We start from the raw sequence: 72,089 nt of genomic DNA on the forward strand, positions 1-72,089 counted from the left end.
TTGATTAAATGAATGATTGTTAGCCCAAGATTGGGGAGACCTTTATAAAGAATGTGCTTGAGTTGTTCTGAAGGCTGCTTGGGCTTGGCAGTCATTGGCATGAAGTCATGGTATGAAGGGCATACCAGGCAGAAGGAGCAGCATAAGGCAAGTTTTTGTTTTTGTTTTTTTGTTTGTTTGTTTTTGAGACTTGTAAGTAGTTCAATATGGCAGGAGGGTAGGAGAATGAAGGGAGATGAGGTTATAAAATTTGACAGGTACTAGACTGTGTATGCTATATTAAGTAGATTGTTTTCTTTAGGCGGGAGAGAAGTTTAATTTTCATTTTATAAACATTGGCAGTAATGTGAGAAAAGAAGCAGAGAGACTAGGTTTCGAATTGTTAAAGTAGTTTAAGCAAGAGATGAGGGCTTGAACTAAGATAACCAATTGGGGAGATTTGCGTCAGCCTAAAGTGGGTTGTCTAGAGTTGTAATTTAAATCAGTGGTTCTCAATCTGGGGCAATTTTGCCCTCTAAGGGACTTTTGGCAACGTCTGGAGACATTTTTGGTTGATACCACTGCTGCAGAGTCCATGTTTTTCTCTATTTCAATAATAATAGACACACAAAGTGCTAGAGAGAAGATCTATGAGCCTTATAGAAGGGATTTCAGTATTGGGTAGAAGGGTACATACAGATTTAAGTGTCTGTGATTAAGTCATTGCCCTGTCACAGTTAATTATTGGACTCTAACCTTCCTATTCCTAGTCCATTATCTTTCCATTATCATAATTAGTAGGAAACTGTCTCAATCCTTATTCCCATTCATTGTTTCTGCTAATTTTTCATACATTGAATTCTCATTAAAGAATAGGCTTTAAATTTGTACAATTGCTACCTGTAGGGTATTGCAGGCAACAAGGATCTTTCACACAGGACAGCCAAGTCGTGCCCCTCTACCACCTCTTCCTGAATATGGAGGAAAAGTTCGTTTTGGACTGATCCCTGAGGAATTCTTCCAGTTCCTTTATCCTAAAACTGGTGTAACAGGTGAGCATTTGCCTAGTCTTTGATAGTATGTACGGATGGTCCCACTAATACCAAGTCAGCTGTTTTTAAAAGGATATTGTGAAGGTGATTCAATAAAACAATTGATTTAGTTGCTCTAACTTGTCTTTGGTATAAATTTACTTGGAATTTTAACTTAATTTTGTAGCATTGTTTCTATTTGTTGATATACCAAATTTTTTGAATGCCTGTTCTATGCCAGGCATATAGTGGTGAACTGTACCTGCCATTATAGAACATACATTCTACTATAGGATAGACAATAAAGAAATGAATAACTGTATAATGTATTGTTGGATAATGAAAAGAGCTATAGATAAAAATAAAGCCAGGTAAATCAATAGATGTCATTAAATTATGTATGCATACACATGAAGACAGAAATTAGACTATCTTTGTCCAGTTTTTCTCCTTTTGGAAAGGTATAAACTGTTTCAAAGCCTTGCATTTTCGTAATGCAATATGTTTTCACTTATGTTATTTAATCCTTGCAACTGTCCTATGAAGACATTTTTATCATCCAGAAGAAGTAGAAAACAAATAATGTACTGAGATTGTGTTATCTCTTTAGTGACTGAGCTGGATTTGAATGTAGGTCCTCTGATTAAGTTTAGGGTTCTTTCTACTACTACACATACTGCTTTTCTTGCTTTACCCAAATACTGCTATGACCGTGGAACACTGGAAACCAAAGATTTTTTTAATCCTGGAGTAGCCTAAAGTAGCATTTCCCTAACTGAAATTGCAAGAAACGTGAATGTCCTCAGATTAAGTGATTAAAATGTTACATATGATAGGCCTTTCTTGCAAACCCACATTTAAAATTTATATATTAAAGGCAATTTTAAAAACAAAAAAACTGTTGAAACTTTGTATGGGAAACTCTGGGTAAAATGTATTTGAATTTGTAACCCTTTTATTCTCATAATACATCCTAATATCCTTTGGTACTCAGAAACACTGTAAAATGCTGCCCTAAAAGCCTCCTCTGTCCCTGCCGAACATCTTGTGAAGAGGCACAGAGGTAAATCCTAAAGAATTACAAGTCATGTTTTGTGTCCTTTCAGAACACGTGGTCTGATTAAAGAAAAAAATAGCCATATTTGAAGCCTTATAATTAGGTGCTACAGGAGTTGAGAAAACTGATATTTAATTCATCCTTTTACATACATATTACTTTATAGCTGTTTTTTGCTTATTTCTTGTGTCAGGTTGCTATTCAATAAAAAGAGGCAAGAGTGTATACATTTTATCTTGTCTAGTATTCCCATCAATAAATAATATATTTTGCTGGACAAATTACTTCAGAAAATAACATGACATCTTTGTAGAATAGTTCCTGTTTGTTGAGCTCTTGTGCTAGGTACCTTACATACATTATTTCTCAGTTTTATCAATGCTATGAAGAAGGTACTATTCCCATTTTACAGATAAGGAAACTAAGTTCAGAGATTATTTACATTGCTCAGTTTCTTATAAGTTGTAGAATCACGATACACATTTCCTTGAGTCCAGATCTTTGTTCTTTGAACTCTCCCATACTACTTCCCAACCTTGTGTTTTGTCTTTGAATCTGATTATTTTAAATCATTACTTAACTTTGCCTTCAACTGATCAAATACAGAAGTATACTTCTATCTTCTCCCTTTTAGACATAGCATATCCATTCATAAAATAACTTTCTTCTTTTAGGACCCTACATGCTCGGAACTGGGCTTATCTTGTATTGTCTCTCCAAAGAAATATATGTGATTTCCGCAGAGACCTTCACTGGCATATCAGTAATAGGAGTATTTATCTATATAACTAAAAAATATGGTGCCTCTATTGGAGAATTTGCTGATAAACTCAATGAGGTAAGAATCATAAGCCTTATTTTCCATTTTAGACTGTAGCAGAAATATCAAGGCCATCTAGTGATATTTTTGATATGAGTGTTGGAGGAGGAACATATAGAAATCTAATTATAATGATTACAGTTTTAAGTGTTAATGTTAATTACTAATTCAAGATAATTTTTTAAAAATCTACCAAATTCTACAGATTTTTTATAGTTTTATTCATTTGGCAAGCTATTGCATAGTTATAGGCAATCCTTTTTAAGGATTTGTACATTTCTCCCTACATGTGTATGTTTGTCTGTGGGTGTCTTCACAAATGAAGTACTTTGAGGAAGCATAAAATGAATCTGTTTTTATTACCGTTGGTACTTTCACTGATCTTTGTTGTCAATATCATAATCACAGGAAAAAATTGCCAAACTAGAAGCAACGAAGCAGGCTTCTATCAAACATATCCAGGATGCAATTGATTTGGAAAAGTCACAGCAGGCACTGGTTCAGAAGCGCCATTACCTTTTTGATGTCCAGAGGGTAGGTTTCAGAAGTTTCTAAGGAAAACGAAGTCACTTATTTGTGTCCATTAAAAAAAAAAAGTTAAAAACTCTTATGAGGAATGGTTAAATAGATTGAGCATGTTTTTTTATTTAGAAAAGAAAAGATTTGTGTAGGGATTGGCAATTATGGCTATTTAGACATTTTGAAACTATCAAGTGGAAAAATAATTGGAATTATTCTAAAATTAGAAATATACTATAAAAGAACACATTTTTGATCCACATAAAAGGAAATTGTCATTAAGTTATAGCTGATTAAAAAATGGTATGCACTGAGGAAGGCCATAGGTGAAATATATACTACATATTACACACTCACTTGCTATGAAAAAGTCTTACTTAACATATTTGCTATAAGAAAATATGATACCATACATTTCAAACTCACAAAGCAAATTCAGATAGCATTAGATCTTTTTACCATGGTCAGAGCATAATTCTGAAATATTTAGTTTCCAAAACAATCTTTTGAAACATGTTCATATATTTTGTTATTACTTAATTTGAGCCTAGTACTTTATGCATAATATTTAAAAGTGAGATGCTCTTATATTGAAATTCATATTATAGAAGCACCTGTGAAATGAAAGATGAGATGCTAAGACAGAGTAAGTGTTTGAAATATTAAGGATCTAGGCCAGTTTTTCTCAGTGTAGTCCCAGTATTACCTGCATCAGAGTCATCTTCAGTGTAGGCTTTTGGACCCATTCAAGACCTGTGGAATCAGAACCTCTGTTAGGGGCTATCCATGAATCTATATTCGCTTAAACAGGATCCCTAAAGACTCTTATGCACATGAATGTTTGAAAATCTCAGAAAATGTTAAAGCCTCTTTCTATGAATATTTAGGCTAAAACTGGAGAATGCTTCCTGCCACATGCATACTATATACACATGTGATTGCATGCAAACTTAAATTCTGTCTTTTTTTCTTTTAACCAAATTGGAATATGTACTTTTCATAAAAGTCAAAGGATTGTCATTTAAGTTTTTATTTATGAAATATTTATTTAATATATATTTTGAGTTCTTCCTATATAGATGCTCTATCCAAGGCAGGGTGCTGGAAGCAGACATTTCTGCCTTCATGGAGTCTACTTCCTAGCCAGGCATTGAGAGAAGTACAGAAAATAAATAATTGAGCAAATGTGAGTGTCAACAGTTAATAAATGCTAGGTAGAACAGTAAACTAGTATTAAAGAAGATGAGATTGCGGGAGAACAGAGTCATAAGGCAGTCAAGAAAGGCCTCTGATGTGATATTTGAGCAGGAACTGAAAGAACTGATGGTGCAAGCTTATGTAGATGTCTGGAGATAAAGTGTTTCAGGCAGAGAGAAGAACAATTACAAGGGCCTAAACCTGGAAGTTTGGTTGGTATAGTCAAGGAAAAAGGAGTCCAACATAGCTGAAGTGCTGAGAGGGAGAATAAAAGGAAGGGAGAATTATAATATGTAAAGTCTTATAGGCTTCTGTAAGTACTTTGACTTGTACTCTGAATGACAAAATCACTGGAGGCTTTTAAGCAGAGGAATATCATCTCATTTAAGTTTTGAGGGATCACTGACTGCCTTGCTGCAAATAGACTTCATTTTTGTGCACATTGGTTTGAGTTGCCTGTCACTGGCTAGTCAAATAGAGATCTTTAAGAGCATGGGCTTTGTGGCTTTACTACCTATACTCAGATCTTGGCTTCATAATTTATTAGCTCTGTAATCTTGGGCAAGTTTCTTAACTTCTGCCTCAGTTAAAATGTGTATAACAGTAATAACTATCCCATGGTGTGGTTATAAGATTTAACTGAATTAACACACAAGAGTTTTAGAACATGATAGGTACTCAACAAATGTTAGCTAGTTGACCCAGCAGATATTTATACATAAGTACAAAAACAAATACACAGTGTCTGCAATATTATTTGCAGTAGATAAAATTGGAAGCAATCTAATCTATTAATAGAGCTTGGTTAAGTGAATTATGGAACACCAGTATGGTGGAATCCAATGTAACTTTTTAAAAACTGAGGTGAGTTTGCATGTCATAATTAATAAAAGTTGTGGGTATGTGTGCATATATACTTATGTTTTGTTTGTCAAATATTTCTGGGAGAATACAAGAAATACAGGATAATGGTGGGCTATGGCAGGGCTAGAGGAGACTCAGTTTTTGCTGCATATGCTTTTAGGTATATTTTTACTGTTGCTGTTATAATTTTTTACTACGTGCATGTTACCTATTTGTGTTAAATAAAAGAATTTTACATAAAATACAAGAGAGTAGTGGGGCATTCTAACTGGAAGAATTCTCAGCAGGGAAGTATTCCTTCAAATATGCAAGCAATAGTCATCATTTCTTACTTTTGCCTCAGAATAACATTGCTATGGCCTTGGAGGTTACTTACCGGGAACGGCTACATAGAGTATATAAGGAGGTAAAGAATCGCTTGGACTATCACATCTCTGTGCAGAATATGATGCGTCGGAAGGAACAGGAGCACATGATAAACTGGGTGGAGAAGCACGTGGTGCAGAGCATCTCTGCACAGCAGGTACATGATGTTTTATTTTATACCTTCTGGGATTGTGCCACTATCTCTGACAAGCGTCTACTGATGTTTTGTTAAGGCAGGAACAGCTGGCAAGGAGTCTTTAGCCTAGAAACAGCAGGGTTATTTTTCTGGATAGTGACACCCTAGAAGGTGATGCACAACTGCCATGAGGACTTTTCTCTTTCCTCAAGGTTTAGTTACCAAAGGGTCTATCACCAAAAAAAAAAAAAAAAAAAAAAAACCAGTGGAAATGTCATTGGGAACACTGGTTGTAGATAGCCTGTGTTCAAGGTCCATCATCTTGATAGCATTAACCAACATACTTAATTTAATTCTCTGTAGAACATACAGACTAGACAAGGCTACTTCTAAGTCCCTTCTATTTCCTGATTCCATGATTTCTGTTCTGTTTCCTCTTCTCAGCTGCTTAATTCATCTGTCTTGAACAGAAATGTTTTCTATTATTTGTTTAAATAATAGATTTCTTTTTTTTTTTCTTTCATTTCTATTCTTTATTTATTTATGACTTGATTTCTTCTTTCCCAGACATATAGAATATGTCGGCATTTCTGATCATTTTCTGCATAAACTATACCGGATTAGAAAAACAGGGTCTATCAAAGTTTGAGGGATTGTTTTTATTTTTATTTTTATTTATTTATTTTTTTATAAAGATGACCAGTAAAGGGATCTTAACCCTTGACTTGGTGTTGTCAGCACCATGCTCTCCAAAGTGAGTGAACTGGCCATCCCTATATAGGGATCCAAACCCCTTAGCCTTGGTGTTATCAGTACCACATTCTTCCAAGTGAGCCATGGGCCGGCCCTTATTATTTTTTTTAATAAACTGCCTTTTACGCAAAAGTAATATACATGCTTATTTAAGAAATTTAGAAAATATAAGAAAAGTATAGGAAGGAGACTAAAATTTTTCTATACTAAAAGTATAAAGTATTTTTTTATATTAAAAATATAGAAAAGAGACTCATTCTTTATTAACATTTCAATATTACTAATGTTTGTGTTGGATTGGTCTTTTTCAAGAAGCTGTTAGCTGTACAAGCCAATATCAGTGGAGATGGTTATAGGAGTATGTGGCCTCAAATTCTGTACAGAATTTTCACTCATAAAAGCTGTGAACCAGGGAATTTTAAGTAACTACCTGAATTTGCTTAAAATAAATTGTATCTACCTATGTTAAATAATTAAGTTTACTTTTGAACCATTCTAGTATTCTCATACTAAGCCAGTAATCTTGAGGTTCTGGTCTTGTAGGAGGTGTCCTTTAGAATTATGGTATTTATACCCTTCCATGTTTTGGAAAGGTCTAACCAGATTTCTCTTTCCTCATCACAGGAAAAGGAGACAATTGCCAAGTGCATTGCCGATCTAAAGCTGCTCTCAAAGAAGGTTCAAGCACAGCCAGTTATGTAAATGTATCTATCCCAATTGAGACAGCTAGAAGCAGTTGATGACTAAATGGAAACTAGTCTATGTGACAAAATCTTTCTGTATTGCTGTCTACTGGAGTTAGTTTACCTGTCCTAAAAATGAAGTTTCAGTTTCATATAGTAAGAGAATGAGATCTACTGGCCAGTCAGATGTTCTGGACCTTCTTTCTCTGCTTTTTGAGGTGTTCCACAATCACTTTTGAGTAAGCAGTTTTCTTTTATTAAAACTTCCTACCTGACTAAAGATTACCGAGTTATAGTTTAAATTTGTAATTAATTCTACCATCTTGCAGTAAAGTGACAATTGAAACGGGTTTTTCAAGTTGCATAATTTTCTGAAATATTTTAGCATATTTTAACATATAACATTTTGTCATATGGGTAAAAGTGAAAGATGTCATTGAACTGTATCGTGTTTATGAGACCATTCAGTGGTGAGCTATTTCTAGCTAAACTGATAGGTTATGGGAAATTTAAAGCTTTTCAGTTCTCTTAAAATAACTAAAGGAAATGTAATATATCAAATCATTTTATTGACTTTATTATCATTTTAGTAGTATGCCTGTAGAAAATATTATTGACTCGATGTGTCGTAAAATCACTCTCAGGAATCCAACAGGTAATTATTAAAAACACAGAAGATAAGTGTTGGTGAGAATATGGAGAAATTTGGAACCCTTGTACACTGTTGGTGGAAATATAAAATGGGATAGCCACTGTGGAAAACAGTGTGGTGATTCCTCAAAAAATTAAAAATAGAATTACCATGATCTATCAATTCCCCTTCTTGGTGTATACTCAAAAGAATTGAAAGCAGGGTCTTGACACCATGTTCACAGCAGCATTATTCACAATAGCTAAAACAAGGAAGCAGCCCAAATGTCCATCGACAGATGAATGGATAAGCAAAATGTGACGTGTCCATACAATGGAATATTATTTGGCTTTAAAAAGAAAGGAAATTATGACACCTTCTATGGCATGGATTAACCATAAGGACTGTGCTGACTAAAATAAGCCAGTCACAAAAAAAGACAAATACGGTATAATTCCACTTGTGTGAGGCACTTATAGTCAAAATCATAGAGACAGAAAGAAGAAGAGGTTTCCAGGGCTGGGGGGAGGGGAGTATGAAGAATTATTGTTTCATGGGTATAGAGTTTCGGCTTTACAAGATGAGTTAGGAAAATGGATAGTGGAAATGGTTGCACATTATGAAAGTATTTAATACCACTGAAATGTACACCTGATGGTTAAGATGGTAAATTTTATGGTATGTATAGTTTACTACAATAAAAAAAAATTGAAGGAAGAAAGAATCCAGCATATAAATCAGAAAATTCTTCCTGCATTAAGTTTGTCTGCATTTAATTCTCTCATGACTGTACTCAAATGGGCAACTTAAATAATAGGAAATATTAAAAAATTTGTGTCATAAGGGTAATTGCTATTTTCATTGACTTCCTAAGATTTTAATTTATGTAACAATTATTTGGGTCAATATGTATTGATGGGGCAGTAGGGACAAGAAGCAGGCAGGCCCTCAGACCTAGGACCATAGGATGGGAGGGGGCCAGCCATGTGAACAGAACATGACTGAAGTTTCCTGCAAAAATGACTGGATAACTATTTGGAATGGCCTGAGTATTTCATGGCAGTGGCCTTATCAGCACAGAGAAGCAAAGATCCAAATTCCTAGGTCAGCCCCTGCATTGTGAATACAGAAAACAAGATTGTCAGGATCAGGTACAATGGAATGCCAAATGGGTGCAGTGATGACCTGTTGCCTTGGAGGAGGACAGTGGAGAATAAGCTGGATACCAAATAACCCTTACATGTGCCATGCCAAGCTAAATGCCATCATGAACAAGAACGTGGATGATGAAAGGCTGTAGTGTGTATGTCACCTTCTTCCCGTGTAATGAATGTGTAAATTCATCATCCAGGCAGGCGTAAAAGAAGTTATCTTCATGTCTGATAAATACTGTGATAGTGAAGAGACAACAACTGCAAGGCTCACGTTTGATATGACTGGGGTTACATTCAGGAAATTCACACTAAAGTGCAGCAAGATTGCCATTGACTTTGATTCAGGTAACAGCAGACCTAGTCGAAAGCTTCTGTGAATTACATCTCATTAAATTTCCGGAAGATTGGTATTATCCTCTTCTTAGAAGCTGCTAATGCCTTTCATCTTGAAGTTACATGTAACTTTTTAATAGCCAGTACAGCAAAAGTAGATATCTAAAGAATAAAAAGCCTCAAATCTTCACTACTGTCTCCTCTGTCACAAGGAATCTACGTTTGTTTAAACTATTCACTTAGGGTTTAAAATAAGAGAACCTGTAGATAGCCTTTTGCACAGGACCAGAGTAAAGGTACCTCCTCTTGTATCCTGGTTTGCTGGGATGCTGGTGTCTGCAGAAGGGTGTCAGGGTAGTGGTATATTATCTCTCTGGGAGTGGAGCCCCTTGTTGTTTTGGCTTCCTATTTTTAGTTGGAACTCTTAAATTTAGTGTATGTGAATAGGACTTGTTCCTGGAGGAGACAACCTGTCTCCTCTTGTTGCCCCCTGAAACCACATCCTGCTGTGGTGGCAGCTGGAGTTGTGTGGATGGAAATGTGAGGCATCCACCCTGCTCCTTCTACTATGTGGAAACATGTTGCCTCTCCTGCACATGCCAACATGGTTCATTTCCAAAGCCACCATGTAACTGGAGAATAAATTAATTTCTACTCTGTAAGTGAATTTTGAGACATTCTGCCCTCCTGGAGGTGCTTTATTACAGATCCATTGGTGATTGGACTCATTTGTGCTCCTGGCACCAGGCCTTCATCTGCACAAATTCACCTTCCTAATCACCTTGAGTTGGGCAATGTGTGGTTGTACACCTTGTCTTTAATCTCATTTAATTTTTATTATTCTCAGAACCTTTCTTGAGAAAATACTTTCTTTATCCTAAAGATTATTACCTTTTAAAATGTTCTTATATTTCCTTGAGTTTTTATTTTGCCTCCAAGGTTTTGTACTCCAAATTCTAGGGCATTTTGTAATTTGGCTCCTTACCAATATTATTAAAATCTATAAAAAGTATTTATTGATAGCTAATGTACTAATCTAATATAGAAATCAGATTGACATTTTTGTTACTTAAAGAGATTTTGATTGAATCAGCAGAGGTGTTCCAAATTATTCATTTAACAAAAAATTATAAGACACCTAGTTTGTGCTAAGTAACATATTACACTGGCCATACAGAGATAAAAGTCCCTGCCTCAAAGAGTCAAAAATCTAGGAAGACAGTATTAGCATGGGGTGCTTTGAGAGTATGGAAAGCACCATTATAGATAGTCTCACCAGCCTATCATTTCCCTTGAATATAACTGTCAGTCAGGTCAGGGTTCAATCAGAGAAGCAGAACTACTAGAATATATATTTATATATAAAGGATTTGACTTTATACTATTGTGGGAGCTAGTTAAGTGTCTGTAAGGCTGTTATCTTTTTGATGCTGGAGCTTGAAGTCCACAGGGCAGGCAGTTAAGGGATGATGTATATAAAGTGGAGATGGTAGAAACGAGTGGAAATCACAAGCACAGACTGAAACCCATGTAAATTTTTATTATCTCAGACCTTAATGGTGTAATTGTCCTGTATGACCCCAGTTCCTTTTGTAACATACACCTGGTCCAAAGGTTAGAGAGAGAATTATGATCCAGGGAAAGGATGGGAGGTGGCCCAGCTGCAACTTTTGAGCCAACGCATCATGTGTGAGCTACAAAATAGCTGCAGCTTAACGTCCTACCCTCCAAATCTTGCTCAAGAATCTTTTCTGGCTCACCCTAACCAGAACAGTCAGGGAAGAGAATCCTGGGAAATGTAGTTCAGCCTAGCCAAGTTGACACATTACAAACCACCACGACAGCAAATGTTAACTTGAATGAATACTACTTAAAAATTTAAGCCCCAGAGAGTCAGTGAAAACATTTAATAAAACATGGAGAAAGCAGAAAGGTGACAGGTCAGAAAAGAAAGCTGAACTGGCATTCAGAAGAGAGAGTTAGCCAAAAGAGTGTCTTTGTGGGATTAGATCCTGGAAAATGAGGCAGCATTTGTGATTGTAGAGAAGATGTAGGAGAGTGTGACATTTGAAACACTCAATAAGTTAATAGTGGAATATAAATAGTTATATTAGGGTCCTTAAATGCTGTGCTGAGGACAAGGCAGCCACCAGAAAGTTTTAAGCAGAGCAGTGATGACTATATTTTTGTTTTAGAAAAATCACTAGCAACAATACACAGGATATGTTTAGAGAGAGGCAAGACTAGTTAGGCTGTTGGGTCATTCTAGCTAAACAACATTGCAGGTCTTAACCAAAGACCTTGGCAGAACAGATGGAAAGGAAGGAATTGAGAAATACTAAAGGCAACATTAATAGGACCTGACTGGGGAGAATACAGAAGAAGGGAAGAATCAAGGCAGGTTTCTTGCTTGAGATAGTGGAAAAGGGAGGTACTATTTGCTGTGTTCAGGAAAGAGACTAAGTATAGATCCACGAAAGAACATCAGTGTAAAAGGAACGGCCAGTCATTGGAGGAAACTAGGAGAGAGTAGTGTCATAAAATTGAGAGTGGAGAGTTTCATGTAGAAGGAGTCAATAGTAACCAATTTTTCAGGGAAATTAAGAGAAGGACTGAAAGTGCTAATTAGAATTAATAGCTTGGAGGCTTTTAATGGCCTTCTTAGTGTAGTTTTGGTTTAATGGTAGGGACAGAAGATAGATTACTGTGAGGTTAAAGGAGTGAAAGGCAATGAGGAAATAGAATAATTTCCAGAACACTACTTACCCCAGTAACTAAAGGGAGCCAAAGGTTGGCCCATGGGAATGGTGTTTTACAATAAAAGGGGCTCAAATGAAGAAAAATTCAATAGAAGGAGGAAGAGGATGAAAACAGAAGGATGATAGACATAGTAAAATCCCTAAGTGGGAGAACAATATTCAGATGACAGGTGTAAGAATTAGCATTCGACAGAAGGAAATTTTTCCACTGAAACTAGAAAGGTAAGGATGGACCTTGAAAGAATAAAATGTTTCTTTCTTTTTTTTTTTTTTTTTTTTAAAGATGACCGGTAAGGGGATCTTAACCCTTGACTTGGTGTTGTCAGCACCATGCTCTCCCAAATGAGCTAACCGGCCATCCCTATATAGGGATTCAAACCCTCTGCCTTGGTGTTATCAGTACCACACTCTCCCAAGTGAGCCACGGGTCGTCCCTAGAATGAAGTTTTTCAGTGGAGGAACAGGAAACTCATTCAACAATCACTTATAAAAAGTACACCATGGGTCAGGCACTGCTAGAAACTAGATCAAGACAATATGGTATCTGTCCACAGAGCTTACAGTCTAGCAGGCTGGGTGTAGGGATTCATATAATAAGTGAACTTAATCTAGTATAGGAGATCCTGAAAAACCTTCTGGAACAAATTAAATTTAAACTGATCCTTGAAGGGTAGGGAGATCATTAAAGAGATGGAATAGCTTATGCAAAGACCCTGAGGTGGGAAAGACCTTGAAAAACAGCTCTGGAATGACTGGATCATGGAAAGGGAAGAGGAGAGTGGCAAGAGATAATGCTGGAGAAGAAGATTATCCAGATTATGCACCTTTATGGCCCTTTTGGCCATATTAAAGAATTGTATGTACTTTAAAAGAATGGAAAGCCAGTTTAAAAAAAAAAAAAAAAGATTTTAAGCAGAGTTAAGTATGGATCATGTATTAGAACAGCGGTCAGCAAATTTTCTCTGAAAAAAGAACCAGATAGTACTAGTTCAGATTTCAAGGGTCACATGTAGTCTCAGTCACATAATTGTTTTCGTGTTTTGTTGTGTTTTTGGTTTTTGGTTTTTGTTTTTTGGGGTTTTTTTTTTAACAAATCTTTGACTCCTGGAAGACTAGAAGACAGAGTAGGTGGCAAGAGCATTTAGGAAGCTATCAGAGTGGCCCAGGTAGGAGCTGATGGTGGCTTGGGAGAGAATGGCCACAGTGAGAAAGAAGTAGATTTGACATAAAATTTTAGAGTTTGAATTGACAAGACTTACTTCTTAGATAGGAGGAGAGGAGGGTGTGAAAGACTGAGGAAAGCGTGTAGTCTGCTAGGCTTCTGGCTTGTGTGGTACTGTTAAGAGAGAAGAGATGAGAATAAGCAGGTTTCAAGGGAGAAGGTACTGCATTCAGTTTTATTATTGAGGAGGAGTTGACAATTAGATGTCTGTATGATGACATATAGGGAATGAGCTTAAGCTGTCGTAAAAGCTATGCCTAGAAACATAAATTAGGACATTAGTAGCATATAGAAAGTAGGTTAGGTCCAGAGAATGGATGAAATAACCTAGGAAAACAGTATCAAATGAGAAGAGAAAGCTGTCTCACACTGGCTAGAGTAGATCAAGCAGGCAAGAGAGACTGATGTAGAAGGGCCAGAGAGGTGAGAGGAAAACAAGGAGTGTGGTGCCTTAGCAAAGGATGGAAGTCTTTGAGTTGGAAGCTTATTCTAAGAAGTAAGTAAGATAAGGGCCAAGAGGTACCCATCTGACTCAACAATGCTGCTGGTCATTGCTGCTCTTAGTGGAAGTGTATTGTTGGACTAGTGGGGTATGGAATGCAGACTGGAGTGGCTGAGCAGGAATAAGGTAAAAAATAGTAACAAGTTATTGTTTTCAGAAGTTTGGCTATAAAGAGGAGGAAAAAAATAAAGGCAATGATCAAGGTGATAAGTGAGGTAAAGGAGAAGAGTTTAGGGGACTTTTTGTTTTTGTTTTTGTTTTGAAATGGGAGTGGCTTGAGCACATTTAAATGTTTGGAAAGGAAAAGTAGAAAGGGAGAAGTTGATATGAGAGAGTGAGAGAATAATTGATAGTGTAATTGATAATTGATAGTGCACGATTCCTGAGCAAGCACAGTTAGAAACAATGTCCTTGGATGGGAGTATGTATTAGTCCATTTTTTGTTGCAATAACAGAAATACTGAGACTGGGTAATTTATAAAGAACAGAGGTTTGTTTGGCTTACAATTCTGGGACAGCTGCATCTGGCACAGGCCTCAGGCTGCTTCTATTCATGGCAGAAAGTGGCAGGCAACTGGCTGGTACAAGCCGATCACATGGCAAGAGGAAGCAAAGAGAGTGGGGGGGAAGTGCCAGGGTCTTTTATACAAACAGCTCTCACGGGAACTAATAGAGCAAGATCTCACTCAGGACCCCCACCCCCCAGAGAGAGCATTAATCCATTCATGAGGGATCCACCCCCATGACTCAAACAGCTTCCAGCACTGCCACACTGGGGATCAGATTTCCACATGAGTTCTGGGAGGACAATACATCCAAACTCCCATCAGAGGAGGACACTAATTTGTATGTCTAAACACTGATTTGGGTATCTTAAAGGCATTTCAAATTTAAGTCCAAAAAAGATCTCTTCACCTCCACCTCCAACTTGCTGTTCCCTTAGTCTTCTCCATCTCAGACAATGGCACCACCGTTCACACAAGTTGCCCAGACCCAAAACCTGGGAGTCGACCTTAGTCTCTTTCTTTCACTTTTCTGTCCAATCCACCAGCACGTCCTCTTGCCTCTACTCTCAAAACTTAACACAAATCTCTCCACTTCTACCACCACCTATTTAGAGTCCCATATTTCACTTGGACTACTACTTTGTTGTCACTCTTGCACCCCTTTTAAAAATTCCCTGCACTGCAGCCAAAGTGATCTTTATAAAACAGAAGTTAAATCATATCACTCTCTTGTATAAGGTGCTCTAATGTCCCATCAAACTTAGGATAGAATCTAATCCTTAACATGGTTTACAAGACCCTATATGATCTGCTCCTCATTAATCTCTCTGACCTCATCTATCACCCTTCTTATTCATTGTGTTAGCCACATTTTTGTTTCTGTTCCTCAGATAGCCAAACGTTTCTACCTCACAGCCTTTGCACAAACTCAGAGCTTCCCAGACTGGTTACCATGAATGGCGTGTGTGTGTGTGTGTGTGCGCACGCGCATGCCAAGAGATACTGCTCTTCTCAATCCTTAGGAGAACCAGGCTGGACAAGAGGCTGTCACAGCCCTCAGGCCAGTCACTTCAGGCTGACAGAAACTTCATCTGGGATTCCTCATAAGGCCACCTGATCTGAGCAGAGACTAACAGCATGCCCCACAGTCCCCAGAAGCAGGGAGCTGGCTGAGAGACATCTTGCATCTACAACTCCACTGCAATGTGCTGTGGGTGGCCAAAATGGTGTGCTGTCACCTGGACATTACTTTAGCAACTAGTTGTAGAGCACACACTGCTCCTTTTGGACAAGGGGACTATGGATGTGCTGGAGGAGTTTGTTTACTTGTGCCCAAGGAGCATGGTGTCACAACTCCAAGGTGAAGCCAGTCAGGAGTGAAAAGGAGACGATGAGGGTAAGTGAGGTTCCTAGCATGGAAAACTCCAAACTATAACCCCATATCTCTACTACCAAATATCAGAAATTTATTTCTATATAGCTGATATGATTTAGTACTTACAAACTGGCTCCATGGTGACTGGTTATGCAGTCTGCAAATTAGACTATCACAAGTATTTTTTAAAGATATGATATGAAAAGTCCAATTGAATTTGAAATATATTTCTATCAGCAAAAGAAATGCGTTACATTTGTCAATGAAAAGAAAGGAGAAGTTGTTAGATTCTTTACATTATTATAAATCTTAGAATGGCCATAAAAAAGCAATTTCTTATCAACGATAACTAACAAGAAGCTGAAGATCATTCCAATTAAGTGGTTAATCATGCTAACTCAGTGGCTATTCTTAGCATCACGCATGGTATTACAACCAGACATGTTTCCTGATGTGATGAAATATGAAGCAGACAATATTATCCATGTGGTAATCTAGCCACAAGTATTTAATTTGAATCTATCAAGGGTTAAGATGTAAATTCCAGTTTCCAAAAAGTGCCGGGGATAGAGGAACAAGATAAATGACATCAAAGGAAGTAATTAAATTGGAGATTTGTTTTTGCTTTATTAGATATTCAGTATATTTCACTAATTTTATAATGTTCTCTTAAGGTCCTTGTATTAGTCCATTTCTATTGCTTATAACAAAATATCTGGAACTGGGTGATTTATAAAGAAAAACAAAATATATTTTTACAATTTCTAAGGCTGGAAAGTCCAAAGTCCATCTGGTGGTGGAGACAGTGACCCAGTGGTCTCACACTGCAAGATGGTGGAAACAGAGAGAGCAGAGAGAGCACAGAGAGCAAGAGAGCCTCTCCTCTCTCTTTTAAAGCCCTCAGAGCCATGCCCTGACCACCATTTTTAATCCATTCCCTACAGCATGGTCCTACAATCTAATCACCTCTTCAAGGCTCCACCTTTGAGCCTTGAAGGAGATAATATAATAGGATTACCATAATAGGATTTCCCACCCTCTTAGCAGTCAGAGTGGGGGCTGTTTCTAATACATAAAATTTGGGGGACACAATTCGAGTTTCAGTGAGTTTGGGGGGACACAATTCAATCTATTATGGTCCTGTACCTCTTTTGTTAGATCTGTTCTAAGAACTTTCTATTCTTTATTAGTATTATAAAAGGTATCTTGATTAAAATTAAATTTTATGGAGTGAGAAATAAAATTAAGATTCAGATTCCTGGAACTTTGTTGTTGGGTTTAAGATGCAATTAAGAAGCAAAATCTCAGAACATTTGCTTTCAGTAGTGGTAGACTATGTAATTTGGACTCTCCAACTAAAGAAATTTTTAACATTCAGGTGAAATATAAAACATACCATAAACATCTTAAAGCACCAAGAAACAATGAGGAATTATAAGGCCAAGAACTGAGAGACACTAGAAATCTGGAGAGGTGAGTCTAGCCCTCAGGATCACTTTTGCCCTAGGAGCACTTGCCAGTCTGAATGAGATGGCTATGAAGTTAAACTATGTTGTTGGTGACTTCACGGGGCTAGAGGAACAAAAGATGGAGTCCAGGACCCTTCAAAGATAGAGACCTTAGTAAACCATTACCACCACCCACCACCACCTCCACCACCTTCACCAGCATATCTCTCTCTCTCTCTCTCTCTCTCTCTCTCTCTCTCTCTCTCTCTCACACACACACACACACACACACAGAGCTGCACTCTAGGAATAAGGGTGAAGACAGAAATAACCAAACCCTATATGGAAAGCACTCTACTGTGAACAGGTGTTGCAATAAAAACTCAAACCTTGAACTTGGATTAGGACAATCCTAGATTGCTAGTGCTCCCAGGTGCCTGGCAAGCATAATAAAAGAAATCTTGTTTGGAGGAAGATAACATGATTCATTTGGTTCTACAAATGATTTTTCAAACACAACAACACAACACAGTAAAAGATAATCAGATAATTAGAAGACAAGATATTATGAGCAAGAACTAGATGAAAGAACAGAAATAGACCATAAACTAGTTATGCTTATTGTATTAAAGGGGATAAAAGCCAAACTTGAGAATGTTGATAGAGAATTAGAAATTTTTTAAAAAAGAAATAGCGAATTTAAAAAATATAAATTATACAACTGAAAAAAATTGATTTAACTGGCCCATTTTAATAGCAGATTAGACACAGGTGAAGAGAGCATTTATGAACTGGAAAATAATTTAAAAGAGAATACACAGAATGAAAAAGAGAGAGGCAACGATGTAACACTAACAGGAGAGTAAGAGACTTAGAGGATGCAATAAAGCCTAACATATTTAATTGGAGTCTCAAAAGAAAACGAGAGAAAAATGAGGCAGGAGCAATATTTAAAGAGCTATGACCAGAATTTTATAGCAGCAAAAATATTTAAAGAGCTGTGGCCAGATCACAAACTAGAAATCCAAAATTGTCATGGGGGAGAGGGACAGGGAACCTAACTAGAATTCTATAGCAGCAAAAATACCTTTTAAGAATGAAGGGGAAGGATCTGGCTGGTTAGCTCAATTGGTTAGAGCGTGATGTTGGAACACCAAGGTCAAGGGTTCAGATCCCTGTACCAGCCAGCTGCCAAAAAAAAAAAAAAAGGAAAAGAAAAAAGAATGGGCAATAAAGATTGTGAGAGAAATAAAAATGAATTAGCAATCGGCAGTACCTCATTAAAACATATTCTAGAGTACTCCTAGGATAAGAAAAACAATCCCATGGAAAATGCCAGAGAAGCAGGAAAAACTGAATAGCAACATAGCTGTTAAATATGTGGTAAATCACATGTTCTCACTTATTGGTGGGAGCTAAAAATTAATATGTAAATTCACACACACACACACACACACACACACACACACATACACACACACAAAAAAAAAAACCGGGGGGGGGAGAAGATATAACAACCACAACTACTTGAAGTTGATACGACAAGCAAACAGAAAGGACAGGCAGCGGGGAGGGAGAAGGGAGGGAGGTTTTGGTGATGGGGAGCAATAATCAGCGACAATGTATATCGACAAAATAAAACAAACAAAAAAAATAATAAAAATAAATAAATAAATAAATAAATATGTGGTAAATCTAAAAAAATAATAAATAAATAAATATGTGATAAATCTAAATGAACATTTTAAATATAAATATAAAATCTTGGGGGTTTAAAATATTTATATGTAAGGGTCAGCCCGTGGCTCACTTGGGAGAGTGTGGTGCTGATAACACCAAGTAAGGTTTACGATCCCCTTACCGGTCATCTTTAAGAAATAAATAAATAAATATATTTATATGTAGAAATATAGAAATAGACAAATTTATAGTCACATTAGTAATTAAAGAAATCAATAAGTAAGGATACAGAATTTGAACACAACAAACATGACATAATAGAGATATATAGACGACTGCTTCCAACAACTGCAGAATACACATTCTTTTCAAGCACACATGAAACAATTTACAAAAATTATGATTTTTTTGACCAATGAATTATTTAGAACTATTTTTTTTTTAATTTTTAAGCATATTTGTTCTTTTTATTGTTGTCGTTGATTTCTAACTTAATTACATGGGGATCAGAAAATGTGATCTGTGTGATGCCAATTTGAAATTAAGACTCACTTTCAGCCTAGTATGGAGGAGGTCAGCAAACTATGACCTTTGAGTTAAATCTGGCCTGTCACTTATTTTTGTACAGCCTGCGAGCTAAGCATGGTTTTTATATTTTAAATCGTTGAAAAAATTGAAAGAAAAATATTTCATGACACATAAAAATTATATGAAATTCACATTTCAGTGTTGACAAATAAAGTTTTATTAGAAAATAGCCACACTTAACTCATTTACACATTGTCTATGGCTGCTTTCTCACCATGTAAGCAGAATCGAGTACTTGCAATAGACCATATGGTCTGCAAAGTGCAAAACATTTACTATCTGCCCTTTACAGAAAAAGTTTACCAATTCCTGACCTACAATGTGTTTAATTTTTTATGTTTTAGACGTACTTGAAAAGAATGTCTACTCTCCTGATAATGTATGCAGTGTTGGGGAGGAGGGAGAATGGAGGGAGGTTTTGGTGATGGGGAGCAATAATCAGCCACAATGTATATCAACAAAATAAAACTTAAAAAATAAATAAATAAATAATTTAAAAAATAATGTATGCAGTGTTTTATGTATGTTAATCATATTAATTTTACTAACTGTATTGCACAAATCTATATACTTATAACATTTTGTCTGCTCGATCTAATGATTACTAAGAAAGGTGTGCTAAAATCTGATTTGATAGTGGATCTGTTAAGTTTTATTTGCAGTTCTATCAATTTTGCTTTATAAATTTGTCACTTAAGTAAGCAGAGGCGAACAAGTTTAGAATTGTTAAATCTTGCCAGTGAATTAAGCTTTTATCTATATGTAATTATGATCTCTTTTTTTGTTGTTGTTGTTTTAGTAATAATCTTTACATTAAGGTATATTTTGCTTGATATGAATATACCAGCTATCTTGTAGTTAACATTTTTCTTGTATAACTTTTTCTATCCTTCTTCTTTCAACCTTTTCATCTCTTTAAGTTCTAGATAAATCTTTTAAAACAGCATATAGCTTATTTTTAAATTCAGTCTGGCAAACCTTGACTTTTAACTAGAGATTGTAGTCCATTTCCACTTATTGTAATTAATAATTACGTTAAATTCAGAGTAATTCCCAATGGCGTATTTTATATTTTGTTTTTGCTGTCTATTTTTTTATTCTTTTGTATTACTTTTATTTTGATTACAATGATTTTTTTCTTTACTAGTTTGAGTTACATACTCTATTTCTACTCTTGACAATGGCTAGTCTAGAAATTTTAATATGCCTATTAACCTCTCTTTCACGTTTTTATGTTGTCTCTCTGTGTTATATTCCTAGTTCACTGATTTCCTCTTCAAGAATTTCTACCTTGCTATTTATCCCCACCATTGAATTTCTATTTTAGACTGTTTATGCTACCATAACAGAATAACTGAGAACAGTAATTTATAAAGAACAGAAATTTATTTCTCACAGTTCTGGAGACTGGGAAGTTCAAGATCAAGGTGCTGGCAGTATTGGTGTCTGGTGAGGGCTTCTCTCTGCTTCCAAGATGGCGCCTTGTTGCTGCATCCTCCAGAGGGAGAAAGGCTATGTCCTCACATGGCAGAAGGGACAGAAAAGCAGGAGAGGACTTCCTTTAATCTCAAACTTTTTTGTAAGGGTGCTAATCCCATTCACGAGGGTAGAACCTTCGTGACTTAATCACTTCTCAAAAAGCTCCACCTCTTCATACCACCACAATGGGGATTAAGTTGTTTTTTTTTTTTTTTTTTTTTTTGTCTTTTTTGTGACCGGTACTCAGCCAGTGAGTGCACGGGCCATTCCTATATAGGATCCGAACCCGCGGCGGGAGCATCGCTGCGCTCCCAGTGCCGCACTCTCCTGAGTGCACCACGGGCTCGGCCCTAAGTTTTAACATGAATTTTGGAGGGGACTTATTTAAACCATAGCACTTTCTAATCTTGATTATTATAGCTTTAATGTGTTTACATTCTATTTATATTATTTAATATTTGCCTGGTTATTTTGGTACTTTCTTTTGTTCCTTCATTACACTTTCAATACCTATTTAATTTATTTAAATATATTAAATATATTTATTTTACACTCTGGATCTAATCATTCTTATATCTATAGTCTTTGCAGGTCTTTGTTTCTGGCCTTTGCAGTTTGTTATTTCTGCTATCTTTCTCGTGGTTTGCTTACTTTTGTGTTTTTGTGATTTTTTTTTTTAGCTAATATTTATTAGAAATTTGTCTATGGAAGTCTTTGACATCTGGTAGAAAATGCGTTCTTCCACGGGTAATTTGCATTTTCTTTTGCGAGGGCCCTGAGACATAGAACCAATTTAAGACATAGAACCAGCTTGAACAAAGACCAATTTAAACTTGGGGTTTTTGAGGTTACCACAGACAGTACAAAGTCTGGCTCAAAGTCTCCTAAAGCTGGGTTTGTGGATAGAAATTCCCAAGGAAAAGGTATATTGTTTTGCTTTGTTGTTCTCTTTGTCACCCTCTACCCAGAGCCAAAACTGAAATAAGCAAATGTGATAGGCAGAATTCTACAATGCCCCATGGTTTGCCCTCTAGTGTTACCCCCAGTATAATCCTCTCTCCTGAATGTGAGTGGAATCTGTGACTTATATCTAATCAACAGAAAATAGCAATATGATAGGATGTCACTCCCTTGATTAGGTTACTTTATATGGCAAAGGTGATGGGATGTTACTCCCATCGTTACAGTACATTATCTAAGATTCTCCTGTGGCTTTGAAGAAGCAAACTGCCATGTTGTGAACTGACCTCACGCACATGGCCTTTAAATCCAAGCTCCAGGTTGCCAAAAATTGGTGGCTATACCAAAGGCAAACATCAGTTCCAGGTCTCACTCAACTTTTCTCATTTCTGACTTTTAAGGACCACATGTACTTCAGCCATGCACTTTTAAATTATGGTGTTTAAAATACTTTATCTAACATTTGTGGGTGTTCTTTAACAAGATAATATCTTTAAATATCTAATCTGCTGTATACCTGAGAATGTCCATTCACTGTTCAACCTGGTGAAGTCTAATTCCCTAATACTACCATACCCAAACTGCTTTAGTAAAAGAGATTATCATCTCTTAATTTTCAAATCTAATCAACTATTTCCAGCCCTCATTTTACTTGACCTCTCTCTTAGCATTTGGCACTGTTGGCCACAGCTTTTCTTTCTTTCCTTTCCTCCCCTGGCCTCCAATAGCATATGCTTATACTATTTCTGCCACAACTATTTCTTCTCAATTTCCTTAGCTGACTCCACTTTTCCTGACTCCTTCTTAAATATTGGTGTCCTCAGAGTTCTATCTTAGGAATTTTATTCTCATACTACATACTGTACTTGGATGGTCTTATCCATTCCCATGGCTTCTTCTACCAACATGTACACTGATGACTTCCAAATCTATATGTCAAATTGTATTAGGAAGGATAGGTTAAGTGAGATAAGAAAGTATCCCAGCCACCCTGCCCCTGCCTGCAATCAGGCAAGCAGTGGAACACGCCTGGGTCCTGAGGGAGACACCAAGGCCAACACCCCCACCCACAGGAACTTTAGAATGCATTGATTAGCCACATGTGTCTCTATGGGGTGTGTGACTTGTCTGCTCATGTCCTTCACCAAATTTCTGTTAAGGTTTTTCTAATTAACTTTTAAGAGTTTTTTATGCATTAAGGATGTTAATCTTTATGTGTTAAATCTGTTCCTTATCAATTGACTTTAAATTCAATTTGTGATGTTTTCCTTCATTTGTACATTGAGAAAATAATTTTCTATCTAAACATTAAATAAAAAAAGAAAGAAAGAAAGAAACTATCCCCAAATCTCAGTAGCTTAACATGGAAAAGTTTATTTTTTGCTCAGAGTGCACTGCAAGTCTAGGCGACTCTCCAGAGAAACTGTCCTCCACGTGATAATCTAATGATCCAGCATTAGAGCTTTCAACCTTACCTTTTCCTCCCCAAATCTCCATAATTGTTTTGGGGGGAAGGGTCAGAGCAGGTCTTGCACCGTTAATTAAATGCTTCAACTAAAAGTGACATACATCACTTTCATTCACAGTCCATTGGCCAGCACTTGTCACATGACATTACCCAACCACAAGGGAGGCTCCATGTCAGGAGAGAACTAGTTATGGTGAGAACTAGGACTGTCTACCACACAAATCCAGATCTCTTTCATGAGCCCCCAGTCTGTGCATCCTACTGCCCTTTAGACAAGTCTACCTGAATGTTCCACAGGCACCTCAAACTCAATGTGTCCAAAATTAAACTCGTTATTTATCCCCAATCAAATACCCCCTTCTTCTATATTCATAATATTAATCAATGGATACAACGCAGAAAATTGGTAGTTATCCTGAGCTCTTCTCTCTCCCTTATCTTCCTCTCACACCTAGTAAATAACTAGATTCATCACCTGTCTGCCCTACCTCTTCTTCCCATGGCCATTGCCTCTGTTCAGATCATACTTGTTTCTCACTCAGAACTCTGTAATACTAAAGGACGCTTCACCCACTGTCTGGCACCCTCTCCACTCTGTTGCCTAAACCCAAGTGTGATTGTGTTACTCCTCTTCGACAATCTCTCCTTTGCCTTTAAGGTAAAGTTTCTTTGGGGTCCACCATCATCTGGTCTCGTTCTTCCTCTCCAACCTTTTCTCTTGCATTCCCCACCCCACCCCACCATCATTCCCCATAGTACCAGCTATATGAACTACTTGCATTTCCCTCAACATGACCAATGTGACAAATCATGCTTTTGCTCATGCTGTTTCTCTTCCCGGAATACATTTCCTCCCCCATCTGCCTAGAAATTTGATTAATCTTTCAAGATGCAGTGCAAACATCATCTCCTCTATGAAGTTTTTCTTGACACCTACTCTCTCTCCTGGTGTAGCCTGACCCCTTTCTCTTTCAGGTCCCACTTCATCCTGGACAGATCTCTAACATAGATAGCATCTACAACATTTCCAATACATTTATGTGTCTGGCCAGTCTGGAACATGGTTTTGTAGATGAATGGTTATCAATATCTCTACAAGCTCATAAAATCCCTCAAGTTAAGAACTATGTCTTACTCATTGTCTCCCCAGAATTTAGCAGAGTGTTTGGGTCATAGTAAGGGCTCAATAAATGTCTGAGTAACTAATTAGTCCTCACTGTAAGTCTTAAACTACCACTGTTTCCTTCTCTGGCTCCTTTCCTCCTTCTTGCCCTTGTAACATCTTTGATCACAGTCTTTGACTTTTTATCTTCCCTTTTTATTTTTTATTTTATTTTTTATTATCTTCCCTTGTTTTTGCTGCCATTCTGCTAAACATCTCTCAAATCCACTATGTCTTTTCATCTCTCTACTGCTACCATCCTAGTCCAAGTTACTATTTCCACTCAACTAGGTCACTGCAGTAATCTCTGTTCATGTCTATTCTGGCTGCCTTCCAATCTATTCTCTCTGCCCTACTTTTTAGTAATTGTTCCAGAATGCAAATCTGATCACGTCACACTTGTTTAAATACCTTTAGTATACATAAACCCACTTCTTTTATAATAAAGACAAGAGTTCTGAGGTACTGGCCCCTTCCTGCCTCTTCAAATTTATACTCACCACAAACCACATCCCTTCCAGCCCACCCCAGTGTCACCTCACATACTGCCTTGTTCTTTCAGCTAGTGTCACACTAGCACAAGACTTTTGGCCAGTCTATTCCACTGAACTTTCCCTCCCTCTTGGTCTAGTGGATCTTCAACTCGCACTTCAGATTTCAGCTTAAATATTTTTCTCCAGGAAGCCTTTTCTGGTCCCCTGTGTTATAGGCATACACAGCACAGGGTCCTGCAGTTTACACTTCTCTTTTTATGTTGTAACAGCCTCATTTATTATTCTGAAAGTTCCATGAAATCAGAAAAGGCCATTTTTCACCACAACATCCTTAAATCTTAGAATAGTACATGGCACATAGTAAATGTTCATTAAATCTTTTTGGAGTGAATGAAAAAATGAATTCTCTCAGCCACTGGGGTTCAAAAGCTTGAAGTAATAATTGACTCATCCTGCTATTTTATTCCCCATATCCAAGTCCCCAGTCTTATGTCCTTCAATCTTGCATCTACGGTTTCCCTCCCATTCCAGCTGTCCACATCTTTACTAAATGACACTCAGAATATCGCCGTATCCTCCCAGTTTATTTTCTTGTCTCTAACTATAATTTATCTTATATGATATGGTATAATCTTCCTTAAAAGCCATGTTTATCATGTTATATCCCAATTGAATACCTTTAGTGGTTCCTTATTTTTGTTAATACTTTATATATTTTGCTTGGATTTAAAGACCTCCACCTTCGGGCTCTAATCTATCTGTGTAACTATTTTCTACTTCCCACCCACTACAAATGCCCCACTCTTGAACCATGCTAATATCCCAGAAATCCATCACTTAAATCCCAGCCACCAATCCTGGGCCTGGAGTACCCCTCCCACAGCCCTTCTTCTCCCTCTATCCAAACCCTATCCATGCTCCAGCCCCACCCCTGCCCCCTAAGGTTCACCTGCATGCAGCCTTGCTCTGCCAGCTCTTCCCCTCCTCCAGGTCTGTGAGTTGCTCTTCCCTCCCCAATCATCCCTCTTATCTAAACAAGTCCTCCCATTATTTACTCTTTAGGGTAGCTGTATGTTTTTTTGCTTCATGGCCCTTGACACAATGTGTCATTAACCTATTATTTGTTTTTCATTTCTCTTCTTAATCAGATGGTGGGTTCCATGAAACAAAAAACTTTTCTTCCTTGCTCTCTGAAAAACTCACAGTACCTAGCCCACTGTATGGCCCATAATGTTTAATTAATGAGTATATTTATTAATATTATTTTATAAATAAATGTTTATAAATAAATGATTTGTCTTCCCTTTGAAAGGATCTCAGCATTCTTAACACACTTGAATCTGCACAGCTAGTATTTAGCTCTTAAAGCTGTTGCTTTTCATTTTTCTTTATCAGCCTTAACTCCCTGGTGAGAAGAGGTGAGATTATAAGATTCTTGATGACATGAACAGAGATAATGTCATACTGCTATGATCTCTACAGAATCTTGCCAGGAGGCTAGAGTAATTGTTCAATAAGTACTTAATTAGAAATAAACTTGTCTTAGGGCCAGCCCATGGCTCACTCAGGAGAGTGCGGTGCTGATAACACCAAGGCCACGGGTTCGGATCCTATATAGGGATGGCCTGTTCGCTCACTGGCTGAGCGTGGTGCTGACAACACCAAGTCAAGGGTTAAGATCCCCTTACTGGCCATCTTTAAAAAAATAAAAAGAAAGAAAGAAAGAAATTTGTCTTATCCCCTTATGCTCTGGCATTCATGTAAAAAAAAATACTAAAGAAGATCTCTCTGCTTGTAGGGCTTTTAAAAATACAGTGTTGACTTCAAAGAGGAAGTCTACACTTGAGCTTATACAAGATCTTTGTGACACACAGCCTGATGGTGGCAGTGGTGGTGGCAGTAATCTTTATTTCATCATTTCTGAAAAATAGTAGTAGTAACGGACGCAAGTAAAAAGTTGAGTATCAGACAATTGCATCTTATGATTGGATTTTTTCTTTCCTGGACTTTTTCTTGAAAGGTAAATGCATTTACCACATTCTTTTAATCTAGAGGGAATAATCATTCACACACACAAAAAAAATGTTAAATTATTAGTGGTTTCTATCTTTTTTTCTATTTGGTGGGGGAAGGGTTGTATTTGAATGGCTGAATTTAGTTGGTGGATTTTATGGCAATCAGTAATTCTCCAGCGCCAGACAAAACACAAAAAAGTGTACGTAGCATTGTTTGTATTTTAATTTATCCTTCTGTCAAATGTTCATTCAATTGTCATTTTCAAAGATAAATGTGTTTCTTGCTTTTCGCGGCCTGGATTTGTAAGTAGCTATTTCCTTCTGGCATTGTTTGATGGTTTTGTCTTTTAGGGTGGGATGGCCAACCTTTTTTAAGGGGGCTATCGTAACATTCTGAGGGGTATGGTTGTAAATTCAGAACCACTGATGTGAAGATAAGGATTTTACAGAAACCTGAGATCCTCTCCTTTTCCATCTCCCCAATGATAAGGTCTAGTGTAAGTTCTTACTTTGTTTAGTATAAACACATATTTCAATATTTTTAAAATATTATAGCAATACTTCATAGTGTTCTGTAAATAGTACCATTGACTTATAAATTGGAAAAGGAGCAAAAAGTGCTAGAAAAATTGTTACTAATGCTGATTCTGCTGTGGACTGTGGTTTTCCTATTCTTATGGCTCAGACTTCTCACTAAATTTTCCTGTTGACATAGGAAAATTATTATCCTACATTGCATGATGTAAAACTATTTGGTCAGTTGTGAGGTACTTGGTAATGTTGCTGTTGCTGCTCTTATAACTGGTGCATAGTGATGAGGCGTCCTTCTCCCAACCCTCCCCCATGTCCAAGGACTTGGAAATTAACTTTTGAGAGGTGAACAATTAAAACAACAAATAATTGATGATATTTGTCTAAATAAATTTCCTTAAAATACAGCAGAAATAGCAGAGGCAAAATTTTTATCATGAGTATGCCTAAACATGAAATAAAATCATGGTCTCCTAAAAAATAATTGGGGTGCATACAAAGTTTCATGCACAAAAATGTCTGTTTCATTGTTACTTGTTTAAATAAAAATGGAAACAATTTGTATCAACAAGTGAGGAACTGATTTAGCAAGTTAAGGTATATAGATATAACAGAAAGACTTATCACCACTAAAAATATTATAAAAAATTTCTATAAAAATTTTTTAGCGGTGTGGGAGAATATGTATGATAAAATGCTGAGTTAAAAAAAGGAACATAACCTTTTATATAAGGAAGTATCTCAACTAGCTTTTAAAAATGCATGGCATTTCCTTAAAGGAAAAATACCAAATTATTAATAATATTTAGGATAGGAAGAGTGATGGATGACTTTACTTTTTTGCCTTTAGATACTTTATACTTTTTGGTAAAAAAAAAAAAAATAGTAAAAGAGGGAAAATACAGAAGGTTTAACATAACAAATAGAACCATAACCTAGGCAGGGATACTAGCATACTTGAAAAGACAGTCTGTGAACAGAATAGAAATGTCTGATGGACCCTAGAGGAAGGACCTTCAAGAACAAGTTTGTCAGTTTCCTAGCACTTACAGGAAAGAGATTGATGCACCAAACCTGTGTGACAATATTAAAATGCTTACCAAGGAAAATTATGTTAATTGGCATTTTATATGTTCTGATAGATAGAATGCACTGGTTACTTCAACATGTTTCTTATGTCATTCCAGTTGATACATCAGTCTCCTGTGACTTGGTTGGTGGAGATCAGTTCTGGAGCAATCAGTCAATGCTTGGTGTCCTGATAGGATCAAATTTCTGGAATTGCAAAGCTGAAGACTGGCTGCTGAGCTGCAGTAACTACACCAGGTAGTCTCTGATCACCGATGGCATTAGAACACCCACACCTTGCCTCCATCTCATTATTACTGCTCTTATAGTACAACCGCAGTCTCGGAGTTGGCCCCTCAGCTGCCTCTCCTTTCTAAGCTTTCTAAGAGTTACCTTTTCAATTCTCAGGGGAAGACAGCATGGGAAGCAATACCTCCACACCTAAACCTGACACTGGTGAGTTCAGGACAGAAACAATTATCTGCCTCACTGCTGAGTTAAAATGAAGTGGAAGAACTAGAAGTTATGCTGAATGAGCTGTAGTGGGATGGCACTGGCTAGTGCATTTCTGAAGTTGGAAGAATCAGATTTTACCATGATGCAGAATTTATTGCCAGGAGGAGTGAGAAAGAACTGCCTGGCCCTCTAAACATGAGTAAGGGTTCTCTCTGTGCTCGGTATTAAACTAGGTGGGTAGTTCATGAGAATCTCGTTCACTTCCCTTACTGCTCCCTTATTTGTGGCATAGGCATGGGGAAAACCACTGTGGCTGTTTTGGACTAGGCACTGTTATAGCTGCCTTGCAAAACAAACAAGCAAACAAAAAAGGCAGCAGTTTCAAGATCAAATTCCCAAGGACTTTGGGAAACACTGGTTTCTTTTCTCCCTAAAGGAATCTAGCCTGGAGATTCTCTGCTTAGGTTAGAGGGAGCATATCTCTCCAGGAGTTCCTACTAAAATCTTTGAGGAGGGAGACACATGAGATGTTTATGTTTATCAAAGAGACATATGGGTCTGCAAAACACTAGGCTCTTTTTTCATTTGTGTATCTGATCGGTTTTTTTTTTTTTTTTTTTTAAGATGACCGGTAAGGGGATCTTAACCCTTGACTTGGTGTTGTCAGCACCATGCTCACCCAGTGAGTTAACCGGCCATCCCTATATGGGATCCAAACCCGTGGCCTTGGTGTTATCAGCACCACACTCTCCCGAGTGAGCCACGGGCTGGCCCCTGATCGGTTTTTTTAGTCCCAGTTCTAATTTTTGTTTTAAAGGACCCAGGATCTTAGAAACAATGTTCACTCCTTTGTAGAGTTGCAGCCCCATCATTAATCTCTACCGGTTGCTTGGATAGGGCGGGGCACTGAGGGACACTTAAGCTGGATTTCATGAGAAGGAGAAGATACATTAATTCCTTTCATGTTCTCTCATAGGCAGAAGAGCCAACCTCTCCACAGTAGCCCCAACGATCAGCTCTGCACCCTGTCTCTCTGACCATCCTAAGTAAATGAGCATTCTCCCATCCATTTCATCTTGTACCACATGCATTTGATTTGGTGTTGACAGCTTTGGCTTGAGGACTTGGGCAGGGGGACACTAGGGAGAAGGGACCAGAAACAGTGGAAGAATTAAATCAGTCTTTGATCTTAGGAGTATGGTTCTTAACTTGGTGTACCCCAATCTTCAAGAGATCCAGGAATCCCCTAAGCTTAGAGATAAAATTTGCTGTGTGTGGGCCTGAACATTGTGTGGATCGAACATTGTGTGGGTTTGGGGTGGGGGCTAGGGAGAGTCCACAGCTTTCACTCAGGCTTCAAAAGGATCTGGAACTCAAAAACAAGAAGTTGAAAACCAGTGGTTGAGAATTAAAGTCCACTAACCAGTATGAAAGCCACGTCAGGGCTTTGTTCATAGGTGGAAAAGGTTATGCTCTGGTCTTTAGAAAAGTCCTTCAAGAAGCCAGCAGTTCATCTGCTCCCTTTGTTTGCCAAAACAGCAAAGAACATTTAATCTTGGCCTTTTTTGTCGGGGTTCTATTGACGCTGATGCTGGTGGCCCTTGTCTTCCTCATCATAAAGGTCTATAGAAAATGTAAGTGGTCTCCAAGGGATGGGACAGCCCTTCTTTCTCTGCCATTGACAATTGGCTATGAGTGAATAACGGGAGGAGGTGGCGGGAGCAGGGGTGGGGTGTGATAAACCTGCTTAGCCCACCGTCTCTGCAGACTAACAATTCGAATCCCTCCCTTTCTCTTCCCCCTGCCCTCCCCACCCCACCCCTTCACCCAAGGCTGAAGGGAGAGGCTCCCTATTCCCCCAGACCCCATGAATGAGACTTGTCCCTCTTCTTCCCAGCACTTGTGGCAGGTCACTCCAGTCCCCAGACCCTGGATCCTCACTCAGATCCTCGAGCCGAGGTAAGATGACCACACTGTTTCTGAGATATTGGAGGGCTACTGCCATTGGAATTTCCCTCTATAGACTCTGCATTATTGACTAGAACAGTGGTACTGCTTTCTGGATACTGGGCAAGTGATTCTTTGAAAAGTTCTTCTGATTTCTTTGGGTCTCATCTGACCAAAGCTTTCAGGCTATTCCCAAAAAGATACCTTTTGCTCCAAATGGAATTCATTCATTCCTTCTTTTTCTCCTTCCACAGCTTTCATCCATCCCAGAGGAGTCACTTACCTACACCAGCATGGCTTTCAAAATCTCAGAAGAAAAGAGCAATCATTTGACTAAGAACCATTCTGCAGACTTAGACCCCATTGTCTATGCTCAGATTAAAGTGACAAACTCACCCTGCCTTTCCAATGAGCCATGAATTCAGTTCCTCTCATCTCCATCTTCATACATCACTTTCCCTTTTTTACAAATTTTGGACACAACCTATGTGAAACTGCAGTCAGAATTATTTGTGTGATCTGGCAATGTTTTTTGTTTGTTTATTTTGTGGCTGGCCAGTGTCCTTGACCGGGATCCAAACCCTTGACCTTGGTGCCACAAAGCAGTGCTGTAACCAACTGAGCCAACTGGTGATCTGGTAATGTTATCTGGCAGTTTTGAAGACCAATGGCCAGTGTTTTTCCTGGCCAGAGAAAAGATTGCTGACCCTTCCTCTGAACTGGCAGCCTGTTAGCCCCTTGAGGGCTGAGACTGCCTCCAAAGCATGTGGTTCAGAGCTCAGTGCACAGAAGAGCATTCACCCAGAGTCACTAATCAACTTGGGAGGAGTCAACCAAATGAACAACCTATCAAGAGTTTTAAATAAAGGCAAACCCTCCACAATGTTGGCTCCTTCTTCATCATTTATTTCTCTGTCCCCATCATCTTCTCCAGAGGTCAGGACCAAAAGTCCAGAGCTCATCCATAGCCCCCAAAAAACTAGCAGAGGTGATGGTACTCTGGGACATGCTCGGGAGTGATTGGGGTACAGGTCTCAAATTCTGCCATTAACCAGGTGAATTCATTTAGGCAAGTTTGTTAAGCCTTTTAAGCTTCAAATTTTTCATCTTGAAAATAGAGATAACACCACTTAGAATTAGTTTGAGGATTAAATGAGATATTATATACATAAGCACTCTAACATCTCATAGTTCTATGCAAATACAAGGTCCTTATTGTATAAAGCACTATTCAAATGTAGATTTCTATTTCCTTACTACAGGCATAAGAGATATGCATAACAACATCGTATGGGAGCCAAAGGTAAAGATTAATCTAGAGGTCAATTCCCCGCAAAATCCCAATGAATAATCACATAGAAAATCCCATAAAAATACCAGTAAGATTATTTTTCACCAGCCAAGCTTATTCTAAAGTTCCTAGGTAATCAAAAACCAAGAAAACAAATATAGGAAAAATTGTAAAAATAAATATCCGAAAGCTAGCCCTAATGGCTAACTAAAAGTACCTGTTTTATTAAGCATGACTAATTAAAGATATATTAATGGTGCATGAATAAATAAATCAATGAAATAGAATTAAAGAATCAGAAATAGACCAAAATGCATAAGGAAATTTAGAGTATGATGAAGATGACATGTCAGATCATTTGGGGGAAATTGGTTTATTTAATAATTGGGGTTGAGACAAATAAGTATCCATGTAAATGAAAATAAAATTGGGTCCATATCTCACTTCTTATATCAAAATAAATTCCAGACATGTCAAAAATTTAACTGTAAGGGCTGGCCCGTGGCTCACTCGGGAGAGTGCAGTGCTGAGAACCCCAAGGCCCCGGGTTCAGATCCTATACAGGGATGGCCGGTTGGCTCACTGGTTGAACGTGGTGCTGACAACACCAGGCCAAGGGTTAAGATCCCCTTACCGGACATCTTTTATTAAAAAAATAAAATAAAATTTAACTGTAAGAAAATCATAAAAGTACTAAAAGAAAATATGGAGGAATTTTTTGAATAATTTCAGAGTGGAGCATGTCTTTGAATGTATGACACAGAGCCCAGAAATCAGAAAAGACTGACTTGACGTATACCACTAGAAAGTTAAAATACAAATGACACATTTATAAAACATTTGCAAAGCATCTTGTAGACAAAGGGCTAATTTTCTCAATATATGAAGATCTCCTATAAATCAATAGGGGGAAAAGTTAACAACTCAGGATTAAAAAAACAAGGGATAATGTTGGGTAATTCATAGAAAAGGAAATATCCATGGCTCTTAAACATTTGGAAAGATATTCAACTTCACTCCCAATAAGAGAAATAGTCAGAACTACAATTAGATAATATTTTCAATCAATAAGATTAGCAAAATTCAAAGCGTCTGCTAACAAACTGTGTGGGTAAGATTGTGGGGAACCAAGACACACGCATACTACTGGTAGGAGAGTTAGCTGGTCCAAATACTATGAAAAGCAATTTGGCAATAGCTAACAATATTTTAAATTCTATTTCTAAGAATTTATCCTACTTAAATATGCAGGAAATTACCTATATAACTTTAATTGCAGCATTAATTAAATTGGCTAAAATATTCTGAGGCTTATTTTACTCTTGACACTCTTCTGAGTGCTTGGCATGTACTCATGAAATCCTCACATCACGGGACCTGCCCGTGGCTCACTCGGGAGAGTGTGGTGCTCATAACAACAAGGCCATAGGTTCGGATCCCATATAGGGATGGCCAGTTAGCTCACTGGGTGAGCATGGTGCTGACAACACCAAGTCAAGGGTTAAGATCCCCTTACCAGTCATCTTTTATAAAAAAAAAATTTTTTCACAGCACACCAGGAGGTTACAGTCACTATTCTCATTTTAGATACAAAAATGGAGGCACAGAGAGATTAAATAACTTGCCCAATTTCACACCGCTAGTAAGTAGTGGCACTGGGATTCAACCCCAGGTAGGCTGGCTCCAGAGTCTGAGCATTTATCGATTATGCTCAACTCTGTGGAAAAGAGAAAGATTGAGAGCACCCTAGATGTCCATTGAGAGGGGACTGGCTAGTGGAGTATGATGCAGCCATTAGAAAGAATGAGGCAGCTCTACATGATCTGATGAAAAAAGGTCTCCAAGATATATTGTTAAATGAAAAGTGTGAGTGGTTGGACAGAATCTGCATTGCTCTACCCATGTATTGTAGAGAATATGTACATGTGTTTTTATATATTTAGCATATGTCTAGAAGAAAACACAATGACAGTAGTCCCCTTATCAGCAGTTTCTCTTTCCATGATTTCAGTCACTCACAGTCAACTGTGGCCTAAAATATTAAATGGAAAATTCCGGAAATAATCTGTAAGTTTTAAATTGTGTGCCATTCTGAGTAGACTGATGAAATGTCATGCTGTTCTGCTCCAACCCACCCCAGGGCATGAATAATCCCTTTGTCCAGTGAATCCATGCTGCATCCCTCCCACCCCCACCCCAAGTCACTTAGTAGCCTTCTGGATTATCAGATTGACTGTCCCAGTATCAACAAGTGCTTGTGTTCAAGCAAACTTTCTTTTACTGATAATGGCCCCAACACATACGAACAATGATGCTGGCAATTCAGATATGCCAAAGAGAAGCCATAAAGTGCTTCTTTTCAGTGAAAAGGTGAAAGTTCTTAATAATGAAAGAAAAAAATCATGTGCTGAGTTTGCTAAGATCTATGGTAAGAACAAATCTTCTACCTGTGAAATTGTGAAGAAGGAAAAAGAATTCATGCTAGTTTTACTGTTGTACCTCAAACTGCAAAAGTTCTAGCCACAGTGGGTGATAAGTTCTCAATTAAGATGGAAAAGGCATTAAGTTTGTAGGTGGAAGACATGAAAAGAAACATGTTCCAATTGACTGCAAGTGGGTGTGGCACTATCCACGGTTTCAGGTATCCACTGGGGGTCTTGGGATGTATCCCCTGCAGTTGGGGGTCGGGGGACTACTATAACTGGTGCCCTTGGGGAGAGGAATTTGGTACCCGAGGTACTGAAGGTCAGGGGTGGGAAGGAGGTATGCTTTTCCTTAAAAGCCTTTTTGTAACTTTTTAAGTTCTTTTACCATGTTGAGGATCTTCGGGTGGCCCAATACCTAGTACTCCCATTCCACACCTTAATCCTGAACCAACTGAGAAATAAGAAAGAGCACTCAGCAGACAGAGACCAAAATAGCATCTTTATTATGAACATACTCAACAATGGAAAATATAGCTTAAATTGTAACTGCAAAGAAGTAGGCTTCAGAATACTGAATTTCATAACTGATACAGCTGAACCAGTGCAAGTCCCCTCCCTTCCCCACAACCAATTCAGTGGCTCAGCCTGCTCCCAAGGAGTTACAGAAGAGATCATGTGCTCATTGACTATTGCAACCAAAAGATTAAAAAAGGAAGAGGAAGGGGCAAAGTATGTATGCCCAGTTCCTACTTTCAGTCTCACGTCAGACAGGCCACTCTGCTTCCCATGGAGAGTCATTGAGGAGTGTCACCCTAATGGATCTCGATCTACAGGGGTAGAAGCAGGAGTGGGAGAGAAGCACCCACCTCAAACCTCTTTTTAAAATACATTAAATAATATTTTTAAAAATCAAGGGAAGGAAATTGAAGCTCAAAGAGAGGAAATAATTCACCCAAATTATCACCCAGCTAGTAAGGGGCAGAACAAGAATCTAAATCAAGTCCTGTGACCTCAAATTCCTTGCATCCTACCTCCACACCAAGCTGCTCCACAGCACTTAGAGTGGCAGGGAAACTAGAAAGGCAAAGTCAGGTGACATAATAGAGAGCGGATGTTCTTTCTGAGATAGAGCAGCTGCTCCTGGCAGCTGGATTTTGAGGGAGAAGCCAGTGGAAGAGAGTTTGATAAAGGAGTAGGCTCCTTGTGAGAATGAACACGTCTAGGAGAAAGGCCTGTGTAGGGAAGCAGTCCTATGCGTGGGCCATGGCACACAGAGCAGCCAGCCGCACGAGGGCAGCCGGACCCAGGAATGGCCTTCTCCGTTGGCTGACCAGGAAGTACACACGCAGAGGGCGCTGGTGCTGTCAGCTTTCCCAAACTCCGGGCTGACATCAAAGAGTTCTGCCAACCCTGAAGCTAGATGCTACATCAGCTTTCCAGCTCAGAGCCAGTGCCTTATACACACAGCGGCGATAGTAGGTGTGAGCCTCGTGAGGTGGCCGTCCACTTGTACATGAAAAAGCAAATTAATGATCCTTCCTTCTTCCGTCTTCCCATTTTTAACATTACAGGCCTAAACAGTGTCTTGTTTTGTCTCCCTATCATGAGAACTGGTGTGCAACCAGCCGTGCTGGAAGATAAAATGAGTAATTAAATAATTGACCACAGATTCAAAAGGTCTCTGCTAGGTGAGGGAAGAAAAAAGGCTCTTGAATTCTGGATCATGGAATCAGAACAAACCTGGAGGATTCTCAGGGGAAATCATCCTACAAACAGTATAAGTGTAAATCTTCCAAGACATCTGTAGATGTCTTCACCTGTCATGGGAGATCTACATCTGCCATCTCACCTTGAGTAATTGGATGTCCTAACTGAGCCCAAACTGGATTTCTATTGGCAGAACCTGTGGGCTAGTGACCCCTTTGTGTAACTTCAATACGTGGCCACAGGGGAGGGATTGGGTTCTTTTGTGGCTGATGGAAAAGTAAGCACTTTGGATGTTGTTTGATCTGAGACTCTGGCAGGGAAGGGGCTGTATGGAAATGCAGAGGCATGATATCCACACTCTCGTCTCTTCCCAGAAGGCTGTTGAGTAGCTTTGAGTCCCCTACCTACGGAGAGAGGAGTTAGGATGGAAGCTGAAGGAACTGTGTTCTTGAAAGACTGTGAGAGTCTGTATCTAAACACCCAGGGCGTGTGCAGAATCAAATCAATAGCCAATCTCCCTGTCCCAACCCTGCTCAGACCAGAGGGCCACTTGAGTATCCTGAGGATGGAGGCCAGCCAGAACCCCCGTTAGAAGAGACCATGGCACCCTGAAGAGCAGGGTTCAGATGAGGGAGCAGTGGCATGGTGGGCAGCCCTGGGAACTCCCCGAAATAGCAGGAGTGACACTGCATGGGGACAGAGAGTGCAGGTGTGCAAGCAGGAGCTAAGCAGGTTGGTAATTCTGGCACTGATGACTCGCACCCATAAAGGGCTGATGCCTTGGTCTTGATTTGTGTTTCCTGGTTTGAATATTTCACTAAAGTTATCACAACTTGGTTTGTCACTGATCGAATGGAGCATCCATTCAATCTGGTGGCCATTTTCCATAAAGGATGTGATTAAAGGCCTACAGTCTTTTCTTCAAGAGAATCTGAGAAACACTGATTTAGTCTCTTTCCCTTTTCTTTGGGTAGGACAGCATTTAATACCAATTTAGAAATGAAGTGGAATATTATACTTTTTAAGAAACTTTTCTAGAAAAACTTTTCCAGTGATATCCTTGGAGAAGTTAGTCATGCCTTGGAGTTCATTCAATATTGGTCAGGAATTTATTGGCTAACAGATAAAATACAAGTGACTTCCTGGCCCCCTGACCCAGATTCTGCACCTCTTCTTCACTTCTGGCTAATCAAATGCATAAGAACTAAGATCTTGAGATTATATTTGATTACAGCCTTGCTCAGGCATGGTATATCATAGCTCTTCTATCACTATTGGTACCTAGCTGCAAATGACTACTGGCAACGTTAGAAGATACTTCAGAGTGCCTGAGAGATCAGAATCAGTCCCCAAGATGTGGGCCAGTTGTCATGGTGATTCTATTGTAGCATCTCTTTATTTATGAACTAAGTAAAAGAAATCTTCAATCACAGCTGTTCAGTATATGCCATTTCCTTTGGAGTCAGGGCACGTGAGAGGGGCTTCAAAGAGTTGCCTATTTTCTTGGGGAAAAGAAAGAGAAAATTGAGCTGAGATCTATTGCCTACCTTTGCTGAGTGTTTTTGCAGCAAAAATTGCAAATTCTTTTATGAGGGCTAAGTAGGAGCTAAACACCAAACTTTGCTTTCAGGGCTGAAATAAGATATCATTACTGCAAAACTCATCAGCCGGTCAATAGGAAAGCTCGGTACACAAGGCTTGCATTCACCTCCCACCAAATTTCGGTGATGGGAAGGCAACTGGACTTCTTCAGAAACCAAGAATGGCAGAGTTAGAAGGGACCTTGGTTCAGGCTGCCAGGTTGCAATTGTCTGAGTGTGAGGAAGCAGGCCATTGCCAAAGCAGATTGCACAACTCCTTGCAAAAAAGGAATAGCATTGTGTTCCACTGCATCTTTCATAGTACCTTGTGTCTATTCTTTAGAGTACTCTCTCTAGTTGACAACTTTACGTTTGCGTGTTTATGTGTGATAGTCTGTCATCCTTCCACTCTACATTGTAGGCTCCATGAAGATAGATGCTGCTTCTTTTGCTTGTCCTTTGTATCCTGCACATCTAGCTAGTATGCTCCTTGTTCGCTGGATGGATGGATGAATGAATGAATGAATGAATGAATGAATGAATGAAAAAATCCTGGAGAGTATAGGAATGAGATCCTCAATTTATAGAGAAGAAAACAGGCACAGAAAAGTACAAAGTTGTCCAAGGTCATGCCTTAAAGAAGTGACCATGGTTTTAGCAGAAACCTAGACCACAATTGTGTCCCAAAAGGAGCGGTTTGGGGCAAACCCAAGAAAGGCATTCCTTTGTCCACATCCTTACCTCCACAGTTCCCAAACCTCCTGGAGGACAAAAGGTCGGAAATGCTGTGGGAGCTACTGCTTTGCTTTCTTAGGGTTCCTGTTCTGGCCCCAGGACCAAAATATCACAGGGAAAGTACAAGCCCTTGCAGCCTAAGCTTTACATTTCAGACTCTTCTGGCTATGGACACTTGTGTTCCGCTAACAGGAATTTCTAAGGATTTTTTTCCCTCTGTCTCTGAAATGTTTTCTACATTTCCACACCCATAGGAGGGTGGAATCTGTCTTGTAAATATGCTTACAGTCTCTTCATTGCCTAAGGTGTTTCTGTGGTTTCTAAGCACAAAAAGAAAAACAAAAATCTATTGGCCAAACAGTGGCACTTGTGTCTGATGTTCCTTCTGCTCTGTGTACACTTCAGAGGTTAGCAGAATCACCACATGGTGGCCTAGAGAATTTTCTGGATTGTAAGACCAGCCTTTGTGTCCCCAATGCTGTCCCAAAGGGAAAGGTAGACAAATCCACACAGTCCCTTCTCTATTTAGGAATTGGGAGACCTAAAGATCAGGTCTCAGGACAGAAGAATCAAGGAGGGAACTTACCAAGGGTGCAGGGATCACAGAAGAAGCTTGATTGTTTTTTGAGCTTCTGGGTAGGCCTTTACCTATAATCACCCAAAAGCAAAAGGAGACACAGACAAAGTTACAGGACCACTTCCTTGGCTCAGGACAGGGCTGAGACCATTGGGCCTGTCTTCTTCTACCCCTGAAGCTTTTCAAGGGGACCTTTCTACACCTGCTTGCCTAGGGGCCCCAAAAGCTCCTTCCTTTGACAGGAGCCTTGACTCCTAGTCTCTCCAGGTGAAGGCTGCCTCTCAAAGTTTGTGTGCTGGGGAGTCAGGTGACCCTCCAGCCATGGAACCTGCAGTGTGGTTGTGTCACACTTATCTACTAAAGAAAGTTATAGTGCTCTCTCTGTTACCTGTCATAATGCCATGTCGCCATGCAGCAGACATCTTTCCCAGCCTGCGGGCTGGCTGCATTGGTCTACAGCTGACTAGACACTAAGAGGAGGATTATATTCATTCACTTGAAAGCTGCTCCTTGGAAACTTGCATTTTCTCCAATTCCTGCCTGCCTGACCCCCATCCCCACCCCCAAACTGCTACTTACCCCTTCTATTCCTTTGACTTCTCCTCCTTTTGGACAAATGGCTGACTATAGAAATGATTCCCAAACCCGTGATCAACAGGCAAACGGTGAGAATAGACATCCTAGAAGGAATCACAGCAGAGTTCATGTCCCTTGGAAGAAACTGTCTTTTGGTTCTCTGTTCTGGATCCCGTTTTCTGGGATCTGCATCCCACCTCCCCACCCCCCTACCCCACCCCCACCCCCACACACCCAGTTACAGTAGTTCCTGGCAACTGTATTCGTTTAGAGTGACCCTGTCCTTTGGACCGCACTTGACTGGACCTGGTGAGCATTTGACCAAGCTTGGCAATGTGCTTCTTCCTCAGAAATTAACTGGAATTGGGAGTAGGAAAATTCACTCTCAAGACTGGCTAGTCTGAGAAAAAAATAAGTAGGAAAAATAAGCTCAGGAAATATAAATAGTGTCTGGCCTGTTAGCTCAGTTGGTTAGAGTGTGGTGTTACAATGCCAAGGTCAAGGGTTTGGATCCCCATACTGGCCAGCTGCCAAAAAAGTAAAATAAATAAATAGATGCCTTTTTTTGTGCCAAAAAGAAAAAAAGAAAGAAAGGAAAGGAAAGAAAGAAAAAAGGGAAGTGCAGAGAGAGAAGGAAGAAGCAAACACACAGAGAGTAGCAGATTAGAGACAGTCACGATGTTGCTCCTGACAGTGTCTATGGGTGGCCACATCCCTGCCCCTGCATTTGAGACACTGCTCTCTCCTTCTGATAAGTGTTTCCTTTTAGATAAATAGCTAGAGGGCATTTTTGCTTCTTGCAACCAAGACTCCTATACTATATTCTTTTGAAGGAAACCAAATTGTCACATCGAGGATATGTAGTTCAGGTGGAGAAACAATACACAGCTGAAAAGTAGTAAGTGCAAATCAATAGTCATGTTGTATTGTGGTTGCCTCCCCGCCACACACACATACCCCAACCCTCCACCCCCCAAGCCCATTTGTCTTCTAAGACTAGGACTCACCTGGAGTGATCTGTCTTGTGGATGACTTTGGAAGCCCTGCAGCTTCTGTTCTTATTGCCTGATAGGTCTGAATCAGAAAGGATTTGCTGAGAGTCGAGTAAGGCCCATACCCAGGCCCTTCCTTTGCTTTCCAGCTGCATCTCTGCCTGTCATTCTCTTAGTCTCCAGACAGGGAGTGCTCTGGTTGACTTCAGGGTAAAGCAGAGGCACCAACTACCGTTGTATAAATGTGCAGGGAACAAGGCTGAGTGGACAAGTAGGGCTTGAAATCTACCCCACACTCTGCTTGCCAAGCCAGGCACCCTGTCACTGGGCACAAAGGCCCTGTGTAGACCAGAAGTGACCTGAGCCCCAGGCCAAGGCCCCTCCCCATAGGAGGGGACACTGGCAGCACTAGATGGCCAATCCTATCCTTAAGGAACTGATCAGTGACATAATTGCCATCTCATGCTTCTGAAGCCATCAAAACCCAGTGGGAGAAGTCCCACCAGGGCTACCTAAATTGCCTCCTCTGAGAAAACCTGGCAGGGGTCTGTATTTCATTTAAACTAAGGAGTGCATTTAAGTGGGACTTTTCTTACCTGAGCTTAAAACTAATGACAGGCTATATAATCAAGTAAAAGCAGAACCACACAGAGAGGAAACACTATAGGCATAAACAATGTTAACACTCAGAAGACGCTTGCTGGATCAATTACCAGTAGGTCAAGTGTGAGCAAGACTCTCTTCCTAGCCCTGGAGGGGGGTTCCTACTGCTCTCCTTGAGTCCTTTGGTTTGTTTTTCTACTGGCATTGTGCTCTGGATTGCGATAGAAAAAGACAGGCCTTCTAGAAATGGAAACAATGAGAAGCCACAGGAGAAAACCAGAGAAAGGATAGTGCCTTTCATAAGCTCTCTGCCTCAGAAACAGAGGTTTTCTGTTGCAAAAAGAGGTTTTCAACATTTGACAGAAGGAACTTGGTGAGCTTTTGGAGATCCTATGTCTCAGCTCCAGCAGGAAGTGGCGGTTAATTGGCTCAGGCAGAATTCTCCCTATGGGCTCCAGTCCCACCCATACCCTCCCAGTGACCTTCTAGTGTAAACTGTGTTCCTTAAAAGTCAAAGAGGGTGCTGATCAGTTTCACCATGATATTTATCCCTGTAAGTTATTAGATTATTTAAGTTGATAGTTTCCAGGTGCCTGGGCCATATTTTGCAGCCTCAATCACCTCTCAAGAAACTAATCTTCAAGATTCTAGACCTGAAAGGATGACCATGGTGTACAGAGATTTCATGACAACCTCAAAGCCTTTCCTGACCATCAGCACAAAGATCTCACATGTGTAAGACCCCATCGGTCTCTTCCAGGGTCCCTGAACCAGACTGCTGTGAGGGAAGGGAGGCTCTAAGAGTGCCCCCGGGCTCTTCCCCAAACTCTCAGTTAATTCCCAGCACCAGCAAAGACCACCCTAACTTCCTTGGAGGGAGGGAGATACCAGGTAACACCAGAGGACCTTGGGGAGTCTGAGTTGCTGCTCATTGGTTTCAGTGAGTATTTACCACACCAACAAACACCCACTATTGTGGGTTACCCCCAACCAGACCCCAACAGTCTCCTTACCTTTTTCAGACCAAAAATCACTGGTAAGTTCTCCTCTGTTATCAGTCACAATCAGCTCTGTAAAATCCATGTCATCCCTGGCAAAGTCCCGCTGGATGCCACACCAGTACCAGCCGGTGTCTTCTTTGGTCAGGCAAGACACAGTGACAATGAGTTGGTTTCCTGTGTCCCATAGGGACACACGGTCGGTGCTGTTGGGGGTCAAGGCAATGATGTTGCAATAGTCCCGGAAATAGCCTCGGCACCAATATTTGGGGTGATCCTTATAGTGGGCATTGTAGTTGCAGGTGGCAGAAGCTGTGTCCAGCACAAAGCTTTCCTTGACCTTTTTGTCCACGACCATGGCATCTGTGAAAACACACACAAGCACGTGCACACACAACACATACACACACACACCTATTATTCTTTCAAACATTTTGCAGATCCTTTCCTCCTGAAGAATCATTAATTAAAGATTTGGTGGCTGATTTTTGCCTGTTTGGGGTTGGCAACTGTTATGGGCTGAACTGTGTCTTCCTTCCAAATTCATATATTGAGGTCCTAGCCCTCAATAATACCTCAGAATGTGACTGTATTTGGACAAAAGGCCTCTTAAAAGGTAATTAAGTTAGAATGGGTCATTAGAGTGGGCCTTAATCCAATATGGCTGGTGTTCTTATAAGAAAAGGAGATTAGGACACAGACACAGACAGAGGGTTGACAATGTGAGGACAGTGAAAATGTGGCCATCTGCAACCCAAGGAGAGAGGACTCAAAATGTAACCAGACCTGCCAACACCTTGATCTTGCACTTCAAGCCTCTGTAACTGTGAGAAATAAGTTTCCAATGGTTAAGCCACCCAGTCTGCAGCATTTGTTATGGCAGCCCTAGCAAACTGATGGAGCAACCCTGGAGAAGGCTTTTTCCCTGGCCTAAGGGTGGGTGAAATACAGAGGTCTCTCACCATAGCTTGGCAGGGAGCCTTGTAGGGCCTGAGGCTTACTGTTAGTAGATTTTCTGTCCCTAGCCCTCTACCCCACCTTGGTACTCTCAAAAAGAAAGTGAGAAGGTTTGGAGACTTCCGCTGGCTGCATAGGGCTGCAAACAGAGAGAGTTAGTTCTGTCTTTAGGGGATAAGAACTTCACGTTTCCTCCATACAAGACCAGCACAGACACCTCTATCATCTCAGGATATTGCATAATGAGGAAGTTGCACACACTGTGTCCAGCTTGACGATTGCTGGGAAAGTGTCTGACCAAGGAGAACTGGGGCAGCAGAGTCCATCCCTCTCTTGGCCTTCCAAATGTGCCCTGAGAACATTCCAAATGCTGCCGCAAATGCAGCTCAGAGTGGATGGGACCATCTGATGAAGCGAGCTCACATCCCTAGTCTCACTTTGTTCTCTTAACAACCCCACAAGGAAGACTGACCACGTGAGCCTCAGTTTACAGGCACAGAAGCTAACCCACAGAGAGGTGCAGTAACTCTAGAGGTCACACAACTGAAGGGCGACAGAGCTGGGACAAGCCGTCTTCTTAGTCTTATCTTTGGGGTTGGGCATGGGTAAACAGGGAAGTCGTGTCCTCATATATCTGCACAAACACTTTTGAGGGGAGGAGAGAATGGGGAAGGGGAACCTGGGTAAACTGAAAGAGAAAATCTAGAGCCCTCATTTTAGCCAAGGGTTTCAAATTCCCCACAAGCCCTCTTATGAGAGCTAAGAACAAGAACTAATATGGACAAGACTTATTTTCACCTCCTTTTATTTCCCCATTCCACTCCTTAGGTGGTTTGAGCTAATAAACAGAGACTCCAAGCAAGAAAGGAGTAGGAGGGACTCTAGTGCAAGGTCTCTGGGAAGGCCACAGCTTGGAGGGCTGGAGATGTCCCTTCCCCACATCTTACCTGAAAAGACAGCCAAGGAGAGCAGAATAAGGAGCCTCATAACTGGATTAAAACGAACCTTTGACTGGAATGACAGTTTATACCCAGGGACTTTAGGAATCTTGAATCTGTTTAAAGGAAACAGCCAGTGAAAAGGAGGGACAACCAGTTAATCCAAGCAGTGCTGCCATGTATAGATATCCATGTTTTGCACTGCATAAGGGTATCTCATCCGAGGGATGGCATTCATGGGCATAAATTTACTTATAGGGCAACTAAGAAAATTCCAGGCTTTCTGGCAGAGGAAAACAGCAGTGGAGATCCCCCTCCTGGATAAGTCCACTCTGGCACCCAAAGCCTTGTACATGCTGAGAAGAATGCATGCACACACATCATCACTGGCGCATATTCGTGTGTGCAGCTGTGCCAGTGTCCCTCCAATGGTCCAGGTATCACCAGACGCCACTCCTCCTGTCCATCCACCACTCTTGGAGTCCCAGTGCCAGCTATCAGCAGCATATGTGCCCATAATCCAGAACATGTGAGCAAGCAGAAGTGGGGATGTCAGGGTGTCAGCAGCCAGGGATACAGTCTCCAGACCTCTTGAAAGCCATCCTGGGCCAAGCTGGGACAAATCAAGGAGACCTGTCCCTGAAGCAGCAGCAGCTTCTCCTTATTCCTAATGAGACTCAGATGCTCTGACCACTGGTTTTTTTGTTGTTGTTGTTTGTTTTTCGACTGGTAAGGGGATCGCAACCCTCGGCTTGGTGTTGTCTGCACTATGCTCAGCCAGTGAGTGCACCGGCCATCCCTATATAGGATCCGAACCCACAGCCACGGGGCCAGCCCTGACCATGGTTTTTAAAGTTCGAATTATTGAACTACTCCTTTGGTGAATTTAAGCTGGGTGCTACTTATCACACCCCAGAGCTAGCACTTCCCATCAAGGGCCAGAAAAGGATGGTTGCCCAGGTTGTGCACTAATGTCCTCTCTTGAGGAAGAAGAGCCTTCCTTTAATTCACATGAAGTCAGCATATGGGCCAGTGGCAGGCCTGCATCGTAGCAGGTGTTTTACCTACATGACTTTATTTAGTCCTCATCAAAAACCTCTCTGAGTTTAACAAATAAATTACATGGGAAAAAGAAGAAGAAAGGAAAGGAGAACCTATAGATTAAAAGGGACTTATGCTACATATTGACTAATTACAATATGTGAAACTTATTTTGATACTGATTGAAGCAAACAATTGAGAAAATTTGAACAGTGACTAGATAATTGACACTATTAAGGAATAATTTTTACTTTTTTAGATATGATAATCATATTGTCATGACCAGCCTTCAGGATGGCTCCTGGTGTTCATGCCCTCAGATAGTCCCTCCCAAACTAAATCAGCGATGGTCTGTGTGATCAATAAAACATGGCAGAAGTGGTGGCGTGTGACTCCAGAGGCTAGGTCATAAAAGGTGTGTACCTTCCACCCTAGTCCCCACACTGCTCCCTCTGGGGAGTCAGCCACCATGTTGTGAGGACTCTCACGCAGGCTATGGAGGCCCATGTGGACACACTTGCCACCATCAACTTGCCAGATGTGTGAGAGTCACCTTGGGCGTGGGTCCTCCAGTCATAATCAAGCCTTCAGATGACAGCAGACTCTCAGCAACCTCAGGAGAGACCAAGAGCATGAACCACCCAACCAAGATCTCCCCTGAATTCCTGACCTGTAGAAACTACAAGAGCTAATAAAGGATTATTTTTTAAGCCTCTAAGTTTGGTTGTCATTTGTTACACAGCAATGGAAAGTTAATACAGATATATTGTGGTTATATTGTTTAAAAGTAGTTCTTATCTCTGACAATATTGCATGCAAAACAAACATGCTCAGCATGGCTCAGAGACAGCATCGCAAAACCAGAAAAAGAGCCAGCCAAAAGAAAAATGTATTGGGCACAGATAGGTATCCGCAAAATGCTCTGCATGAAAATGTAACATTTTAAAGTAAATGAAAAGGCCAGCGTTACAGAGAGTGAACAGCGCGTCTACCAGCATTCTGAGTATTACTCGGCATTATTAGTTCCATTGCTCCCTCTTAAGAGTAGCATTATCATTTTTACTCTATTTAGATGTATAAATTAGAAGGTAAATGGGTAATAAGAATAAACAAAATAATTTTTAAGATGTCTTTTAGAAATACAAACCAAAATGTTTACAGATGAAATAATTTGATGTCTAGAATTTTAAGATAATCAGGGTTGGGCCAGTGGGAGTGGGCATAAATGCAACAAGTTTGGCCATCAGTTGATAATTAGTGAAGCAGGATAACAAATTTATGAAGGCTCATTATTCCAGTCGTCCCACTTTTGTACGCTTGAAATTTTCCATCATAAAAAGTAAAAAAAAAAACAAAATCAACTTTGACGTGGACGTTATTATTCCCATCTTGCAAATGAAGAAAACTGATACTCTGAAGTTTAAGTAACTTACCAAGTTCACACAACCAGTATAGCCACTATGATCTGATGCTAAATCTGGTGGGGAAAAAACTAAAAAATTTCTTTCCATCACATTATGCTGCTTCCTCAGTAGTAAAACACTCTAAAATTGTAGAACATTTTAGTTTACAAAGAGATATTATATACACTATGTCATCTGAGTGGCTGGGACAAGATGCAGTCCAAGTTTTCTTATTCCCATTATACTCAGCTATAGTATCTAAGGGCAGAGTTTCTCTAGAAAATGTGCATTTAGTTGTAAGAAACTGAATATGCATATAGACAATGGCCAGATCATATATAAACATAGAATTCTGACACCCAACCTTCAACAACCTGCTCAGGAAACTAAACACCAATCTACAAGAAACAGTAAGCATACCTGCTGTAAGTCAAACTTACAGGAAGTCAGATTTTCTATCTCTAGTAACAATTCAGGAAGCCAAACAATAACCCCTGTAACAATCAGCCCCAAATTGCTAGGGCTTGATTAATACCTGACAACTCACCTTATTTTTGTCCCCACTTCTAATTAGGACCAAACAAAGAAAGCCAAATATACACCCCTAACCAATCACATACTGTGCCCTACTTGTAGGTAGCCCACCTACAGCTTCCCCATGCCAGCAGCCTCCAGTCAAGGCACGCCTCTTTTTTCCCACTGTTAAAGACAATGAAGAGGCCACTGGGCTGAGATGGCTCCAGCTCCTTGGATTCCTACCTAAGCAAACTTAAGCTGAGCTAAATGTAAACAGTAAAACAAAACTTAAGCTTAACCAATCAGAAACTGCCAAACTAACCTGTAACTAAGAACTTTCCACTTTAAAAAATCAAGTATATTTTCTTTGTCTTGTTTCCACAAACACCTTATGAAAGTTTCCCCTTGCACCTCCTCAGTGGAATGCCGAACCATTCGGGGTCTACTGCTGCTCAATTCATGAGTTGTTGAATGTTCAAATAAACTTGTTAAAATTTTAATGTGCCTAAGTTTATCTTTGGTCACTACTATAAAGCTTTCCTACTCCTTTCCCCGCCTTTGAGTCTCTGCTGCAACGCAAGTGACTCCCTTGCTAAAGCAAGCTCAAAATAAATAGCCTTTGCTTGTTCTGTTAGATTGGCCTTCACTTATTTCCACAGTTTACTTAATAAAAAAGATTAATAAATAAGGTAAATAAACCTGGTTACTCAGCATCCACCTTTGTTCCATCTTATTCATTGACTGGAGGAGATACCAACCTTGGTTCTGTCTGGGTGATCTTTTTACCTTACTCCTTTGGAATAAAAGCCCACGGTTACCCTTTACAGTTTAGCTGAAAGGAATCTAGCCAGAAGATGGGGTTATGGGGAGATTCCTGTGACACTAATCTCTAAACCTGAAACCAGAGTGGATCTCGTTGTTAGGTCCCTGGAACTGAGAACCTGACTTTTAGAAAAGCCCCCACCTTTCAGTTTTGTTCCTCTAAGTTTCTATCTCCCTAAGTCTCTGTTCCCATGAGCAAGCTGTTCCCAGAATGGAACAACTGTAACTGCCTTCCTAGGCTTGGCCCGATGCCAACCTTAACCCTGTAAAAGAAGACACCCACCAGCCTCTTGGTGCTGACACCATTTTTTGGCTCAATCTGACAGGTCCTCTTGCCTCTTGCTAATAAAATCTTTTTTTCCATCCTTTGCCCAGCTAGTGTCTCCTTCCTCTGCGACCTTACACTTGTTACTTCTAGCCAAGATCCTCACCAGTGATTCTTGGTTCATCTTTTTTGAGTATACTCTAAGGGACATTCTCACTTTAAGGGCCTCTTCTGGGCTGGTGGAACACCTTATCTCAGGAGGTTCCCATTTGACAAAAATAAAATAAAACAAAAAACACAACTCCCTGCAAGACATCAGTGAATTTGCTAAGCAGTAGCAATCAGAGGGAAAAAAAAGGTGGGGGGGGAGTGCAGGAGGGAAGAGAAAAAAAGTAAAAATGATTCTGAAACCCAGGAGCTACAGTTTGTCTAATGACACTGTAGTAGATAGAATTATGTTCCTGCAAAACTCATTGAAGCTTGAATTGTGTCCCCCAAGTTTTATGTATTAGAAACTTAGCCCTCACTGTGACTGTTAAGAGGGTGTAAAATCCTATTATGGTAATTGAAGGTGGAGACTTGAAGAATTGATTGGATTGTAGGACCATGCAGTAGTGAATGGATTAAAAATGGTGGTCAGGGGCATGGTTCTGAGGGCTTTAAAAGAAGAGGAGAGTCTTTCTCTCTCTCTGCTTTCTCTGCTTTCACCATCTTGCAATGTGAGACCCTTTCATTGTCACCATCACCTGATGGACTTTGGACTTCCCAGCCTCAGAAACTATAAGCAATAAATTTCATTTTTCTTTATAAGTCACCCAGTTTCTGGCATTTTCTTATAAGCAACATAAGTAGACTAATACAGAAAACTGGTACCAGAAGTGGGGTGTTGCTTATAACAGATACTTGAAAATGTGGAAGCAGCTCTGGAAGTGGGTGTTAGGCAAAGGTTGGAGGAGTTTGGAGGACTTAGAAGAAGACAAAAAAATGAGAGAATGTATGGAAATTTTAGAATTTAATAGTTGTATAATTGCGACCAGAATGTTTGGCAGAAGAAATTTCAATTTTCTGTATTAGTCTGTTTTGTGTTGCTATAACAGAATATCTGAGGCTGCATAATTTATAAAGAACAGAGGTTTATTTGGCTTACAATTCTGGGACAGCTGCATCTGGCACGGCCTCAGGATGCTTCTACCCATGGCAGAAAGCGCAGGCAGCTGGCAGGTACAAACAGATCACATGGGGAGAGGAAGCAAGAGAGAGGGGGGGAGATGCTAGGGTCTTTTAAGCCACCAGCTCTTGTGGAAACTAATAGAGCAAGATCTCACTCAGGACCCCCTCCCCCAGGAAGAGCATTAATCCATTCATGAGGGATCTGCCCCCATGACCCAAACGGCTCCCAACACTGCCACATTGAGGGTCAGATTTCAACATGAGTTCTGGGAGGACAATACACCCAAACTCCATCATTCCAACCCTGGCCTCCCAAAACTTGACACCAAATAAATGACCCAGGACTGACTGTTGTGTTGTCTTTTTAGGTGGTGGTTTTTGTTTGTCTTGGTACTATACTGCTTTGTCTTAAGTGGTCACTTTAAATCGAGTTTCAAAACAGGGCAGGGATTAAGTGCTGCTACAGCAACTAGGTTAGAGATTGTTTGTAAATTACCAGGAGATAGAGCTAAACCACACTTTCCCTCAACTCTCCAATGGGCAAAGTTTGTTCATGGGCAAAACAGTGTGCCAGGGTCACCAGAAGCCCTAGAACAAACCCAGGGCTTCAGCCCGGAGGAGTATTTGAACTAAAAACAAACACTAATTATCGTGAAAAAGCCTTGAATTCTTGATTCTTCTTGGGCTGACAGGAGGAGAAACAAGGATCCTCTGTATAAATGAAATATTAACAGGATAAATTTGATTATCAGGCTCTGGCCTAAGATTAAGCTTAAGATAAATTTTCAGGACTGGCTAAGAATTAATTCCATTTTCAGACCCACTTATTTTCTTTGCTTAATTGAACTCTCCATCTCACTGCTCTCATCAAGTCAATATATTGCCTTGAAAATGAGATTCCACAACCACATATTTGGATAGACCAAACCAGAGATGCCACCTCAAATCTTGGGAGCCACACTCAATGCTCAGACAAAAGTGACTGGCACTCCACCGTGTTCAGTATCCTGATTAGAGAGCAGCAATGGTAGCTAAGGCAAAAACCCAGCAGTCTTCAAGTATAGAAACTGTAGTTTGCACCCATCTATCTGTTAATTGTACATAAGGTGAGCTTGAGAGTTTGGGCTTTGAATTTATGAGCCCCTCTTTGACTGATGGTTGGTGGTGAGAAGCTTGGGCTCTACCATAAGGCAGGGCTGAGCTTAAATCCTGGCTCTAGTACTTGTTAATCATGTAACTATGGACAAGTTAGTTAACTTCTCTGTGCCCCAGTTTTTTCTTCTGTAAAATGGAAGTGATGCTAATGGTGGTACTACCTCACAGAGTGTCAGGACCAAAAGAGATAATGGGTGCAAAGTGCTTAGTGCATAGAAAGTGCTCAACAAATAATAGCTGTCCATTACCTTTTTTTGCCCTACACTCACTACTTCTTTCAGAATGAAACACCTGGGGAAATGATTAGGACATTCTTTAATAATAGATGAATGGCTCAGAAAGTTGATGACAAATGCTCTGATCAGCCCAGGAATAAGGAGCAGGGTGTTCTAGGGCAAAGGTAGCAAGCAGGCTGAGTGCCACCAGCAGCCAGCTGGGTCTTCAAGCCCCAAGTGACCCCAGCAAAGAACTACACAACAGTTAGCTGTTATCTTTATACACTCAAATACATCCACAGGTGAATTCAGCAGTTTAAGTCTCCTTAAACTCAGTTCACTCCTTTTATTACTACCATCTCCCAGACATCTCCTAAGAGCAGGTCCACTGCTCAGTTCCACAATGGAGTGGAAATGTCCCCATCACATACATGTCCAGACCAGTTACTAGGGCCTTTTGTCAGTAAGTCAATGAGGCATGCTTCAGTGTCTGTGACTGTTCCTTCTGTTTGGGAGGGAGGAACACAGGCAATGCTATCAAGAATACATTGTCCTCAAGTCAGGCCCCCAGAGAACTGAATTAGAGAAGGACAAGAGAAGACAAATGAAGTGGGGAGAGAGGTATGATTGGAGGCAGCCAGCCAAAGGCTGCCCACCCCGGTGGAAGGCCAGGCGGATAGGCGCTCAAGTGTTTTTGATGCTGAATCTGAAGCTCAATGATACGGAAAGTCATCTTTCACAGATAACTATTCAAACTGCTCAATGCTTGGGTCGAAGGTATCAGAGGGCTGGCAGATCACACAGGTTTTGATGATTAAGACGTAGGTTTCCTTGAACTTCTTTATTTTATAGGCATAGATGATAGGGTTCATCATGGAGTTAGCATGGGAAAGCAGGATGCCCAAATTCAGCACAAGTTGTGGTACCTTGCCATGAAAGTAGATAATACAGTTGATGACAGACAGAGGCAGCCAGGACAAAGCAAACAAGAAGAGAACCAGAAACAAGGACTTGGCTGTCTTGAACTCCCGTCCATAAAATGCACCTGTCTTTTTGGAGCCAGAAAAGTTCTGACTAAGTTTGTTCCGGATGACATAGAAGATGTCAAGATAGATGGCACACATGACAATCAGGGGGATGAGAATCCAGGTGAAGAAGCTGAAGTAGACCATGAAGTCCATTCTTATGACGGAATGGAATTGGCATGAAAGGTAGGTGACATTTCTGTGGTACCCTGAGGTCAGTTGCATGTTCCAGCCAAACATGGGAGCCAATCCCACCAGGAATGACACAAGCCAGCAAAGGCCCAGGGCCAGCCATATTCTTCTTTGAGTGGCGACCCTCCTGTATCTGTTTGAATGGAAAAGAACTAGTGAGTTCACAGCAGGAACTGCTAAAGGTGGGAGAGATGGAGCTGTAAACCGAGAGAGAGGGAGAGATGAAGCATGCACTCTCTCAATTCCTCAATCTTCTGTTAAGAGAGGAGAGCACTGATATTCTATGGTGACTCCAGCTAAACTCTACTAGATATAAAGACTAGATGAGCAGACAGTGATTAGAGAAAAATCCAGCAAACTTCTCTGGTGACTTTTCTAAGGAAGAGCAATCTAGAATGGATGAGGAATATGTTGCCCAAACTCAGGTGCTTGCATGCCCCACTCAGGACTCCATTTCCAGCCCAAGAATTCTTTACTTCCTGGGAGGCAAGATTTATCTAAGTCTCCTGGGATTGCCTACCTGTTGAGCAATGGTCTTCTTGAAGCCTGTTTGCCTGCTCTGCTCTGTGTTGTTTCATTTAGCTGTTGTACAGATTCATGTAAATTATCCCACGCCTCTCCCACACCTCCCCTCTGCCTGTGCCTGCCCACGCTTCTCTATTTGTATGGGTATCCATACTTGGTGTTTGAGTTAAATGAATCAATGGAGTTGCCAAGATTGTGTTGAAGTCCTTCAGCGACCTTAACAGACTCATCCAGTGAGTCACCATTTCTCCTGAAACCATCCTTCCTGACAAAAATCTACACATATTGCAAAAAAACTGATATCGTTAAGTACCGACTGTGCACTCTGTAGACTTTATCTCAATTAAATCTCACAAAAAACTGGAAATATTTTCATAAACATATCCATTTTATTGACAGCAATAGTGAAAATAATAGTAGTTATAGCTACTATTTACTGAGCATTGACTGTGTGCCAGGCATTTTTCTAAGAGCTTTACATGTGTTAACTCATTTGAACTTATGAAGAAGGTACAATTATTATCTCCATTTTATAGGCCAAAAAAATGAAACACAGAAGAGTGAAATAATTTATACAAGCTAGAATTGGTGAAGCTAAAATAGAAATGAGGTAAGTCTGAGTTCGGAGTATCTTAACCACTGTGATACAGATGAGGAAACTGAAGCAGAGAAAGTTCAATAACTTGCCCAAGATCAGATATCTAGATCTGGGATTTGAACCCAGACTTATTTACATCTAAGTTTGTTTGTAGCTCCCTCATCACTCTCTTTCTCCAGAGAAGAGAGGAGAAACATGAGACCGGTGCAATTTAGGACACCTAGGGAATTAGATTTCTGCATTTGGAAGTCTGCTCTCTTACACGGTCACACGACAGGGTGGTTCTACTTTGCCCAATGGAGAACTTTTTGGGGAAAAGGTTCCCACATGAAGAAGATTGAGAAGAACTATATATATATATATATTCTAAGAATCCTTTTCTACACATTGGGGTGGGCACAGAATAGGAAGCAAAGTTAAAATAACCTATATTTGTAAAGCAATGGAATCATCAGTTTATCTCCTCTCATTCTTATCTGCCTGTTTCTCATAAAATAGAGAAATCTTATCTAGTAGGTTTCTGTCATTTCTAAACCTCAAGAGCATTTTTTACTAATTAAAGATGCATCAAGCTTTCATCATCTTGGGCTACCCAGGGGACTGAGCATACAGCCATGGTCAGCAGAGAAGAGATGTTCCTCTGTTTTTAGTTCCTGAATCTCAGCTGATCATTGCTAACCCCCTCACAGACCATATGGTGAAAAGACATTTACTACCCTATTTCAACATTAAGGGCCAATCTGGATTCCTTTTCACCAAACCTGGGATCTGAACTTTGTAGCCCCATTTCTCAGGCACTTCTATCACTGCCCCACCCCGCCCTTCTTCAAGGAGGGTACCTGACAGTGAGCTTGACCCACAGGTATCGGTCCACAGCAATGGCCAGCAATGACATGATGGAGGCATGAGTGAAGATCAGCATCAGGCAGGTCATGAGAAGGCAGATAGAGAATTGGATTGTGATGCCCAGGCTGATGACAACAGCCAAAGGCATAACCAGTCCCCCAACAGCAATGTCAGCCACGGCTAGGGAGACAATGAAATAGAAGGTGGTAGTCTGCAGGCTGGGGTTCAGCTTGACCACCCAGATGACTAGCACATTGCCCACTATGGCACAAAGCCCGATGAGAATCTCCACGGTAATGTAGCTGACGTTGGCCAAAGACAGGGCAGTGCTGTTGACGAGCATCTTGCTTTCCCAAAGGATCCTCCCAGGTGACAGGTGAGCCAGAAGGATTTTATGGGCCAATGAGCCTAGCTCTTGCCAGACATCTTCCCAGAGGTCCGAGTGAAGCAGCAGTCTAAAACTCACAGCTCTGTCATTCCTTCTCTTCTCTGGAGGGGTGATCTCTTGGAGATCCTTCTCTTTACAAAGGACCTGTCACAGGGTGGTCATTTCCAGACCCTCCCCCAGGAGGACAGCTCTATGTGGGCTGAATCTGGAAGTGCTGCTGCTCTTAGTTCCCCAGACAGACAGACTCAAGGCCTCCACCTTCCCCCGCCCCCAGAGCGCTTTTTGAGCTCCATCAAGATAAACAACCCTCTTCAGGGGTGTTTCAAGAAGTGAGATGGGCCAAGAGGAAGTACAGAGCCAGGAAATCAGAGCAAAAAGATGGAAGGGGCAGAGGAGGCAGGTGTGAGTGGCATGGAGATGGCTCAAGATGAGATTAGGTGAATGCATTCAGGGACCAGATGAGAGTATAAGGTTGGGTGGAAGAGGAGATGGGAGCACTGACTATGTAATATTCATGTTTCTGCTGGCTTAAGTAGAAAGATCCCATGTTAAGAAGGCAAACAGGACAAGCAGAGGAACAAGAAATAAACTTTGGTGGCAGCCCTGAGCTATAGCCAGATGTATTTCTCCTTAGTGTGTAACAGCAAGCACTGAGAATGTGGCTGCACGGGTTGAATGTGTGAGCATAGTGGTGCCCAGCCCTTGCATCAAAGACCCTCTGCCAAAGGGACAATGGGACAAGCAAAGGTTCCCTGCTCAGAGGAGCAAAATGCAGCACCTCCCGAACGCATCACGTCTGCTGAGCCTCTGCCTCTCTCAGCTCACACCCCAGCAAAGTCCCACATGTCCTCACCCTAGCAAACCCTGTGTCAAACCTATTTGAGGAACAACAGGACAATAGGTCACCAGTCATGAAGAAAAGAGGGAAAAGGCAATGTGTGCATATAACCTTATCCTGGCAACCCCACTCCCCAAGCTCCTGCCCCACCCCAGAGGAACAAGTGTCAGTCTGAGATCAGACCCCCTTCCCTGAAGCTGCTCACTTGGTCACCAACTTCTGAGAAGCAGACACTTGAATACAATTGTTATGGGATTGGGGAAAGTACCTGGTTCAGGTGCTTAGCAGCACTACCCAAAGGGATTATTTTAACCAGGCATGTTAGAGAGACAGAAAGCCCACACAATGGATTGAAGGGTTTATCATTTGTACCTTAAGCACCACTATATATACACCTAAAAATAAAATTCAGGGGAAACAACAGTGCTGTTCTGGCACTTACCAACAAACACTTCCCCACAGGGCCTCTAGCAGTTCTGCCTCCGCATGTCCCTTCCCTGCCCCTCCCCACAGCCCTGCCTCCTGCTGAATCCCAAACTGATCCAAGTCTGATCGAGTTCCACGTTCCTCCTTGCTAGACTTGTCATTTCTCTCTGAGCAAACCCCCGGACACTGAGCGGCAATTCTCTCCGACCGTATTCGCATTGTTCCAGCATTTTCCAGCGTTAGCTATGCACATGTCCCTGCACTGCTGGAACATGAAAAGCTTTGTCAGCCTCCGAAGTGGCCTCTTATAAATGTTTCTCCTGCAACCGCTTTATCTCTGCTTCGGAGGAGGAAGTTACAAAGAGCAATTTCTAGGTGGCCACATGCTACTGAAAATAAGCCTTCTCACTGTAAAGCAATCTTTGAATCTCGGTTAATCACTGTAAAAGATTCTCCCCCCACCTCCCAGCCCCCTAGCCACCCAGTAGCACTAAATAACTTTATGTGAGAGAAAGACCCTCCTGTGCAGGGACGAGTCATGTTGCCTGGATGTTGGGGTGATTGTACAGCAAAGGGGCAGCTTCTTGGAGGCTTTGGCACCCCCAAGTGTCCCTTGATGGATGAGGATGGACGAGGCCGAGGATGGACAAAGTGGGCCTGGTGGCAGAGTGGGAGTGCAAGTGTGTACTCTGTGTTTGAGGAGAATTAGTCAGACAGTGGGTAGTGCTTACATTCAGAAAGAAAAGGATGGTGGCCCACGTGTCTTTATGGGCCCAAAGCTGGGAGGAGGGGGGAGGTAGTGGAGGCCAGGAAAAGTGCAGTGAATTCAGCCTGCAGGAAACAGACTGAGATCCTTGGGGACAGGTTGACACCTGTATCTGGAAACATGGCTAGAATGTGTTTTCAGATTCTTTCCCCTTTCTTCTCTTTTAGTACATAGGCGAGTCCTTTTGGAACCAGCCCCTCAGCTGGGTTAGAGAAACCAAGGAAAGGGGTTTATGACCACACACAGCACCGTGTAGGCAAGATAACCCAGGGGAAAATAACCCACTGGAGAGAGGAGAGGAAGGGGACACACTTGGGGCCACCAACCTAGCCATTCTTCCTACCTGGGAATTTTACTTCCAGAATTCTCTACACATACCTTGGGGGTTCTTTTTTGTGAACAAGGAATCCCTTCCTTCTCATTCTTCTTTTTTTTTTTTTTTATTGAATCATAATCGATTACACATATTTTGGGGATTCGATGTTGACATGTGTGGATCAAATCAATATTACTAGTATGTTACAAATCGTACTTATTCTTTATGCCCCCTGTCCAATCTCTCCCTATCCCCTTCTTCCTCCCCCCTCCCACCACTTATAATCTTAGATTTCTTCTCTCCTTCTGAAAGAGTAATGGTTACTCTGTTGATAGTTGCCTAGGTGATCTGTCCAATGCTGACAGGTGTGTTCAGGTCCCCCAATATTATCATAGAGCTGCTGCTGCTTCTGTCACTCTGGAATGGGCTTTGTGGAGGAGACATCCTCTTCTTTTCTTTGGACTCTGCTGTTGACTCTCCTTGTGTCAATGCACTCCAGTGGCTGGCAGACTATCTGTGTAGTGGTTGTGATGTCTAGCCACTTTTGCAGCAGCCATGGTTACTGTGGTGGCTGTGGTGGGCCACCAACATGGAGGTGATGTTTTTGGCATGCTCCTTGGTGCTGGTGGTGTGCCTGGTTGTGGGCGGGGGTCCACTCCCCAGGTCCATGCCCCAGGACCCTGGGTAGGGTCCTGAGGCACTGGCTGTATGCCTGGATATGGGAGTGGGGTCTGGTCCCTGGCTCTAAGCCCTGGGCCCCTGGGCAGTACCTGACGTGCTGGCAGTGTGCCTTGTTGTGGGTGGGGGTCCAGTCCATGGCTCCATGCCCCAGGCCCCCGTGCGGGTCCCCGAGGTGCTGACAGTGTGCCTAGACTTCTCATTTTGTGAATAGACAGGGTCCATCACTGCTAGAGTCGGGGGTGATATGAGAGCTTAGGGGAAAGACTTTCAAAACCACTTAACATTTTGGCCTAGGACTGGGCCCTGAGTGTCCTTTTCACTCTAGATTGAAAAGCAAAGGGCAACCTGAGAAAGAGGACAGAGAGGCTGAGATAAAAGGTCACCTTGTTTACTCATTCTGCCACCTGCACCCACAGCCACTCTTGGTTAACTTGCCTCTTTGAAAGGGACCTTAGGATACTGTCTCTGGATCCTGAGATGGCGGTGGCTGCGGCGGTTGGCACAGAGTAGCTGAGGTGGAAAAGGTGGCCACTGTGCCTTAGGCAGCCAGGAAACTTGTGGACCTTCCTCTTGCCCTCTCTTAAGAGAGGACCGCTGCTGGTGGCCGGTCGTGGGGGCTGACCGACACTTTGCCCTTGGCAGGAGAGGCTGCCTCGTTTACAGGCAACAGCTTTGAAGTATGGAGCAGGAAAAAAACTGTTTCTTAGCTGCAAAAGTGAGTCTCTAAACAAGGAACATGGCGCCGGGGCTGCTGTTGATGCAGCCAGGATCCCGGAGGCCGGGGCCGCGCTGAAGGCGGCCAGCTGCCACATTCAGGATTCGAGGTTTCAGGCCGGCATAAAAGAAGATTCCTGGGAGCGCCCGAGCCGCGCCGTGGGACTGACTGAGGAGCCTGAGGCGGTGGCGCCCGAGAACAGGGACGGCGACAAAGCAGAGGCAGAGAGGCAGCTGCCCAACCCGGCACAGCCCTGTGAGTGACCCCCGGCCCGGCCCTGCTCGGGGGGCGGACGCCTGCCTGGCTTCCGCCTGCCCCACCGGGCCACTCACCACCCCCGGGGCTGCCTCCATTTTCTCAGGTGGTGGCAGCTCCGGCCGGGCTCAGCCAAGCCTGTCCTCCTCGCCTGGCTCAGCTCCTTACTGAGCCTTCCCACTTGCTTGCCCTGGTGCGGGGCTTCCCGTGGCCTGCAGGCAAGCCTCCCCTCTCACTCCCTCCACGGTTCTCTGGTGGGGCTGGTGGCATGGGGCATCCCCAGCCAGCGTCGGGAGGGCAAGGAAGTACGTGCTGGGCTGACTGTCACTCCACCGCACCCTGGGCTCTGGCCCCCAGTAAACTTCCTGTTACTGGGAGGCAGATACCATCTCTGTGGCCACCAGTGTGGAAAAGAACCTAACCGATTTCTGATTAGGAATAGTGTGGTTGGAGAGTTCCCGAGTTCACTTGAACCTGCCGGAGAGCTGACTGTGGGTGGGCACCGGACTCGGTCCAGGCCAGGGGGATACAAAGGTTAACCGTGTACTGTGGGCTCCTCCCTCAAGGAGCTCACGCTCTGGTGTGGGAGATAAGACAAGTACACAAATACCAGGAGGAAGGTGATAAGTCCCGAGAAAGATCTACACAGTGCTACAAGGGCACCCAGAGTGACCGGTCGTCTGCGCCTAGCAGAAACTTTGTAGACTTCCTGGGCGAGGCGGTGCTGAGCAGGGTCTTGAAGGCCCAGCTGATAGACGAGGGATGCAGAAGACACGTCCCAGCCCAGCCCAGTGCGCACAGAGCGGGGAAACGTCTGGCTAGGGAGGCGGAGACTCGACAGAAACCACACACCCTGTGGGGTCGCCACTGCACAATCCAACAGCCCGGGCCAGAGCGCACGGAACAGGGAGAAGTCCTGCACAGGAAGTGAAAGCTCAGCAGAGATCACACACCGTGCGGTACCGCCCTGTGATCCAGCAGCCCAGCAGAGTCCAAGCTGACCAGAAAGGTGGCTCCCCGGAGAGGCCCAAGACCCAAGGCAACCATACACACAAGGCACTAGAGGCCAACTGAGCAGTCATGGAGGTAGCCATACCAAATTGGAAACTACAGCAACATCTTAGTTAGTCAATAGTCTCAGACTGGTGGACTGTGAAACCCCCTGCCACAATGAATAAACACCAAAAAAAAGATACCAGAAATACAAAAAATCAAGAAAGTACACCACCAAAAGTTAATAAATCTCAAACTCTAGATCCTATAGAACAAGAAGCCCTTGAAATGACTGACAAGGAATTTCGAGTGATAATTCTAAGGAAACTGAATGAGATACAAGAAAACTCAGCTAGACATCATGATGAAAGGAGGAAAAGTATACAGGACCTGAAAGAGGAAATGTACAAGGAAATCAATGTCCTGAAAAAAAAAGTAGCAGAACTTGCCGAACTGAAGAAGTTATTCAGCAAAATAAAAAACACAACAGAGAGTTTAACCAGCAGGCTTGTCGAAGTTGAAGAGAGAACCTCTGAACTTGAAGATGGGCTGTTTGAAATAACAGAAGCAGACAAAAAGAAAGAAAAAAGAATCAAAGACATTGAAGAATATCTGAGAGAGATATCAGATAACCTTAAGCGCTCAAATATCTGAGTCATGGGTATTCCAGAGGGGAGGAAAATGGAGATTCCATTGAAAACATATTCAACATAATAGTGGCAGAAAACTTCCCAGGTATAGGAAAAATCACAGATCTTCAGATCCAGGAAGCTCAACGATCTCCAAACGTATTCAACCCAAAAAGGTCTTCTCCAAGACATGTTATAGTCAAATTGGCAAAACTCAGAGACAAAGAGAGAATCTTAAAAGCTGCAAGAGAGAAGCATCAAATCACCTATAAGGGAGCCCCAATCAGGCTAACATCAGACTTTTCATCACAAACCCTAAAAGCTAGAAAGGAATGGGATGATATATTCAAAATACTAAAAGACAAAGATTGTCAGCCAAAAATACTCTACCCTGCAAGGCTATTGTTCCGAAATGAAGGGCAAATAGTATATTTCTCAGACAAACAAAAACTGCGGGAGTTCACTACCACACAACCACCCTTACAAGAAATCCTCAAGGGAGTACTGGGTTTGGTTCCTGAAAAATAGCTACCACTGCCATAAAAACCCAAGAAAAATCAAAACCCACTAGTATAATAAAAATGGCATTCATGAAGAGAAAACAAACAAACAAAAACGTTATCTACAACCTAAGGAACCAACAAACACAGAAACCAAACAGTAAATCAGAAAGCAAGGAACAAAAGACACCTAAGACAACCAAACAACCAATAAAATGCTAGGAATAAATCAACACCTTTCAATAACAACTCTTAATGTAAAAGGCTTAAATTCCCCAATCAAAAGACACAGACTGGCTGACTGGATCAAAAAGGAGGACCCAACTATATGCTGCCTACAAGAGACCCACCTCACCCATAAAGATTCACATAGACTAAGAGTGAAAGGATGGAAAAAGATTTACCATGCAAACAGAAAAGAAAAACGAGCTGGAGTAGCTATTCTTATATCTGACCAAGTAGACTTTAAACTAAAAACCATAAAAAGAGACAATGAGGGACACTACTTAATGATAATAGGACTGATCCATCAAGAAGACATAACAATCATAAATATGTACACAACCAATGTTGGAGCAGCAGATTTATAAAACAAACTCTATTAGACCTAAAGAAGGAAATAGACACTAATACCATAATAGCAGGGGACCTGAACACCCCACTGTCAATATTGGACAGATCATCTAGGCAAAGAATCAGTAGAGAAACACAAGTTCTAAACAATACTCTAGACCATTGGAATTGGCAGATATCTACAGAACATTCCATCCAACAACCTCAGAATATTCATTCTTCTCATCAGCACATGGATCATTCTCCAGGATAGATCACATATTAGGTCACAAATCAAGTCTCAATAAATTCAAAAAAATTGGAATTATCCCATGTATTTTCTCAGACCACAATGGATTAAAACTAGAAATTAATAACAAATGAAACTCTGGAAACTATTAAAACACATGGAAATTAAACAGCATTCTACTTAAGGACATATGGGTCCAAGAAGAAATCAAGCAGGAAATCAAAAAATTTATTGAAACTAATGAAAATAATGACACATCATACCAAAACCTGTGGGATACTGCAAAAGCAGTATTAAGGGGGAAATTTATTGCATTAAATGCTCATCTCAGAAGAATGGAAAGATGGCAAGTGAACAACCTAACACTTCACCTTAAAGAACTAGAAAAACAAGAACAATCCAAACCTAAAGTTAGCAGACGGAAAGAAATCATTAAGATCAGAGCAGAACTGAATGAAATTGAAACCCAAAAAACAATACAAAAGATCAATGAATCAAAAAGTTGGTTTTTTGAAAAGATAAATAAAATTGGCAAACCATTAACATGGCTAACAAAAAAAGAAGAGAGAAGACTCAAATAACAAAAATTAGAAATGAAAAAGGCGATATTACAACTGATTCATCTGAAATACAAGGAATCATTCGAGACTACTATAAACAACTATACACCAACAAATTTGAAAATCTGGAGGAAATGGATAAATTTCTGGACACACACAAGCTCCCAAAACTGAACCATGAAGATGTAGAAAATTTGGACAGACCAATAACAATAAAGGAGATTGAAGCTGTTATCAGAAGGCTCCCAACAAAGAAAAACCCAGGACCAGATGGATTCACAGCAGAATTTTACCAAACATTCAAAGAGGAATTGACACTGATTCTTTACAAACTATTCCAAAAGATTGAAACGGACACAAATCTCCCAAACTCATTCTATGAAGCAAACATCATCCTGATACCAAAACCAGGTAAAGATATAACCAAAAAAGAAAACTACAGGCTGATATCCTTGATGAATATAGATGCAAAAATCCTCACTAAAATACTAGCAAACAGAATACAGCAACACATACGTAAAATTATTCACCACGATCAAGTGGGATTCATCCCAGGGATGCAAGGTTGGTTCAACATACGCAAATCAATAAATGTGATACACCATATTAATAAAGTCAAACACAAGGACCATATGACCATCTCTATAGATGCTGAAAAAGCATTTGATAAAGTTCAGCACTCATTCATGACAAAGACCCTCTATAAGTTAGGTATAGAGGGAAAGTATCTCAACATAATTAAAGCCATATATGCCAAACCCACTGCCAATATCATCCTGAATGGGGAAAAGCTGAAAGCTTTTCCTTTAAGAACAGGAACTAGACAAGGATGCCCACTCTCACCACTCCTATTCAACATAGTGTTGGAAGTACTAGCCAGAGCAATCAGAGAAGAGAAGGAAATAAAGGGCATCCAGATTGGAAAAGATGAAGTCAAACTGTCCCTGTTTGCAGATGACATGATCCTATATATCGAACAGCCTAAAACCTCTACAAAAAAACTCTTGGAGTTGATAAATGATTTCAGCACACTAGCAGGATACAAAATCAACACACAAAAATCAGTAGCATTTCTTTTCTCCAACAGTGAACATGCAGAACAAGAAATCAAGAAAGCCTGGCCATTTACAATAGCCACCAAAAAAATAAAATACTTAGGAATTGAGTTAACCAAGGAGGTGAAAAGTCTCTATAATGAGAACTACAAACCACTGCTGAGAGAAATTAGAGAGGATACAAGAAGATGGAAAGATATCCCATGCTCTTGGATTGGAAGAATCAACATAGTGAAAATGTCCATACTACCCAAAGTGATTCAAATTCAATGCAATCCCCATCAAAATTCCAAAGATATTTTTCTCAGAAATGGAAAGAACTATCCAGACATTTATATGGAATAATAAAAGACCACGCATAGCCAAAGCAATGTTGAGCAAAAAAAATAAAGCTGGAGGCATAACACTACCCGACTTTGAGCTATACTACAAAGCTATAATAACCAAAACAGTATGGTACTGGCATAAAAACAGACACACTGACCAATGGAATAGAATAGAGAATCCAGAAATCAACCCACACACTTACTGCCATCTGATCTTTGACAAAGGCACCAAGCCTATTCACTGGGGAAGGGACTGCCTCTTCAGCAAGTGGTGCTGGGATAACTGGATATCGATATGCAGGAGAATGAAACTAGATCCATACCTCTCACCGTATACTAAAATCAACTCAAAATGGATTAAGGATTTAAATATACACCCTGAAACAATAAAACTTCTTAAAGAAAACATAGGAGAAACACTTCAGGAAATAGGACTGGACACAGACTTCATGAATAAAACCCCAAAAGCACGGGCAACCAAAGGAAAAATAAACAAATGGGATTATATCAAACTAAAAAGCTTCTGCACAGCAAAAGAAACAATTAACAGAGTTAAAAGACAACCAACAGAGTGGGAGAAAATATTTGCAAAATATACATCTGACAAAGGATTAATATCCAGAATATATAAGGAACTCAAACAACTGTACAAGAAGAAAACAAGCAACCCAATTAAAAAATGGGCAAAAGAGCTAAGTAGGCATTTCTCTAAGGAAGATATGCAAATGGACAACAGACATATGAAAAAATGCTCAACATCACTCAGCATCCGGGAAATGCAAATTAAAACCACACTGAGATACCATCTAACCCCAGTTAGGATGGCTAAAATCCAAAAGACTCTGAATGATAAATGCTGGCGAGGTTGCAGAGAAAAAGGAACTCTCATACATTGTTGGTGGGACTGCAAAATGGTGCAGCCTCTATGGAAAATGGTATGGAGGTTCCTCAAACAATTGCAGATAGATCTACCATACGACCCAGCTATCCCACTGTTGGGAATATAGCCAGAGGAATGGAAATCATGAAGTCGAAGGTATACCTGTTCCCCAATGTTCATCGCAGCACTCTTTACAATAGCCAAGCGTTGGAACCAGCCCAAATGTCCGTCATCAGATGAGTGGATACGGAAAATGTGGTACATCTACACAATGGAATACTACTCAGCTATAAAAACGAATGAAATACTGCCATTTGCAACAACATGGATGGACCTTGAGAAAATTATATTAAGTGAAACGAGTCAGGCACAGAAAGAGAAATACCACATGTTCTCACTTATTGGTGGGAGCTAAAAATTAATATATAAATTCACACACACACACACACACACACACACACACACACACAAAACCGAGGGGGGGGGGAAGAAGATATAACAACCACAATTACTTGAAGTTGATATGACAAGCAAACAGAGGGGACATCGGTGGGGGGAGGGGGGGAGGAAGGAGGGAGGGAGGTTTTGGTGATGGGCAACAATAATCAGCCACAATGTATATCAACAAAATAAAATTAAAAAAAAAAAAAGAAAAAGAAAGGGACCTTAGCCAGAGAATGGCCACCTTTGGGGTAACTAGGACCAAGCCGAAAATTTCAGTTAGCCATTAACTTAGAAACTGACAATCATCAATTCCTTGAGGTTAGCAGAGAAATTGAGAAACTGACCATATGGCTGAAACTGCCAGAAGATGAAATCATGCCCCAAAAGTATCTTTCTCAAAAGTTTACTTCTGTTTGTCTCCCATTACACCCTCTTATACTGATATATCTTAGATGTTGTGCACCTACAATTAAGGATTGAAAATAAGTTTTTTTGTGTTTCTTACCTTCCTAATCAACACCATACAGCAGAAATCCATAAGAAAGGCACAGCACCCTAGCCGATTATTAACTCACCTTCTTGCTTAAAGGAAAATTGCATCCACATTAGTTACAGGTACAAGTTAGGTATTTTTATGTTTTGGTGATGCTTGACTGAGGTTATTGTCTTTGAGCTCTCCCTAAGAGATAAGGACTCCAATCCTGAAATAACATCAAGGTCTTGAAGCTGGCCAGTCCACCAACTGCAGACTCCAAAGCACCCAGTCCATCATGGGACCCTGACATCTGAGAGACTCTCTACTAATGCTGTGACCAGCCTCCCCTTTTCCTGCAGGACAAAACCCTTACCTCACCTTCCCATCTCTTCCCCTTTATAAACCCCAAAACAAGCATCAGAAGGCAGGATGATTTTAGCCTGGTCATCCCCCAGATGCCAGTTATCTGAGTAAACTTTCCAATCCTTGCACCGACTTTTGGACTTTCGAGTCATTTGTTTAATGCAAGAAAGCAAGCCCAGCCTGGCTGCTGGTAACATCATCACATCATTGCTCATGAAGAAGATGCCTCACCTCCTGACCATGTCCTGAGGCAATCAGAGTAATCATGCTGAAACCCAACCCCCAGTATGACCCCCTTCCTGCTTAAAAACCATGTCGTCTTCTCCTCGCCTCAGGATCAAGTCCAGACTCCCTGGAGCGGCTAACATTCAGAGGCCCTCCATGATGGGGTTCAGAGGCTCTGCAATCTGCCACCACCTGGTTCTTCCACAGAAGTCATGAGCTTCACCATGCTGAGCAATGCATGGCTCAGTCAGTCCCTTTCACTTCCTCTCTCCTGTGCACACACCTTTTGCCTGGCGTGGAGGGCCCATCTTCCCCAAGTCCACCCAGAAAACAAGCATGTCTTCTTCACGACTGTTCTCAAACAGGACCTTGAAGAAACCTTCCCAGACTCAGCCTCTCCTCTGGTACTCCACAGTCCTGTGTTTATATAACCCCTCCCCCATTATCCTGGACATTCCTGGAGGGCAGGGACCACCACTTTTCATTTCTATATTTCTAGTCCCTATCACCAGGCTTGGCAGATTGTAGGTACTCAGTACATTTTTGATAAATGGATGAATAGAAAAGGACCTCAGTGAACCAGGTGGCATAAACGTGGCACTGGGTACATAATGACACAATAAATTAGCTAAGTACTCTCCATTAGACCAGCTACTGTGTTAAGTACTTTATATCCACAGTCTCGTTCAATGTTGTTTGATGCTCTCTGATGAAATAGATACTACCATTACTTTCAAGCAAGCTGAGGCTAGGAAGGATTACATAACTTGCCCAAGTTTGCACAGCTAGGAAGGGCAGAATGGGCATTCAAACCCAGGCTCCTGGCTTCAGAGTTTCGGGTTCTGGATGACAGGAAGCGAGTGAACAGCCACACAAAGCTTTCACATTTACGAGGCGTGCCTGGGTTTGATGTTGGCACATTACCAATATTGATAGGAGACCAATATTCTCAGATCCGGAAAAAAAAAAAAGTGGCCACCAAGACTACGGGGACAAGGACAAGCATAGTGTAGATTCGGCAACTGCTCTGAGTTAGGAAGAGATGACAGATCCAGAGATGATGACATGAGCAGGCCACTGGAGGGTTTGGGACCCCAAGGGGACCTCTGGGTCAGAACGAAAATCATTTGTTGCACCAGGTTGCCAAAAATATTATTTTCAAACAATAAAATAAATTACAAGTGAACTGTGGTTCAGGAGACTTTCTCACCTAAGAGAAGGGTCATGGCTGTTTTCAATTCTATTGAAAGAACCTGAACTCCATGGGGAAGGCAAGGATCTGGGAGGAGCCTTTGGCCTGAATCACAGGAAAAGCAACTAGAGTCTTGGGGAAAGGCCACTTCTGTCCCAAACTCTGGCCTGGAGCCTACTTGGGCCTTTTGCAACTGGGCACAGCTCAACTACAAGCTGCAACCTTGCCCTTGGGTTTCTGCTTAACATCCTGAGAGACTGTCCAGAGAGAGAATTCATCTGACCTTTTGCGGCTACTCAGAAAAGCATAGGAAACCCCAGCTGCCAGCAGTGTTAGCAGGAGCCCAGGGAAGGACCTCTGGAGCCCTACAACTGGTCCCGGTGGCTGCTGAGACAGGATATGGGGCAGGCAGAAGGTGGTGGCTTCTGCAGCTTCTGCTTAGGGCTCACTGACTCAACTGCTGACTGCAGCACTGGGCAAGATTGGTTTGCTCACTTCCTCCTGGCCCCATCACCTCTCCCCCGAGCCTTATATCCATATTTCTACAGGGCTTTATGTTTGCTGGCCAACAGCAGAGGCTTAGAAAGCACTGGTGCTCAGGGTTACCCCTGAAGGTTGTTTGCTCTTACACCCCCTTTCACTCCCATCTCTTCTCTGCCTCTCAGTCAATCCAGAGGGCAGAGGCTGGGCTCTTCAGAAGGCTTCCTCCAGGGGCTGAGCCCATGACTCACAGGCCTCTACTCTGAGTGCATGGAGATCCACTTAGTGCCAGCGTGAGGCGGGAGGGAGAGGTGAGACCTGGAAAGTGAAGTCAAGGTTCTTTCACACTGAGCAAAAGGAAATCCTGCCCAGAGAAAGGGAACTGCTCCAGGTGCCCACGCCCCACCCAGCAGACCCCCACCCACACTGAGTGTGTCAGAAGGTCTCCAGGCCCCGGTAGAGAATCTAGAGAAGGGTTCAGCTAACTCTAAAGTTGTTCCAGGTTCTAGGCAGTCAAAAAGTGAGAAAGTCTTTCCAATGCCTGAGTCTTAGTGGGGTAGCATCAGCTTTAAGTGTCTGAAAGGCTTATTATTCCTGTGTCCCAACCGAGGTGCTATGCTCAGCAGTCGCCACCAGATGGCAGCATGATTCCACTGTCACTCGGGACCCGGGCTGCTGTTGAAAAAAAAAATGTTAGGAGAGCTTGAAACACCCCCTAGAAACACTGCCTAGCCAGCCACCTCAGATGGCACAGAAAATGAAAGAAGTGAGAATTAAGGGCTGGCCAGGGAGACAAGTATAGAGAGCAAACTGCCTAAATTCAATCCAATCCCACAGAATATTCCTGGGCAGTACCAAATTCAATCCTCTTGACTCAAGAAGGTTGAGAAACAGCTTTGCCTTTCAAATCTGTGAGTGCCCAGTAAAAACAATATTCGTGTTTTGCTTATAGTGTGCAAAGGTCCTCGCACAGTCCACTTTACTAAATTAACACAACAACCCCTCAAGGCAGATACTATAAATCTGAGCTCAGGAAACTGAGCAGAGAGAGGTTGAGTGATCCACTCAGGATTGTACAAATGGCAAGAGGCAGTGCAAGATGGGAGCCCAGCCCCTGGTCTTCTCTCATAAGTGAGGACTGGGAAGATAGGAGAAGTTTCTCTGTAGGTGGCCTCACTGGGATTTTTAGCTACCTGCCATGAATATGTCATTGGTCCTTCTCTTGGCACCTGCCCCCTTTTGACCTAGCCTCCTCCTCCTGTGGGCACATGGCCCACTGGTCAATTTTCCTGGTCTTTGATGCAGAGCTTCCTGTCTTCTGGAGCCCATGATCTCTCTAAAAGCCCTGAATCTCTTCACAACCCAGCATCTTCTTTATCACAGCCCCAGCTTCCAATCACCCATGTCAGGCATCCCTCGCCCCTGTCAGGTATTACAGTGGTCCAGCCTCATCTCTGATTTCACATGGATCACCTATGGATCCAGGTGTCAATCTCTATGCCCTTTATCTGAACACCAGAAGGTGTAGGAATGAACTCTACATAGAGCAACTGCCGATCGTAAATGTTTACAGTAGGGCCATGTCCTGGCCTCCTTCTTATTTTTTTGCCTTCTAACTAACAACAGTGGCAAAACTCCTTAATGAATTGGATGCAAACCCTCCTGCCATAGCGGGAGATAAGTAAACTCCCATTCTTTTTTTTTTTTTTAAGATGACCGGTAAGGGAATCTTAACCCTTGACTTGGTGTTGTCAGCACTATGCTCACCCAGTGAGCTAACCAGCCATCCCTATATGGGATCCGAACCCATGGCCTTGGTGATATCAGCACTACACTCTCCCAAGTGAGCCACAGGCTGGCCCAAGTAACCTCCTATTTTCATGACATGTCTTTCTCTCCTGTTCCACAATGTCTTTTCATAATTATTATCATAAGAGCTGCCATTGATAGAATAACACATGCCAGGACTTTGACAGCTGTTTACACACGTAACTTACAATTTTATACCAACCCTGCAAGAAAGTAGTACTAGATCCTTTTCACAGATGAGGACCCCAAGGCTTGGGGAGAATTGAGTGACTTAAGCAACACAGCCAGGAAATGGCAGAGCTGGATCCTGAACGCAAGTCAATCTAGGGCTCAAAGCCCTAGCCCTTTCCAATGAACCACACAAGAACAGTCCCACATCAAGTAAGCCAAAACCCAAATTGCCATTTTGGGCAGAAATTCTTCATTAAGGCTAATGAGTAAGGCTTTTTCATAGGGAGGCAATGCCTTCTTTGTCAATTGTCTGTACTCCAGTTCCTATCAAAGCTCAACTAAAAAGACTGTCACTTGAGGGCTGGCTAGTTAGCTCACTCATTTACAGCATGGTGCTGATAGCACCAAGGTCAGAGGTTCAGATCCCCGTACTGGTCAGTGCCAATTAAAAAAAAAAAGAGAGATTGTTATTGGGGCTGGGGGAGAGCAGCTAGCCAGCCCACCTCCCTCCCACTCTCTACACACTTCCTGCATCTAGCCCATGATCAGACAATGACACTGTGAAACCACATTACTTTAGTTCCCTGCTGAAATGCCTTCCCAGATAACCTTATTCCCTCTGCTTTTTATTAAGGGTTAATAGAGAAAAGTGTCATATGAAGTATCTCAGCATTTCATCATGATTAAAGACACTGGCTGCTGCTATGTCCCTGCTTTGCCCCTTATATGAAGTTTCATAGGATAAATTTCTTTAAGGAGTGCTTGAAAAGAGGTTGCTTTTTAAATAAACTAGCCTGCTTTGTTCACCTGGTTAGTGGAAGAGCTTTGTAAAATTTATTTTCACGTGCTCAGCCAGGAGGCTCAGAGCTGATGTTCAGTCTCAGTGATCACAGTTTGCTTAGGGTTTCTAGGACATCTGTGAGGGTACTTTAAGTTCATGGAAATGTTTGTATTATCTCTTCATTCTATTTTTCTACACATTTTTTGAAGTACCCTTGTATATGCCCCATGTTATACCTTGGCTCCTGGTGTTTCAGTGATTTTGTCATGCCCTGCTCCTCTTATATTATGAGTAGTTTCACATCCTTTTTGGAAGTATGCAAGGTATGAATAATAAATACATAGAACTGACATTACAAGGCGCATTAGCGTTTATTTCAAAAGCACATCTGCAGGTTAATTATTCCAGTCTGCCATGCAGAGATACTTGTCAGTCCGCCTATGATTTCAAGGTGAGATTTTTTTTCTCCCACAAAGGGCCCACAATCACATTTTAGATTATCAGTTTGGGTAAAAGAAAAAAAGCAATGATGAGACTGAAAGTGCTCTCTTGTTTTAAGTTAGTCTTTTGGGGAAATTTTCAACACAGCACTTGGGACATCAATACCCAACAATATCTAGTAAATGTTCCCGTAGGAATGGTGCTATACAGAGCATAATGCTATGATTCCCCCAGGTAGAATTTATTTATGTTTATGTACTCCCCACCTACTTCCACAAAGGACTGAAGTTGCACTCAGGCTGAGTTAATAGCTTCCTCCTCCATACTCCCACATCAGCTTACACGTTCCTCTCTTTGAGCACTTTTACACTATTTTGTAGTTATTTATTTACATGACTGCTTCTCCCACTAGCTTGTAAATACCTTAAGGAAAGAAATTATACCGTATTTATCTTTGTATCTCCCTCCCTCTCCCCCTCTCCCCAAAGCAGCAAGAAAGCAGCAAGAGCCTAAAAAATAGTACCTGGCACACAGGAGAACTGTAATAAATTCTAGTTGAATGTATAATGTAGTATTCTCAGGTCTTTCTCCTTACCTGTGAGAATGCTGGCCATACCTCTCTATGCCCAATGAGGAATCAGGAGGGACATAGGAATACCTCTTCCTCACCAAAAATAGGTTTTTGCATCTTCTACCTTCAGGCCCAAACAAGTACAGATAGAAAACATCATGTGACCTATTTGGGTCTAGTTAAAGGAATCCTCAGAAAGAATGTCTAATATTTACATTACAGTTTGTGATTTTACAAACAACAGCCTATTTCATTCTCTTATCCCTGTGGTATATCTAAAATGGTGCCTCCTTACACAAGCATACACACACGCACATGCACTCCCTTTACACAAACATACACATGCACATGCACATACACATGCAAACAAACATGCGCACGCATCCCCCTTAGCATACACACATGCACATGCACTCCCCTTGCACATGTAAACACATACACATGCTCTCCCCTTGTACATGCACACACACGTGCACATGCACTCCCCTTACACATGCATACACGAACATGCATATGCTCTCTCCACCACCTCACTCTATTTCTTGTGTTACACCTTTCATAATCAGAACTCAGTTTATTTGTTTACTTATTTTTGGTCTGTCCCCTTGCTTGGCTTGTTCATGCTCTATCTGCAGGACCTAGAACCACCTATGGCCCTAGCCAGCAGCTTA

General features: G+C 41.2%; 3 protein-coding genes and 1 pseudogene across 3 annotated transcripts in view; 3 read left to right on the plus strand and 1 right to left on the minus strand.

Annotated features, from left to right (window-relative positions):
- Window positions 1-7,685, plus strand: part of ATP5PB (ATP synthase peripheral stalk-membrane subunit b) — a 9,819-nt gene extending 2,134 nt beyond the window's left edge. The window contains exons 3-7 of the mRNA XM_063104425.1: window positions 886-1,031; window positions 2,742-2,905; window positions 3,296-3,421; window positions 5,811-5,990; window positions 7,347-7,685. Coding sequence (XP_062960495.1) covers window positions 886-1,031; window positions 2,742-2,905; window positions 3,296-3,421; window positions 5,811-5,990; window positions 7,347-7,424 — 694 coding nt within the window. The 3' untranslated portion in view covers window positions 7,425-7,685. The remainder of the gene's footprint in view (window positions 1-885; window positions 1,032-2,741; window positions 2,906-3,295; window positions 3,422-5,810; window positions 5,991-7,346) is intronic.
- A 164-nt stretch (window positions 7,686-7,849) lies between these two features.
- LOC134383416 (deoxycytidylate deaminase-like) lies at window positions 7,850-9,713 on the plus strand (annotated as a pseudogene).
- Window positions 9,714-29,199: 19,486 nt separating this feature from the next.
- Window positions 29,200-31,602, plus strand: C8H1orf162 (chromosome 8 C1orf162 homolog). Its single transcript, XM_063105811.1, has 5 exons — window positions 29,200-29,236; window positions 30,213-30,282; window positions 30,776-30,870; window positions 31,146-31,195; window positions 31,438-31,602. The coding sequence occupies exons 1-5, from the start codon at window positions 29,200-29,202 to the stop codon at window positions 31,600-31,602; spliced, it is 417 nt and encodes a 138-aa protein (XP_062961881.1).
- A 6,432-nt stretch (window positions 31,603-38,034) lies between these two features.
- On the minus strand, window positions 38,035-54,679 carry TMIGD3 (transmembrane and immunoglobulin domain containing 3). Its single transcript, XM_063107025.1, has 6 exons — window positions 54,330-54,679; window positions 44,573-44,679; window positions 42,684-43,031; window positions 41,083-41,149; window positions 40,079-40,179; window positions 38,035-38,102 (listed from the first exon to the last, which is right to left on the minus strand). The coding sequence occupies exons 1-6, from the start codon at window positions 54,677-54,679 to the stop codon at window positions 38,035-38,037; spliced, it is 1,041 nt and encodes a 346-aa protein (XP_062963095.1).
- Between the last annotated feature and the right edge of the window lie 17,410 nt (window positions 54,680-72,089).

Source organism: Cynocephalus volans, chromosome 8 (assembly GCF_027409185.1).
Source record: "Cynocephalus volans isolate mCynVol1 chromosome 8, mCynVol1.pri, whole genome shotgun sequence".
Lineage (NCBI taxonomy): Eukaryota > Metazoa > Chordata > Mammalia > Dermoptera > Cynocephalidae > Cynocephalus > Cynocephalus volans.

Coding starts and splice junctions, on each gene's coding strand:
- C8H1orf162 (XM_063105811.1), top strand. CDS start 29,200: ATGGGAAGCAATACCTCCACACCTAAACCTGACACTG. Junction 29,237..30,212: donor CACACCTAAACCTGACACTG/GTGAGTTCAGGA, acceptor GTTCTCTCATAG/GCAGAAGAGCCAACCTCTCC. Junction 30,871..31,145: donor CATAAAGGTCTATAGAAAAT/GTAAGTGGTCTC, acceptor CACTTGTGGCAG/GTCACTCCAGTCCCCAGACC.
- TMIGD3 (XM_063107025.1), bottom strand. CDS start 54,679: ATGCTCGTCAACAGCACTGCCCTGTCTTTGGCCAACGTCAGCTACATT. Junction 43,032..44,572: donor CTCCTTGGCTGTCTTTTCAG/GTAAGATGTGGG, acceptor GTGTTTTCACAG/ATGCCATGGTCGTGGACAAA. Junction 38,103..40,078: donor AAGTCAAAGGAATAGAAGGG/GTAAGTAGCAGT, acceptor CCAAGAAAATAG/GCAACTCTTTGAAGCCCCTC.